This window comes from Sander vitreus, chromosome 6 (assembly GCF_031162955.1).
Source record: "Sander vitreus isolate 19-12246 chromosome 6, sanVit1, whole genome shotgun sequence".
In the NCBI taxonomy this organism is placed as follows: Eukaryota; Metazoa; Chordata; class Actinopteri; order Perciformes; family Percidae; genus Sander; species Sander vitreus.
In genome coordinates this window covers 9,751,727-9,823,052 of record NC_135860.1, presented here as the reverse complement: position 1 = coordinate 9,823,052, position 71,326 = coordinate 9,751,727, and the positions used below count along the sequence as shown (strand labels likewise).

Genomic DNA, 71,326 nt, shown 5'->3' with positions numbered 1-71,326 from the left:
CCTAGTAACTTGTACTATGTTCAACTTTACGTCACTGTTGCTGTTAGTTTTTGATTTCATGATCTCCACGTCTTCTAGTTTATTCTTCTTTGCTTTTCTCTTCTGTCAGTTTTCATTAAGCCCAGCAGCACATGCAGAGAGGCTTGTGTCCAATAGACCTTGTATTTTATTTTCCAGTTTTCACCTGACTAACTTTATTATGTGCCTAGCAGTCCCTAAGCATTTGATCTCTGAACCCATAGTCCAAAGAGATCTCTATCCCAAAGGCGTAGAAACAGACTCCAGAGAAACTAGAGGGCAATCGACCAAAATCAAAAGCACTTTTAAATCCACAGACTGAAAATAAAGCCTTGGAGGGCATGTTTATTGGACTTTGAGGAGGCTGTGATGAATGGGATGCACTGTAAACATTTTCACAGGGGAACACTATTAATGGTGGAGCATATGACACGAGGAAGCGCAGACAAATGCAGGAGGTGTTGTGGAGGGAGATTTTTGTGTTGAAGGTTTTTTTTCTCTGCTTTTGAAGGTGCAGTGTCAGCTCACTTCCTGTGAGTTTTGCTTACAAAGCCAGAAAGACTGGGTCACCTGGTAGGTCACAGCAAGGCACAGATTCCCTCAGTTGCATAGCGACCGCTTTCAATGTCATTCTGGTGCTTTTGGAATCTCAACCTTGTATATCCCTGTAAACAAGACTCTCCAATGATGACCCAGGGGGTAACAAAGTAAAATACTTTCACATGAAGGCAACTTTTTGTTAAACATCAAAACGACCAACAAGTCCTCCAAACCATACGACGATATAGGTCATTTATTCCTACCCTATATTATATATATATATATATATATATATATATATATATATATATATATATATATATAGGAGTGTTTCATAAATTAGAACCCCAGATGGCAGAAAATACAACCCACAGGAGTGTTTCTGTCCTCATATCTAAACAAGAGAACATAACAGTCGTAGTTTAACACATGTTAACAGTCGTAGTTTGGTTAAGTTTTGGACAGAATCACTGTTACGAAACAATCCGCTCACAATTTTTTCGTGGTTAGTATCATCATTTACTGGCTTGACCTCTGAGTTGATTCTGAAAGCAATTACGAGATCTCGGAGAACAAAGCGACACAAAGCAGGGTTCAGTTTACAATGTTTTAAAGGTTTAATGAGACAAACACGAATATATACATTTTCAAACAATTACTCCATTCTCTTCGATGACGTGAGAGTAGATGAATAAGAAAGAGGCTCCATAAAAAAAGGAGGATTGGTTCAAGGTAGGTTCACGCAGATACATCTTTAGAAAGGAAAACAGTGTAACAATTTATGATACAAATTTCTGGTATCAATTAAAACATGAGAGCGGCTTTGTTCAGAGGTTTTGCAGAATGTAATGTAATAGATTCCCAACAACTACTTAGTTAAGTTTAGATAAAGATTGTGGTTTGGGTTAAAATCAATACAGCTGTTACATTACTTCATCACCACCAGGTTACACACATGAAGTAGAACGTGACGTAATTCTGTTTGTTCTGTAAAGTTAAAAAAATAAAAACTTGCCGTTTACTTTTATTTTCCAAGAGACACGATCCCCTGGTGAAAGTCCTGTGTTTGTTTGACACATCCCTCCTTACGCAGAATTTGGCGCTCTTATACTTTGTCACCTTACTTCCTGCTTTGCTCCTGTCATAATTACTTTGGCCACGAGAGGGCGCCGCCACTCTCAAGGTAAATATAAGTTGTAATTGACGATTGAACAAATAACTTCTGGGGGCGTTTTTAAGGGGAGAACAGTCTCAGAACGCCACATTCTACTGTACATACATAGTTGCTGCATTGGGTGACTGTGTCCCCAGTGGCCCATTTCTTCAGAAAGCACACTTAATTTGAAAGTGAAAAATCAGTGAAGAGGCATGACGATGAGATAAGCGCGCCTCTTTAGTCTAAACGTTGCCTTTTTATGATTATCTATACTGCCTGTGGGACGAAAGTGATGGCCTCAGCTACATGACAACAGGCTGATGTTATTCTATACAGGGGAAAGTGCAAATTCAATTACTTATTTGTGCATGTACTAGCCTGCAGTCCAGGCTTCACAATCTAAATGGTAATCACAAGGCTATTTATTTTTGCTGTGTTTTCTAACAGTAGTGTTATATTGGTACCTTGTGAGGATGCTCCTCGCCAACATATCTTCATTACCTCATGGGACGCTTGACATAATGATTATGTTTAATTTCAGGTAAAGCTGCCACCACATGTAACATAAATAAAACGCAAAATTTTGAGCTAGATGGAGAAAGAAACTGATAATTATGCTACTGTTAACTAATTCATAATTTATGTTGAATGGACTCACTGTTTTGTTACATTACTCATCTATCAGTTATCTTCTGCCATCAAATCTAACATTAAGTTATTCAGTCACATTTTGAGATTCATTCGACATTCGTCCTCACAACCTGGTTTGACTGAATAACCGCATTCATGGGTGACTTTAAGATGGACAAGTGGTTGAAGTGTTGGTTTTCCCACAGCTTCACCCTGCCAGGCTGAATACGCTGAGACATTGTTTTGATTTCAGCCCGAGCTCCACTACGGCCTGTATCAGATTGTCTATGAAGGGGGAAGAAAACTACTACACCCTGCCCTGCAATCTTCACTTGGCTGAAGTAAATTGCTTTCATTTTGGCTAGGCTCTCCTTTGTTATAATGTGACAAGGCTACTGATTAGACGAGAGGGAGATCAATAAACTGTCAAGCTTCTGGCTCAAAAGCAGTACAGGGAAATCAAGAGAGAGACTTTCTTCACCCTGTCACTGGCTGGATTTTGCATTGAGCCTCCAGTCTTGAGGGTTAACACCCGCTTCTGAATTGACTCTTGGGAGTTTAATCTCAGAACTAACCTGTTAGCCGTGGATAACAATGTTGCCACTACTGTCTTTAACATGGTATTTTATCATCATCATGACTTCACCACAAGATAATGCTTGTGGTGCACTCTTATTATTGTTCAAATTCATTTCCCAGGGCAATTCTATTCAGGTATCATCATACACAAGAACAATTGATCAAAACATATCAATCATCATATACAACAATCATACAACAAATATATTTATCCTACAGGATGTAAAAGCAAATAGTCCTACACTGACATTTTGTGGATTGTTTAAATCCAAACCACTATAATTTGCTAGTCACTTTGGTGTCATCGCCACATAACGCTCAGTAATGTCTTATCGGCTAAACTCAACTACCAAGTGCCGCTGATACAACTAATAGCTCACAGAGCTCTGTAGCCAGCGTCACGTGACCAGCTGGCAGTCACCTAATTTCGTCGGATATCATCATCATCATATTGGTGTGCATACATTTTTGTGCGATATCGTACAAACCCTTTAATAAGAATGCATTTCACAGTTACTAGACTTCAAGAAGTCCCCGCCTCTGGCTGAGAAATAGTCCACCACATAACAATCTGTAAAACCACAACCTAACGTTGCTGGTTAGTTGTTTTTGTTACTTTTGGACAGAGCCAGGCTAGCTAGTTTCCCCCTGTTTCCAGGCTTTCGGCTAAGCTAAGCTAACCGACTGCTAGTTCCAGCTGCATATTTACCATACAGTGATATCATTCTTTTCATCTTACTCTTGGCAATAAAGCAAATAAGGGTATTTCCGAAAATGTGGATATTGTGCTTTTAGGGTGAAAACACAATAATGTAGTTTCACATTCTTCCGTGTGTGTGTGTGTGTGTGTGTGTGTGTGTATCTCAAATACTCATGCGGACAAACACTAACACATACACTATGCACTATACACTATGCATGAACAGCTAGGACCTTTATCAACACACTTTTTCTCATTTTATCAGGATGCACAGTAGCCTTCTTAATGGACACAATGTGAAGCATAAGCATGAAGCTGCTATTCATCTGTTCATATAAGTGTGTTGGCAATGCTGAAGTCAGTTAACACAGAAACATGTTTGCCTCCAGTCGTGAGCCTCCTCTAGCCATCTATGATGCAATGAAATATTTTTTCCGCTCTTCTTTTGCTGTAGGGACTGATGCTCATTGACAGTGAGGCTGATAGGATGGGGCAGGTGTCCTTTTGATGTCCTCAGCACAGTTATTAACAAGTCATTTTGTATGTAAAAACCAATCATAAAGGATAACAGGCAGTAATAGCTGTTGTCTCAGCATAATTGTTTAGAACTCAGGATGGATAGAGAGAGGGGTGGTGAATGACATGCACGGCAGAGACACAGTTGCAGATTGCCCTTGTCCATGAAGGGAAATGGAGCAGCAGGTAGCAATTTGCCATCCAATTTGAATTATTTGTGGAGTTCAACAAGAATACACCTTTTTTTTCATAAATTCTCAATATCCTTTAATGACAAAGATAGTGGGATGCTACAGTAATGAATGTCGCAGACTCAGACACATCCCTCCAGGAAGCAGCAGCCAATCACTTTTCAGATCTGTTTATCTATTAATGAGTAGATAAGAGTCTCAGCAATACCTGCAGTGCTATAAGCGCGCCATGAAGTAATTCTTTGTTTAGTTTATTAAGGCCAAAGTGTGGCGAAGCCCGTTCACACAACTGATGCCGTCCAACACAGTGCTGTTACAGTAAATGTGCGACAGCTCTGGGTTTGATACAAGGGAACGTTACTGTTGTTGACGCACAACAGGGATATACTTCTGTTAAACGTACCCAGGGAACAACGTTTAATACCTGGATACTGTGACAGAACATGTCACTCTTGCCCGTAGTTGTCAGTTTAAAGTAAAATATGTTAAACCACATCAGTAAACATGCCTGATATAGGTTACTGTGGAGCGTTGTTGTTGAACATGTCACGGTTTGCTATGTGGAGATCTTTAATTATGAGATTCACATGTAGCTTTTCAAAGGCTTTCACAGAAAATTACGCCACAAGAGTGAAATGGCTTTGCGTACATAATAGCTACATTTTGGATTATCCCCTTTGAGACTTAAAGAGTTGTTGATGGAAAAGCCCAGGGGGCAGAAGGCACATCCACTTCCCTTTGATCATGACGGAAAGATGGCTGTCTCCCAAAAATATCATCTCTTCTCAGCTTGACCCACTTGTTTGCTCTTATCTTCAGCATGTTGAGGGGGAAGTGAAATGATATGCTGTTGCTGGTAGAAATTGATTTTTTAACCTTTTTCTCTGTAACAGTGTATTTAGTAGATTCTAAGTGAATCGTGATATATGCCATTTTGTGGATGCTTTTATCCAAAGTGACTTACTGCAAGTGCATGCATTATTAGCATGAGTGGACCAAGAGAATGTATGAGCTATAATGTACTCAATGAGCTATACAGGATTTGGACAGAACACTCATATTGAAGGCTGGTAGCAGACAAGAGCATGTCACCCTGTTTAAATTGCTTTTGTCTACAATAGAGCCACAGGATATACAGTATATGACTACAGGTCCTTGTAGTGTCACGAGTGCAGCTTGATCACTGAGCCGGACAAATTCAGGTCTCCAGCAAGGTGACTCATCATGTGTGCATGAATCGTGTATAACCCCCATTAAATCCCATGTGTGAGACGAAGCCCTCAGATCAGATGGTAGAAAGAGACCCTTACCTATGTTTACAACCACTATCTTTGTCATTGTCACCATCCCAGTTATACTGTTTCTCACGAGTGCAGCTTCATACCCTGGTGGGCTTAATGACCCTTAACGCAAGCCCGTAAAATCCAAAGGACACCATTATTAGCCTTCCTTAATAAAGTCAGATTGTTTTAGAAAGATGTCAGAATGTGTTTCTAAATATGGTGTCTATTCTGCCATTTGTCAGCCCGATGCAGACGCTCTTATCATCAGCAGCAGAAACAGTTGGTTATGATCTCCGATAATTGATTTTGCAATGAGTGTACGCCTTCAAAAGATGCGGGAGGAATAACACTGAGAGACATCATTAAAAAATATTAAAAAATGTAAACGAGGAAATCTCTCCCCCGTTTTGGTAATCATCATTGTCATTGTCAAACAAAGTGTTTTCTTTTTCAGTATTAACTGGATTGTCTTGATTCTTTCAATAAGAAAGTGTTATATTAATTAAAGAAAAAGAAGAAGAAATGTGTTTTGTTTTGTTTTTCACGTACAGCTAGGGAGGAATCTGAGTGAACAAGGACTGTGCCAGTGAGATAAGGTGTAGAGTCTCTTTTGCCGTCTTATCAGTATCCTCTGCAGTCTTAGTACTGCCACTGCTCCAGTGGGAATTGACAATAACAACCGGAATTTTTTTTTTTACTCTTGCTTTTTCTGCAGATGGATTTGCGGGATCTTAAAGTATGAAAGCTGTTGCCAAGCCCCAGTATTAAACGCTATCTTCCCTCATTTAGTCAGAGAGAACTCCAGAAAACTCATTTTTACTCAACTTTACAGGTGTTATTGACATGGACACACTAGAAGGGCATTCCATATTTCCATTAGTCTCCATACTGGCTTTTGTACTATTTTGAACAATTCAAATGTAAGCTAAATTAAGAGCTGAGATTGAAGAAAGTTGTCATACAGTAGTTGAGTGAAGTGAAGTTATTTCTCCAGGAGTTGCTGGCACTGATGGATATCTTTATAGCTAGACGTTTTACTGCATTTGACTCTTAACATAGCATGAAATAATTTGCCATACTACTGTATGTTCATATTTTTATATGTGGCACTGAAATGTGCATTCAATTGATAATGTTAACATTTCATTGCAGTGCTGATCCAGCAGGGGACATTATCTCTTTCCCTTCACACATACAGTGTGTACACATACAGCTTATATGTAGATTTCATACACAGTCTGCCCAAAACTAAAGAATATGGCAACACAACATTTGGAAAACATTGACTAAAAAAACAAGAATACAACGCAATAACTCAGAACTGCTTTACGACAAGTAAAAGTCAATGTACAAAATGTACGTAAAGTATCAAAAGTAAATCTACTGGTGATAACTAATAAATAAACTGCATTTTGATGTTGTAGCTAGTTGAAAGGAAGTCAATTGGATTCCTTCAGTAAAGGAGAAGTGTCTTAAATCTGTACCCAAGTAAAGCACTTGAATAAAGATAAGTAAGTAGTTAGAGGAGCGAAGAGTTAGATTTTGCCTTGAAGGGCAAATGAGGCAACAAAACTGTCCAGAGAAACTGTAAAAAATAGACACTATATCTACTCCTGTCCAGTTTGTTTATGAAACTCTGCTTTATTGTTTTACACTGGGCTATAAAGAAATGCCATACATTTAACAGACTTCCTCACACATCCCCTAAACTTTAAAAAGCACCAGAGATATTAAATGATTAATTTCACTAAGGGAGGTAATATGGTAGCTCAGGCATCCCCTCGCTCTGCTTGCATGGCTCCTTTTTGTCCTTTGTGTGACATATAGAGCAGGACAGAGGGGATGCAGAGAGGTGACTAATGTATCCAGGTGGGGTCATATCTAGCTGGCTGTATAATAGGCAGAATGGGATCAAATTTTGAAAGTGGAAACCGATCAGGAACGGTATCCCCCCCGCCTCTGTGAAAGTAATGTAGTGACCTTGACCAGACTTGGAGCTTGGCTAAGTGTATTTGGCCAGAGGTTGCCCCAAGGTTCTTTAGCTTAAGCTTTTTGGTGTCCATGTCAGTCATTGTGAAGTTGAGTGTTGTGAAAATCAAGACAAGCTTCAGTCATTTTTAACAAAATATACAAAGGCAAACTATTTAGAGACACGGCTATTCAAGCTGAAAATTCCCACTGAGCAATGCTTTATCTGTTATTGACCTACTGACTGACCAAAGTATAATTTTTCCTCAGGACAATTGGCAGTGAAAAACAAAAATAACCAAAAAAAGAGGGAGCGAGTGAAATGAGGCATTCAAATACAATACAATACAGCAGTGGATCGAGAAAGACAGCCACAAAGACAGAAGAGCGACATTTTACAAACAGCTGCACAGTGCCATCTAGAGGTCCCTCAGGCAACAGTGGAGGGGATAAAAGTGAAGAGAGGCAACCCAAAACTGAGTCTCACGCAGGTGTCATCCACATTTCTGCAGGTGTGCATTCTGGGTATCAGATGGTGAGAGGTGATATCGGTCACCAGCACCTGCAGTGTGTGCTGATCCTCTGCAGGTGAAAAGAAGACATGTCACTGTGTTTGCTGATTCTGTTCTCCCCACATAACTAATCCCTTACTGATCCGATTTTGGGGGTGGGGGAACCGTGATGCAACCAAAACCAAAGCAGGAAGGTCTTTACCAGGGCAGACCCAGCCTGTTAGGAAGCAAAGAGAGCAAAAACCAAAAGATAAGGAGTACCGTGAAATGTGTCGAGGTTGTGGAGCTGTGCTCACCAGTGCTCAACTGGCCCCAGTAGCAGTGTGACATCTTAACACTGCAGGTATGCAGCCTCCAGATATATGCTGTCATCAATTTTCCTGCCCACTGAGCACACATTGTTCATGTTCAGTGCACCCTTGTCACAAAAGTCAAACCTTGCTGTTCTTATGTTCTCTCGCAGTTAAAATTTACCAATTCACTTGACCAGATATAAAAAAATACAGTGTAGCTGCTGTCAGTACAGAGGGATTTGAGAAAACACTCATATCCTACAAGCATTACGCATGATTGCAAAAAACAACAGGATAAGCGGTGATATTTGTCCTGAAAGAAAAGAGATAAGTGGATAGACAAATGCAAAGTAAATGTAATTTTTGTTTGTAGTTAAGAGCCTGTATTCTGAAATGCTAATGGTCTGTTCCTGTTGTGATGGTGACATTTTAGAGAAAGATTTGTCTCCATGAGTTCAGTCGCAGATGGGCAACACTGACAGAATTGAAGAAATGCAAGCTGATTATATGAGTGGAGGAAGCTTTCCCCTTAGACCTTGGTCAGGTTTACTCAGTTATCTTTGCTGAATAAAACCAAGAACACTATTAAATGCGCAGCATGGGCTGATGCAAAAAGACGTGTTTTGAGTTTTACTACAAAATTATGCAAATAATAAAATTGAATTAACATATAATAATAATAATAATAGTTCTGCTTTGTGATACCTTGCACCCAGCAGGGATCTATTCAAATGCTGTGCTTGTGGATTCTGAAAGTGAGAGGGACAGATAGGTAAAGGTGTTTGAGTGCAAGCACTTGATTTTGTTTTCATGCAATTGTTGTGAGTATGTACTGTATTTGTGTGGGAGCTGAGTGAGTGGGTGGGTGAGGTAAGGTGAGGAGCAGCATATTCTCAAGGAAAAATGGGGACAAAAGTCTGGAGTGGGCCCCAGTCTGAATTAATTGCCAACACCTAAAGCAAATGTAACCTCAATTTAACCACCCGATGATTACAGAGGTCACTGGGGCTCTAGGAGCTCTTGTCCTCATTTTCATCTAAAAAAATAAATTGTTCCTTGAGGGCTTTTTGTGACTTTTACCAATGTCACAGTTAAAATATTCCAAATGTGGGATCTTTCTAGGACCTTTACATCTGTTGTGAAATAATTATGTTTGCATATGAACATGTTTTGGGGGCTTAAACCTATTTCTGTTCAATTCTTTCTTCATCAGTGAAATGTCATAAGTAATTACTGAACTGGATCCAGTGTCCATATATGGGGTCATTGGTGACATTGCAATAATAAACAAGGATTTAGGACAAAGAAATCACACAATTACATATCCTAGTCAAAATCATAGCATGCTTGCTAACATGCTATAGTAAGATGAACATGATAAGTATTGTATCTGCTTACATCAGCCTTTTAGCATTGTCATTTTGATCATGTTAGCATGCATGTTAGCTTTTAGCTCAAAGCATCATTTCGCTTAAATACACTCTCACAGATCTGCTAGCATGGCTGTAGACTCTCACTCTTGTTGCAGTCTTTTTATATTCCTGTCATCACAGGACTATTCAGTCAGTAGACATATCAGCATGTGTGTGCAGTGAGACACGGCTGGTAAAATTCAATGGGTCTCATTTGTATGCCATTTTGCAAGAAAGATTTTAAAGGTTACCTCAGACTGATTGGAGAAATTAGATGTGAAGTAAAGGTGCACATTAGCTTTGATGTTAATAGTTCTACTGCTGTTGCAGGAGTTTTATGGTCTACGTGTGTATGTGTTTGACAGTTGATAAAACACAGTAAACACGATCTGATGTTCATGGTTAGAGAAGGACTGGACAGCATTCTAGTCGGATAACATAGCTTGACGTTGGATAACTTTGTAGAATAACTGGCTGGACAGATGACCTGGATAATGTGTCAAATCATCTTCTCCGAGCAACATGTCTCAAATATTTTGCATCAAAGGCATAATAGAGACTGTAGGTTTGGTTTTATTTGCTATAGCTATTGTATAGAATATACTGCAGAACTGGCAAAACTTTAAAGACCAGACTTTTAATTTTCACTTAGCACCATCTATACAGGGAGAATTCCGTTAATGTGCCAATTTCAAGTCGTTGATTCCTTTTTTAGTTTGTTTTAACCCCAAATGAGTGAGTGAGTGAAATGAGTCAAGCATCATGACAGAAATGTGAGAACTGTCTAGCAGTTTAGAGCAGAGGAATGCTTTTCATGTGTGCTACACATTGCTTTACACATCCAAATAATTAACCCTTAGACCTTCATTTTCTGAAGGGGGCGAATTCAAACTTTGAGGAAACGGGTGTGACGGAGTCGAGTGTCACACCCTCTCTGGGGCATACTATGGACGTCCTGCTTCTGCTGTGTATGCACCTCGATGCATGGGATGTTTTCATTGATATTGTGAGCCCATTTATGTTTCATCTGAAACATTATTGAAGTCCATTCGCAGCATGCTCCTGGCAATTCCGTAAGAATAGCCTTGTTCTTTGTCTCCCATGTCACTATCTCAGCCTGCAGGCAGCATATTGATCCATCTTGCATATATATGCTAAAAATTCCCCTCAAATAGAATCAAGGCTCACAGATGTTCCTGCCGCATGTTACTGTTGTCAGATAAAAAAAATAAAAAGTTTACTGCTATTTTGGTATTTCTATTTATCTTACCTTAAAAAAAGGAATGTTTGATTTGGCCATGTTGGAATGAGTTCATAGAATCTGTTAGCATCCTTTACTTGTGTATAACTTTAACAACAAAAGTATTTCACCCGACAGTCATGTTCATTGATTATTGACAACAACTTAATCGGTTATTCGTAGAGAGCCAGGTGGGATAAAATGTTAAAAAAACAAAACAAACATTGCTTGTAAAATGTTAGGTTAGATTCTTTTTCTGGGAAGCATTAATGCGTTCATCAAATGTCATGGCATCAGGCTATAACTTTATTTAATATCTTGTGTGCAAGTAGAACATTTTGGTGGGTGGTGGCACTAGATACAAAGCCACAGATTTAACTAAATGAACAGGATTCATGCTCTGAAACAAACAATCTGCTCTAAAACAAAGTGTTGGACGGACAAACACTCCCAATGACAGACGCACATTGGCATCTTTAGAGCTAGCAGATCAAACATGCATATTCATTCATGACTAAAACACTTCTGAAAAGATATTTAAGAATTCCCAGCATAAGGAGGCTGATGATCACTATCATCTAACTTAGGCTATTTTGGTACAAGCTATGGTACAGTGGAGGTGGAGGCACTATGGGTAGTCATCAAAACTCTGTTCACGAGTTTGTTTTGGATATGTTGTAAAGTGAAATGGAGAAAACTGTCTCCTTGATATGCCAGATGTATCCTCAGGAGCTTCTCATGTCGCCCCAGGGTAGACAACAAAGACACACAGAGTTCATTGAATCAGAATGTTGTCTCCTCTTCCTCAGCATGCAAACTTCTAGTGTTGTGCTATTGTTGTTGTTGTTAAACTGCCTTAGCTTCAACATATAAATTATTTGGTAGAAAACACTTTTCCAACCAATGGCAATTGGGTAGTTGTACATGGTAAAGTTACATTTCCTGGCAAGACAATTGTATTATGCAGCACAACACATGACCCTCTACACAGATGCCTACATCTTGCATAAATGCAAATATACATACACACATGGGTTGTTTTCTTAACCAAAAGAAATCCAGTGTAATGTATTGTAGTAAGGCATCAGTATGTTTTAAAGGTGCTTGTTGGATCGTCTGATATCATCTGAAACACCCTTCTCCCAGACCTTTCCAAAATCCCGAAAGTGTGCAGCAAAAGTGTATGATTAATTATGTCTCTCGATGATGGTTGGCTTTTCACCCCAACTATGAGTGTTGCTATTCAGAACAGGATTTAAAGACGGACAAAACTTCCTTTCTAGTTTGTTTGACCATACTGAATGTGTCAGCTTATTTATTATTTTATTTTTCTATACACTTAGCAACAAGAATGACAAACTTTTTACAGGAGAACTAAGTACACCATATGGCTGATGTGTGACTGCCATGCAACAGTAGCCTCAATTGTGTTCTGTTGGTATAGATGGATGGATGAATGGATGGTCTCTGCTGAGGGTTGTTCTTTACCGCAACTTGTGAAGTTTTGCCTGTTATGCCTGCAACAATAATAACAGAGTTGAATTGAACCTACACGTTCAAGAAGTCCGATTTACAAACAACAAATGTATGTATCGACTAGGTCAGAACAATGTGCTCCTCTTCACTCCCTAACCATATATATGTACACCATTGACATTTTTTAGCATACCAGTACATCATCGCACTCATTGTCACACATATACTATAACATGATGCATGCAGTGTGAATCAAAGCAGCAGTTCAGATCAGATAACCCCGACTTCTTGTGCTTAGGGGAACTTGTGGGTTGACACAGTGCAGGTAAGGAGACTTGAGGCATGTCATCCCTTTTCACTCTGCAACTACCTCCTTATAAATATAGCATCAATAGAGAGTCTGTCTGGTGTTCTGGATGAGGAGAATGAAGCAACTCTACCTGAAGCCTCAGTGATCTTAGATGAATAGAGGGCAGGGAGGGTGGATCTGATGCCAGGCGCTGCAGCTGCTGGTGAAGGCCGTTCCTCTCAGCCTCAATCACTTTCTTAAGCTTAACCTATCTCTGCGCTTCTTTACACAGCTGTGTGGTGGAGCCTTTTTATGAGCTCCTCTGGTCTTGTAGAAAAAAATGTTTAACCTCTCTTGCAATAAGGACTTAATGTACCGCCAGAAATACCTGCAGTCTTCAATTGAAGACTGTGTTGTGAAAAAACCTCACAACGCTGTGGAAATAAAGTTTGCTTCAGTGAAATTCAACAAAAATCTTAAAAAAAAAAAAATGACATACCTTGATTGATTAAAAAAAATAAAAAATAGATTGAAACTTCGAAGAGTATATAATATAGTTACAAGTAGACTGGTGAAACTGCTTCTCATAGAGTTGCCTGGTCAAACCCGAGCCGTAACGTTTTTCATTTTCTAACCACTAATCACCTCTGACAACTTCAAAACAGGGACAGTTAAACTATTATGAAGGTTAACAGCAAATACAGCGTGAATGTGAACTTCAAAACTTAAAGATGTTTTGGATGGATAACAGCACATGGCATTTTGTTGAAAAACTAACAGCCAGTATCATGCCAGCTAGTTTCACAGGAAAAGCTGTTGAAGTCTAGCTGTTTTCCTAAGAGAATAATCTTTGACTGTGCACAGGTGGACCTATCAATCTAGTGTCTGTTTACATGGCTGCCAGATGTTAGCTACCGTGACCAAGAGCAATCCACGACTCAGCTTTTTTGTTTTTTACTTTTATTGAGAGAACTGTTATATTATTTGATTGAAGTCCCAAATCCAACATCCTGCTGTCTTAGACAGCTTTAAATTTTCTTCATTTATTTATTTATAAAAAGAGGAATCATTTATTTTCACTATAATTCCATCCATAAGTAACACAGTGACATCATATATGACTACTGTATTTTGGTCATGGGGTTGATACTCTGTAGTAAAACATCTAAAAGCAAATCCTATCAGAATGGGGCCCCTGTGATGAAATATTATCCAATGGGGGGCCGAGTTCTAAACTGTGTCATTTCAGGGGTCCTTGACGTTAAAAAGTCACTGATTTAATCTACTGTCATTGGTATAAATGCAGTGGACAAAATAATAGAAACATCTGTCAGTATAATCCCAATGTAAAATGTAAAAAGGGTAGGGTATCATCCTCAGTTGCATCCCTAAATACTGTATGTGCATGTTATATTTCCCCCAAAAGAATGAAGTCATACCCTCACAGTGCTTTAGAGTTGGTGAATTATTATTATTATTATTAATGCTTTGGTAACCATTTAATGGCCAATACGTACATGGGCTCTTAACATTAGATTTTATTTTTATCCAACATATATGACTGGAATTGATACAGAATTAGGTTTCATTTATTTGTTTTAAGCTTCTCTCTCTCTCTCTCTCTCTCTCTCTCTCTCTCTCTCTCTCTCTCTCTCTCTCTCTCTCTCTCTCTCTCAAAAGTCACATAATTCTAGGCAGTCCCAAAACATGTGTGCAAATTCCCACAACATCCACCACAACTGAGCTTATTTTATTTTTTATTTATTTTATATATTTTTATTATTTATATTATTTCATGGAAATTGTAATACAGACAATACATCACCCTTTCAGAGAAAGCAACACTCGTGTTAGAGATCAGGCCGGGTTAATTCACACAGCAGGAGGGCACAGGACAGGACAGGACAGGACGAGACAGGTAAACAACAGGTCAAACACAATGCATCACTGAGCAGGACAGGACAAGACAAGCTGGGATGCCACAGGACAGGATTGGGACCATTGCACATTTTTAATGTGGTTGTTTCCTTGGATTGCTGACTGTGGACGCTGTCATTTGCAGCTATCACAGCTTAACAAACATGAACCATCCCAGTTTCCGCTATTTCTTACATCACTCAAAATGAACACTCATTTTAGTAATAGTTTTGTAGGATAAAACAACAACAGTTTGAGAAAGGTTTCAGTACAGTGTGTTTTTTCTCTGGGGATTGTGTTCTCCAATCTGGGTTTCTTTAGCTGCCATGTTGTGCATGCTGATCTGTCTCTCTGCCTCCTGGAGGAGGACACACCTGGGAAACTCAAACAAGTTCTGTGTCTGTCTTAGTAACATACGTTTTAGTTTACTTTATTTGGCATTTTTTTCATTTGTTTTAATCACCAATTTATTCCATATTCAAGAGAGAAAAAATGTAACCCCTCATTGTGCAAGTATCACTCCAGACATGAAATTCATGCTAACATAAAACGGAGATATTATTTCATACACCCTCTCTTTGTCTTCTGTTGAAGGTTTTTTAGCATTATGGGGACCACTCTGTTCCCACTTGGTGTAATTTAATTACAGTGGACCTTGGCATACCCAGGTTGTGCCCACGCAGAGCAGTGCAGAACGCCAGCTGGGAACATCCTGTCTTAGGCGACAGGAACATCAGACGCAACAGATGGCTCATAAATCATGGAGATGCGTGCACAGTGTCGATAGGAGGCCTTCCTCTGGAGAGCACACTGTGAGCAGGTGGGCAGAGGGAGCATCAGCTCAGCAACATGAGCCCTGGACGCATTACCACTCTGACTGGGAAACTGCCTGGTGTCACAGAGGCAGAATCAGGAGGGAAAACACGGAGGACTGCTTCCGCAGTGTCACAATGTTCGCTCTCAGCCAGCTCGTGTCTCAACACTTTAAGGTGTGATTTCATAGTGTGCAAGAACCTTGTATTTTGATTGTGTCTTATTAGGATGGATCAGTTTAGAACTTGGCATGCATAAAGGTAAAAAATGTAAAAATGTATAGTCTCACTTGCAATGCGCACCATATGGCAGCGTTCTCACCTAACAAACAACCAATGCAACCAATTGTTGTACATTAAAACTGATTTGGTTTTGGATTTTGTTTTCCTATGACTCTAACAAGGAAAAGATCCAGAATAAAACAGGTTGAACTTGATGCATTTTAATTAGGGGCTCATTATTTTCTGTTATGTTGTGTGTGGTATTAAAAAAAAACAGGTTAATAAAAGGGTTAAAAAGAATTCAGCAACAAATATTTAGTAAAAAAAAACTTTAAAAAAATCACCATTTGAAGAGCAAACCCTCCATCCATTGTTTCTTTATACTTAGGCCTACTTAAAGTGACACATAATCAACCGCTCATTCATATTTTCACATTCTTCTATTTAAAAGTTACTTTCTGCCCTGTTTTTCCTTCCCTAATTGTGTTAACTCTTAACTGTAACATCTGCTTGCAGTAAACATGTTGGTGCATAAAGACATAACATCTCCTTTAACCAATTTGCTCCTTTTAAGAAATGTGTTTATTGTTCAGTAAAAACAAAATGGAATATTGTTAATTATACTCTAAATTGAAAGTTACATGTTTTACTTTGCAAGATTCATTAAGATGAATCCAGTTTTTTAAAAAAATGTAGACAAAGAGGAAAAGGTCATATTTATGGGATTAAGCTCTCTTCATTGTATTCTACATCCATTCTCCACCCATGCTTGGTAAAGTGCTTGACTGTATGCATCAGGTTTATACTGGTGGACCAAGTTTGTTCATTTCTCATCTGTTGTGAGTTACTTAAAACACCAGCGCATTAATTGATCCCGATATGTTATTCATTCATAAGAAAAGTCATTTTCCTTTTTGATTGCTAACTGCCTTTTCTTTTAATCAGTGTTTTACTTTGCATTCACTCACATGAAAGAGTTGCTGCTCACATGGCATAGTGCAGCAGGTGACAATATGTTACATAAATAAATAACAACCCTCTGTTGAATTGGAGCTTATTTGTCATTTTAGTCCACTTGAAAGATGTGTATGACTAACAGTGGCCGCATCTCAAACTCCAATGACACAGAGCTGTTCAAGTGTATCATTAAGTATACTGCTGGCTCCTCTTTTCTGTTTTGTTATATTGATTCAAAATGTATAACTTTAACCACCTTAATGACACATATGCTTTTCCATTAATTTAACTTTCATAATAAACTAGTGAAAACAAGCTTACTACAATTACAATTCAAGACAAATAGATAGTATAGAGCTATAGGTCAAGGTGAAACATACTCCTCGGAATAATTATGCTTTTAAATAAATAGTGTTTTTATTTTATGGTTTGAGAACATGTGTTGCTATGCAGGTTATTCATTTGTAGCCCAGCATCATTGAGCAGATGAAAACATTGCCAGAAGTGGTGTTTTTGTTCCAAAACAAATAAGGTTTAAAAGCCAGACATCACCAGATGGCAAAGAACCAGCCGGGCAGATATATTATAGTCATTTGATTCTATCAGACAATACATATCTTAGTTATTGCCCCTTTAAGCAAGGAGGACGTAATGAATGTGTGCAGCATGGCATATTAATTACACCAGGGTCAAATTGCATTTGCATATTATTAGTGTTTTCTAGGTTTGGACCTGCTAGGAGTATGAGATGAGTGGGATTTACTGCATTAGAACAGTTTTTAGTGTCAAATGACTTGAAAGTAGAGAGGAATATATATTTAAAAAAAAAGTACAGTAAATACTACCACAGCATTGTGGAAAAATATAGGGCACAAATTGTGAATTTAGGTGCAATCATTCTAGGTAAAATATATTAAAATCTTTTTTTTCTTTTTGTTCATAGAAAGGCATCAATCAATCAATAAAAACAGTCAAGCCTGATCTGCAGGATGGTCCATGTTCTAGTTGATGCTAAAGACCATTATGCTGTATCACCAAGACCTGGAAACCTACAGGTCAGTCAGTTTATGTGTCCAGTGAACATTTTTATGATCCCTTGCTTTTGCCAAAAAGTCATTTTTCATTATCATTCTCTTAAAGCCACTATAATGAACTCAGAAAGGTTACATTTTTGCCTAACAATTAGAACCCTCAGCAAAGGTTATCATATATGTGCATTACAGCTGCTTTAAAGTGGGGTCACCAAACAAGAATGGCAACAGTGAATGAAAAATTCAAGATGATTTCAATTGGTGACAGGGAGAAGCCTTTGATATATATATATAGAAAGATAAACAGACTGACAGATGAATTGATGAATAATACACTCACGGACTTCATAAGTGAGATTGATTCCTTTTCAGATCAATGCTTCTCATACTTACCTTGATGTGAAAGTGCAAGTATCGCCATTCTGAATCAGAGCACATCACAGGCTTTCTCCAGGGAATGCCCCTCTTCAGTGCAAAAAGACTAGCTGAAATATTCAGCATTAACTATGCCATTGTCACTGGTTCTCCCTTCTCCAGCTGGTGGGCAACACACACACACACACACACACACACACACACACACACACACACACACACCTGCACTCCTGTGTTTGCATACTAATGCCTGTGTGCTAAACACCTTTCCATCATTCCTCTGATGAATCCTCTGTGCGTACAGATCCACAGTTGCTGACTTGTTTGTTTACAGTTTATTATTCATTTGTCAATGAAACACAAATGCACACAGCATCTTGAAGTGAATTGTGACATGCTGTCACACTCAGTCTGTAACCCAGAATTGTGACATCAAAACTGTAAAATCTCCAGTGGCAACTTATCACTTTGAAAGATGAATGTGGATTTAAATTCTGTAAAACAAAGAATGATTTTTTTAGCACTGATTGTAAAGGAACAGTCAATTTTTAGGATGGCAATGGTCCAGACTAAAATATCTCAGCCACTATTGGAATAGATTGCAGTGACATTTTCTACAGACAACTGGCTTTCCGTGTAGCGCCATCATGAGGTGGACAATTGTGGTTTTAAGTGAAATATCTCAGCAACTTTTGGATGGATTGCCATTAAATTTGACACTCGTCATTCGTTCATCTAGTGCCATCATCAGGTCAAAATGTCAACTTGTCCATTAATTTGGTTTTTGACCACATATACCTGCAAAACTAATGAATTTTCCCATCATCCTCAGCTGTACTTTGTGTTTAGTGGCATGAGGTGGGTGGTTTGACATTTGGTGGCAGTGGTGGGATTTTTTTTTTTTTCCTGAAGAACCTGAAGAAGCCCCAACACCAGGAGCGTGAAGAAGGCCATGCATAGTGACCAGGCAAAAGCCTTACATTATGACCCAGCGACCAGGGGGACCATAGAGGACCAGACCCATGTGACTCGGATCTGGAAAATACCATGACGTGTAGATAAATTAGTTATTTCTGACATGTGCACCCACAACAACAAGCACCGCACAGAATATACAATTTTAAATTGCTGCAAAACTATTTAACCCATTGTGGCACACCTTAGACCTTAGAGTGCCCAGCCCCTCCCTGCTGACATAATCATGCAAACCTGCAGGCACTCTTCTTAATTGCACTGGTCAACGCATTCTCATGAACTGGTCCGTATGATATCGTACCAAAATGTATGCGTACCAAAATGTGTGATATCCTACGAAATTAGGAGGCCGCTGGCTGGTCATGTGACGCCGGCTGGCTACGAGCTCCATGACGCCAAGCGGCAGTTGCTAGTTGTTTAGGCCGCTACAGAGCTTTGTGACGCCGGCTACAGACCTCCGTTGTATCAGCGGTAGTTGGTGGTTCAATTACCCGAAAATAGGTCACTTTGAGCTTTGAAATTGATGTTGTTTCGGTGGACATAACAGTTAAATTTAGTCCACAAAATATCAGCGTTTTGCCGCGATGAAAGTTAAGACTAGGCACCAAAATGACTAGTTAAGATTAGGAAAAAGATCATGGTTTGGATTAAAACACTCCTAAGGAACGCGCATTTCCTAGGTGAAAGGCTTTAGTTTTCCCTGGGAAGCGAACTCCGCTCTCTGGCTTGAAGCCAAGTACATTAACACCCATCCATCCACCACGACCTCCTCCCTGTGAGGCCACCGCTTTCTCGCGATTAATCGCATGTTTTATCACATGATTAAAATTCTATTATTTTGCATTTCAGAACAGTTTTTAAGTACATAATAACAATGGAAAGCAATTCTTACCAGTGTATCTTGATTGGGAATCAAATGAATGTAAAGAAAGTGACTTTATGAACTTGATTTTAAGATTTGTATTTGTTTATTATTTATTTATTTACTGTTAACATTAGAAAAATGTGAGAATCTAGTCACACATTTGAATCTAGAGTCAATATAGTGTGCAGTAAGTAATTTTGATTACTCACTGACGTCCAGCAGTTCCAGTTTGGCTGCTTTCTCTGTGTCATACAGGCTGTGTGTGCGTGGGGCTGCTGTCCCCCTCGACGGCAACGTATAAGATGGGTCAGAATCGTTTTTGGGATTTGGTTTCATCCACAGGGTGGTGCTTTGCCTGAGCCCGCTAGCATCAACCTGAGTCACGTTAACTGTACTACTATGCTTAGCTCCGTAGGTGGTAGCTCAAGCTTGACGTGCTTCGGTGATATTTTAATTCGGCTTTACACAATGTGCACATGGCTTTCGACTTGTCTACTGAGCCGTCCGGAGAATTGTGTTGCTGCTGTCTTTCTCTATCATGCCTGCAGCAGTGATGTGTTACGAGGAAGTATGGCAGCTTGATGATAAGTAAAGGTGCGGCAAAGGGTCAAAATATTAGCCTGTTAGGAAAGACTCGAAGCCGAGTGAAGTGTAAAATAAATTAATAAATGGCGGCATGCGATTAATGCGATTAAAAAAAATGTACGCGTTATGCTCGGACCTTAATCGCATTGCGATTAACGCGTTAATGCTGACAGCCCTACTTAAAATTTTAGAGTTGTTTTTTAAAATAAGTGTTGATCTTTTGCATCTTGTGGTGTCCAATGACCCCATGTCTCAACGATTAAGTAAATCAAAGGTAAACCTAAAAAACCCAAGTTGTAGATTAAATAACAAATCAAAATTCAACAACTAATGATTTATCATTCAAACAAATATTCAAGGTAGGATGGTGAGACAGAAAAGCAAAACCTCCCTAAACTTAAACCTCATACGTACGTTCCTCCTGAAGTCTTTTCATGGGTTGTTAAATTCAGGAAGGAATAACATTCAGCACATATCAGTCCATTTAAAGTACCCAGTATATGGTTTGCTTTGCTTGTGCAGCTTGCACTCTGTTGAATGATGAAAAGCAATTGACATCCTTTTTTAAAATGTGGTTGTAATTTGAAATCCTCTATCATACAGTGGCTGCCAAAGTGGGCACTGTGATTAGCCTCCACTTTAGGGCATCATACATAAGGTGTTCGCTCAGCAATCAAGATCAAGATCTACTCTCTGTCTTTGGTGTTCCTTCTTTTGTTTAGTTTTTACCCCTAGCTAGTCTCTTTTGTTTGCTTCTACAAAAACAAGCTTGTGGTGAACAAGTTGTCATATTGAAGTGCTGATTTGAAATCTTTTTTTTCTGTCAGGAGGTTTTGTGCTTAAAGCTGAAGCAATTTACCACAACAAACACCTGATAATGAATGAGAGTGGCATGTGGGAGTATTGTAGTACGGTAACTTGTTTCGGCTTTCTAGACTTTAATTAATGTCATTATTGCTTTCTACAGTTGTCTGATTGGGGGACTGTGGCCATGCACGTTTTACATCTGTTATTTAAAAAATTCTATAATGTATTGTATAAGTGTAATTTCCCTCTCACAGATCATATTTCTTTGTCCTGCTTATGGAATTTCAAACCGAGTCAATTAAACGCTTCAGTAAACAAGTATGATGTTGAAAGGAAGCCAAAGGTTATGCATTGTAAGCACACCGCCATGAACACAGTCTAGAACAGGCTGCATAGGCTTGCCCACTCTAACAGCAGCATATTGAAATTTGCATTTATTTGCTCAGCTCCTCCTATGGTATCAGCACTGTCACCCAACATCAATAAAATTTGTCATTTTAGGAGCTGCAGGAAGATAAAGTTAAAGAGTGTCTGAAAGGGTTTTTTCATTGTAGAAGGCCCTTGAGTCTCTAAAGAATCAGGGAATTGGGTCTTTCTCCGATGGCCAGCATTCCTGAGCACGCCTTACACCTGCTGCCTCACCTGGAGGGGATCTCCTCAGCCAGCAGACATTATACCAAGGTGGGGGTGGAGTTTGCATTGCCAGACCTTCCTCCACAGCGCTGTGAAGGAAGGTCTGGCTAGTCCACACAACATTCCGGGATGGGAGAAAAACATGCTCTGGTTTATTGGCATATATTGGCTCAATCATCTGGCCGGACTCAATCACGTTGCCTCTGCAAAATAGCCTCGAGAAGGAATTTGTTTTGGTGGAATATGTGTACGTTCAAAAGTTGTCTTAGTCGCGCAACAGAAAACTCAGATTGGACAGATAGTCTAGCTAGCTGTCTGGATTTACCCTGAAGCGATCTGAGGAGCAGTTAACCATAGTCCTCATGAATCCACCGGAGTCTAGAATGCCAACACAAAGAAAGCGGAAGGTGATGGACATCCATCCCACCGAAAATGAGGGACATCCGGCAGAATTTCCGGTGGCACCTGAACAATTCCGGAAAAGAAACGTTTTCGATATTAGGGTGGAGCTTAACTCTGCTATGCTGCATGCCAGAGGTGGCAAAAAGTCAAACATATATCCTTATCACTGTAAGTAGCAGATGTACATTTGGTCTATGTTTATGCTTAGTGATGTTGTTATTGTTGTTGTTTTTAACAACATCAGTCCATCAGAGCAACTTTTAGTGCAGGTCTTTCAACAGCATTGACATTTCCTGTCAGCACAAATAAGACATTGCTCAATGAAGCTGGGGTTGTTGCTGGAGTAGATATCCGCTGTATTTGCAGTACTGTCTCCTTTCACCGCAAGGATGCTGGCCAATTAAAAACTGAAAATCTGTTTTATTCAGCAAAACCAAATGACTGTTGACTGCTGTGCAGAAGCCTACAGTGCGGAGAACTGAATTTCCTCTGAAAAGTTTAGAGGGTAGCTTCCAGATGGTTGACAGATCTGTTTAATGCACCATCGGGGAGGATGTGACTAGTCTTGTAATAAAATGAAACTAGTCGCATATGACACTTACCATGCAGCTATTTTTAAGGAAAACTTGACTAGATCCTATTCTTTACAATACATGATTACTATTTGGTTGCAATTGCAAGTGAAGAAAGTCACAGTTTGTTGTTTGTCATAGTACCACTCAGATTTGTGTGAAACCGCTCAGTGAACTACATATTTTGTTTTGCACAATATATGTCACCTTGCTTGCACACTAGCTTAGCTACGTTCCACAACATACCATAATCTTACCAAATGTGTTTTATACAGCGTCATTATATCAGCCATGAGGCAAAAGAACAAGCGTGTGAGTAACAATACGTCCCGGTACGAAACATACAGCCATCGTAGCTTTGAGGTGAGTATTTTTTCTAAGTGCGTATTTTCACAGTCTTATACTTCAACAGTTTTAAGTCAAATTGAGACTTTCTTGACTTACAAAAATGATCTTTGAAATTGAAAATTATCATATGTGCACTTCATGGCTCAATTCAAACGGGATCAAATAATTATTTGTCTCTCGTGATTCACTATCATACAGATTATTTTCCGAAATAAGGCATCTATAATTTCATTGGGAAATTCTGTTTTCGAGTTCATTTCCCTGTCATGGTGTCTTAAGCAGCAAAACAGCGAGCAGTGCCAGGTCTAGAGGCAGAAGGGCAGGTGGGTGCTGCTGACAGAGACGGCTGCACAGACACCATGAACAGAGGAAAGGAACCAAGACCTGCCAAGCATACACAGACACCAGCAAGCCCCCAAATGACACAACATATGGAGTACAACTGAAAAATCCCTCCACCCTTCTCTACCCGCCACCGTCTCATCCTCTTTTCCTGCCACACAACAGCTCTGTGAAAACAAGCACTGAAGCTGTGATAGCAAGTGGAGAATTTGAATATCTATTTTTGTAACAATGGCAACCATGTTAAGCATTCTCAGTCAGAAGACATGCTAAATAGCAGTCCCTCTGTTGAAAACATCTAATTCCGTATAATAAGTGAATCAGTGAAGCTTGTTTTCCCCTGCAGTATCAAAGCCTGTGATACCTGAATCGTTTTTGTGAAGACAGAGGTACAGTTCAGAGTGCTGTTATTCGTTATGCACGTCGCTCTTGATACGATCAATTTAATGAATGTGTTGCCCTCTACGACTGCTGCCCACCTCTCATTCTCTCAATAATGAGGCAGAGGCCAATTACCACCGAGATCACCTTCCACGTCTTCATTAAAGGCACACCCCTTGTGTGTAGGCCAGAAAGGAGACAATGGAAGCAGTGCTTGACCTTGACTTTTCCACCACTTCACTTTCGTCAAGGCAGATCTCAACAACAGCAAAAAAACAACAACTTTCCGGTCTTTGTTTGCCAGTGAAAGAAATGTTTGTCAGGTTTTCAGTAAGATAGAGATGATGGAGGAATAAAGGCATGGTAGTAATCTCCGGCATCAGCCATTACAGCCCAAGACCTCTCTGTCTATGTCAGTTTTCTCTCCTCCATTGTCCCCCCTTGCCCTCTTCCCTCACTTGGTACAGCTCTAAAAGCCTGTAAAACGTTAACAACAATACCACACTAGCACCACGGCTATGACTGCAGGGCATGTCCAGATGTGCAGTGTATCAGACTGGCGTTACCAGCAGGCCCTACACCCACCCACAGACATTTAGATGATTCACAGGGTGTCACAGCCAGCAGTTGACTCTCCTGGCTTTCCAGTTGTGGGGCATTCAAAGCTATATCAAGGTCCAACTAACGTCTACCCTGCTGATTCGCTTGCAGGAGTTCATCGCCTCTTCTGCAAAACATTCCTAAACCTTGCCTGAACCCTAATTTGAGTTTCACAGATGGCACATGATATAATCATGACTTTGTTTTTTGGATGGCAGTTGATCAGTTGATGAATTCAGTGCCAAGACATGACACCACTATGACCACTTACAGTATAAATCACTGATGTCTTTTGTGGAGGAGAAACGCCCGTCACCATCTGTCATCCCCGACAAACACACTGATCAAATAGCTTAGGCTGGGTACATGGAGAACATGGAAACAGTTTAAAGTACTGGACCTTGTAGACCAGGGTTCCCATACACATCCCCCATTTCAATCACAACTAAACTACCAATCAGTGTAGCTGGCATTGAATAAGAATGTAACTTTTTATTTGGTTTGGCTATGGATGGAACTGCTTCATTTTAGCATTTTCTTTCCAATTTTTGGAAACAAAAGTTAGTTCTCATGGTCTTTGAAACTGAAACAAATCTCAAAATCCACAGCAACTGCTTAGATAAAGACGTGTTTAAAAGCACTGTAAAGACAGATGCTCAAAGCATAACTTAGATACTGCAATATACAGTAGCTCAGAAAACTACAGAGTAAAAAGGAAAATAAATTGAAATCCTGAAATGAGAACGTAAAACTAATTTGAGGAAGGGGCACTGAAATGACCTTGCTGCTGCCATGACTACTGCCTTATTTGCTATTATTGTTATTATCTTTAATGTGGTTGTGAAAATAATGAGGGAGCCATTATAGTTCTGAAACAGTACAAGGCTCAGACTCATGAAAAGTAACTAGGGGTGTAGATAGTTAACCTTGAATACATACAGTATTTGTAGTTGGAAAACATGTAGAATGTACAGGTAATAAGGCTTGGTAAAAAAAACAAAAAACTTATAATTTGAATGGAAGAAAGTATACAGCTTAAACTATAAATTGACTTGCATATAATTAACTCAACAGACCGGAGAAGAGAGTTGCATGTGGATTTGGCACACACGATTTACTGCTACAGTTCAGCTTGTCAGAATTTGCTGCTGAGAATCATGGGAATTAGGGTGATGCCTTTGCTTGGATGGCAAAAACACTGTTGATTCATCATGACTCTTTCTCTCTCTTTCTCTTGACTATCTTGCTTGGGCTTCTCGGCCTGGAACCAGACATAGCTAATTAATCCATGACACTGAGCCAAGCGTGGGGAGATGGTTTGGGACAGCACTGTACAAAGTGGAATCCACCACATCCAAATGAGGCCTGACAGGTGAGTGTGAGTCCCCACTGCATGCACGCTGGAACCAGCCACGAGGGGCATTTGTTTATCACAAGATATCACAAGCAAAATTCGCTGATCGCTCTTTTTCCTAATTGGTATGGAATTTAAAGGAGCCATCCTGGTGGCGTCATTGTCAATTATGCTTTAGGCCTTACAGCATCTTGTTGTCTCTTTTCTTCTTGTTATGGAAAGCCTGGAGAGAGGGACAGATTGCAAGCAACAGTCTATGCTCATAGTTAAAAGATGAGGAGGCAGGCTCCAAAAGCCTAAATTAATTGTTGTCTCAAATCGCAGGCTCAGCATGACTGGTGCAGAGCAGCCTCTATAATGAAAGTTGTATGAACAGGAGATGAATTGGAGGGCTTTCTAATTTAGTAATGTGGAAACAAATGGCTTGCTTCCTCTTGTACACAATCATTGTGTGTGTGTGTGTGTGTGTGTGTGTGTGTGTGTGTGTGTGTGTGTGTGTGTGTGTGTGTGTGTGTGTGTGTGTGTGTGTGTGTGTGTGTGTGTGCGGGCGTGCGTGTGTGTGTGTGCCCATATCCTTTCCCTCACTCCCTCTGCTGATTGATATTCGAGCTTTGGAGGCAGCCTGAGCCCCTAGAGCTCAAATAGTTCAGTATCTTTTGTCCACAGTGTTGAGAGGGAGAATGTGGAAGTAGCAATAAAAAAAAAAAAATGTATAAATAGAAAAGAAGAAGAAAAAAATATATATATTCATACATATATACCAATGTGTTCATCTGATTATTGATAATTTCCATGGGACCAAAGGTTGCCATAATCCTGTGCTCTTATCCATCTGACACATGAGATTGCTAGAGGTAACGAGGGAAACAAAACTGCCCTGGTAATAATGTTTTTCAAAACTACGATGCTCACTGTAAGTCTTTGTTACATACAAGCTTAGCATATGAGTTTTCTCTAACGTACGTATTATGTGTCACTGTTTCTGTGTCACTTCCATGTCACCTTACAGCCTCAATAGTGTGCTTTGTCTCTGTGCTTTGTTTGATCCTAAACAGTTTGAGGGACCACAATGGTACAGCTGAGTACCCACCTGCAATCATTTTGCACATGTTATAATGAATTTAAATAACAAATGTATGTGGATGTAGATTTATGGAGGCTGGATATGTGCTCCTGAGAGAAAACAAAAAAAATGCTTCGTGGAAATGCATGCACTTTGCCTTTTAGATGTTTTTGTCTACAAGAAAATTCAATGTAGCAATATTAAGCACCCTAAAATGGCAAATAAAATGTCTGTAATTCCAGACTACCAATTCTCTTGATGTCTGCAACCTCAGGATGGAGTCCTGAAAATAATACTAACACGTAAAACAAATGCACAACTCACTCTTTAGCTCTCGACTAGTACACACACACACACACACACACACACACACACGCCCACACACAACCACTGGAAAAGACACTCTGGCAAATACTGTTTACTGATATGCGGATTGGGTTTAAGAGCGGAACGCTGAGCATTTCAATCTAAACAGTAAACACTTTTAATTGGATTGTGCTTATGTGCTCTGATGGGAATCCTCTAAGGACTGTATATTATTAGGCCTAATTGGTTTTGATACATATTTACACGAGTGCGAAACATGTCCAAAACAAATGTGAATGGTTTCATCATGATTCTAATGGCGGTGCATTAAATGCCTTCTTTTGATTGAAACAGTCATTACTGGAACATTGTGTCGTTGCAGTGTCAGAGTTGACTGGTCATTTGGCAGTCCTGGGAGGCAGCTCTGTCTCTGTCAACATCTTGTGGAAATGACACCGCGGACCACCCACTCATCACAAATGAGGCCCAGAGGGGATGATGGAAGCTGAACGAGTGGGCTCGTCGTCACCCTGAGGTTGAGAGGTGGAGCACTGATCCTCTGTTGCTGACCTCGTATACCATCACCTGCCTCCGAAGGTTGTGTGTCAAGCGATTCAACCTCATCCACATAGGATATCGGTCTGCTTTAGTGTCCCTAGGAATGTCAACCAACACAAGGCAAAGTACAGTACACTTTGCTGATGGACACGCCACAGCCGCAAACCGCCACCAGTGTTTTTACATTGACATTGCTACGTCCTCTTGCCATAGTTTGAAGATCCGGAGGGACCGAAACGTTAGTTTGAAGGTCCGGAGGGACCGAAACATTCGTTTTTCTAAAGAAAAGGTGATGCTATAGCAAGAGCAGAGTGCAGGAGTTTTTCCTTTGTTTCGTAGTTGATGTTATCATCCAACGCACCTGCACAGTAGAATTTGTTTGGATGTGCAAGTTGTTCCTACTATACGTTTACACCTCGCATTCCCACTGCTCTGGCATTTCAGAGGCCCTAAACCAGAGACATTTGAAAACACTTCTGACCCGTTTTGGTTTGGAATCTGCATGGTTGTGTTGCAGTCTCAACAGCCGCAAACGGAGACCTTTGGCGACACCGACACTGACGCCCTGATTGGGTCTTATCTGTCATGATGTCTCGTTCTCTGAGACTTAGCTACTAACGTTACCATGGCAACTACCAGCAACGGGCGGAGTATACATGCTGCCTCCTGTTTATGCCCAGTATACGAGAATGTAAATGAGATATGCGGTTTAGGCGTGTTAGTTTCAACGGAGATTAGTTGTTCTGCTGGAGCTAAAAACACTTGTGCACGGAGATCACTTTTGGCTCAAAACTCCCCTCAAAACCAAAACGTAGCGATGTAAATGTAGCCTAAATCAACAGACATATGTTCTTCTGAGTTGGATCTGCAGTTTGATTTAGGGTTGGTGCCACTTTTTGACAGGGTGACACTGTGGTGTAAAAATAACATGAGCTCCTTGGCCAAGCGGGCATTCACATCTTTGGTTTCACATCACCTGCAATTTAAATTCCATTACTTGCCGTGCCACACTTCAAATAAAGCTTGGGCCTATTAATTACCAAAGTGTGGGTTGAGGGTAAAGGTGAATGTGCAATTACAGAATTAAATCAAGCCCCCGTTTAGCTTGTCAGTCCTGACAGAAATAATTTGAGTGAATTATTAAATGCTTCCACTGCTCTCAGCTGCTTCATTGTCAGCTCAGGCATACACAGCTGCAAGAAACCAAGCTCTGACCCTTTCTTGTTTTAAAGTAAAATGATTATTTGTAATCTTTTTTTTAACAATTATTCTTGAACTGTACATGTATATGATTAACAAATGAAAAAAACACTGACTGTTACTGCTGTGTCTATGCTTCCAAATGCGTTTTGTGTTCCTTGAACCATTTAATGAAAGAGGTCAAGATTAATGAGATCATTTTAAATCTGTGGTGGTTATGGCAATCACGCGGAAATTGTTTATCATTATCAGGGTTTTAGGTCTAGTGAATTAGAAATTGTAATTAGCTACCTGTTCAGGTAATTTAAAGTTCTGAGGTGATGTTGTTAATTATGCTAGGAAAACAGATCAGATTCAAATTACATTTAAAGATTCTTTTAGCACTAATTTACACTTTTTTTTACTTTTCCTTTGCTGTTGGGAATTAATAAGAGATTACAAACTGCACTGAAGCATAAATGTTTGCTTGGCTCACACTGCCATGTTTGAAATGTGTGTTTCACTAAAATGAAATAAAAATGAAAAAAAAAAAGTCTTCTTTTCTCCAATTCAGCTGCAAGCAAGCATTTTAAATAATTGCCTGTAATGAAGCAATTTGCCAGTGGCTGACTGGATTCAATGGTTGAGTTTTGTCTCTATGACAACCAGCTGTCTGCAATTAGTAAATCAAGCCAGGGTGAGGTTTTGGGCTGTCAGAGTGGCTGCAAGAGGATTTAAGAGTGGCAAGTGTGTTCAGTAATTGCATTGCCATGAAGTTTGTGCTGACATGACTGTAGGGATGTGTGTGCCATTGGTGGTTCTTCTCAGGTATTTTAAAACTGAATGTTTCCTGTGGTTAAAAAAACAAAACAATCATAGCTGCTTAGTGTGGTTTGTCTTACAGTGTTAGTTGTCTTTTTGCAGTGCCATTGCGCTTCACCCTGTGTCAGCTGGAGGTGTGTATTGTGCTAAAACAGCCAGAGGTATGTAGTGTGCTTTGAATGATGTTACTGCGTTCGTATAATTGCCCATTAGCGGGTGTATTTGACAGATAATAAATAGTTTAACACTCCTGTATGTTGTTCTGCTGTAGCTCGAGCAGCTGCCCTGGGTTTGGATTATCCTGGAGTCCACGGAGCCCCGGGTCTCTATGGACCAGCTCATCATGGGATGCCACCCAGCAGGATGCCGTTCAGACCTCAACCTTACAACAATTATCCACAATTGGATGAGACTGAATCAAACCTGACCTCCTACAGACAAAGTCAACCAGAAGTGAGACCCCTCTATGACAGAACACACAAACAAGCTCACCCCAGGAGTTGGCATCGCACTTACAGTCCAGTTCAAAGTGAATACACCACCAACCAAGTGCTTGGCCTTCCCAGAGGATGGTCAGTTATTAACCGCAAGCCCTATTTTGAGGAGGTCAAGCATGTTGCCCCTCTAACTCAGGCTGAAGCCCCAGGCCAGCCTGAGCTTGTGAATTGGCCTCCTAAAGGTCGCAACAAGCCGCTCTCATTTGTCCACAATAAGCATGACTTTGGTGTTGATGAGTCTGTCCCAAATTTACGTGGCATGTCTCTGAGTGGGCTGCCCCAAAGCAGGGGTCATGGCGCTTACCAGAGGGGTCTAACTGGATATGGCCTGGGAAGAGAAGCTCCTGCCCTGGGTTCATCTGGCATCACCAACGAAGGCCACGCCAGAGCGATGAGAAGCCAAAGTCCTACTGTTGGTAGACCGAAAAGTATTAGGTTCCCTCTTCCTCAGTCCCTGCACAGACGCCTCGGTGTCAACCCGTCTCTTCAAGGTAACCCTGTTCCAAGATATGTGATCGAAAGCTATATCGGGTCTAGTTAGAAGTCTGAGCAAAGGATTCTGACGCGTAGCGTTTTGTGACGGGGGAAAAACAAGAATTTTTTTTTAAACTGAGAGGCAATGTCCATCTTATTGGAGTACAAGCTCCTGTATTGTTGCTTCCTCACCTGTAGCTCTGAAATGTGTCAAACCACACACTGTCTCTTGAAAATAAAATTGCTAATGGTTATATTTCTCAGTGCCTTGCTTTTTGCTCTGCTCTCTTCTTCCCCCCCCTCCCCCCCTTCCTCCATGTCTCACTCAACTCTGGTTGCCATGTTACCAGAGTGCCATCTGTTGGTTCTAATGGGTAGATATCCTTTTGGCTGACATTGAACACAGGTACTGCTTAACGGGTCAGTTTTTGACAAAGCCTTTAATTACTTTACTAGTGGTTCTGCTAATGTATCCAAATGACTTTGGCGTTTCACTGGGGTTTGGTTTCTAAAAGCCAATGAGGGGTTAAAATGCCGCCTCAATTTGAAATTTGGGGAACGGTGTCAGCAAATATTGACTATTTCAGTTCGAAACACCATTGGTTGCCGGGGGACAAAAAAATGCAATAAGTTGTACACATTATTATACTAATATAACATGTAATTGCAAAAAATAAGCTACACATGATAAAGGTAATATGAAGGATAATATAGCTGCACAAATTATGATCTTAGGGCAATAAGCATATAATGCAGTGTGTGTGTGTGTGTATATACATAGTTTAATTATATATATATACACTACCGGTCAAAAGTTTGGGATCACTTAGAAATTTCCATTCAGATTCCTTTTTTTTTTTTTTTGGGGGGGGGCAGAGGAGTTTAACCAGGGCGGCAGTTTTCAGATTACATTGTTTACATCATTGCAAAAGGGTTCTCAATGTTTTCTCAGTTAGCCTTTTAAAATATCAGATTAGTAAACAGAATGTGCCTTTGGAACATTGGATAAATGGTTGCTGATAATAGGCAATGTAGATATTGCATTAAAGATCAGCCACCCACTCAGATCAGCTGGTATTCTGTCTGTAATGGAGGGGAATGGAAATTTCTAAGTGACCCCAAACTTTTGACCGCTAGCGTAAGTGCCATGTGAATTTTTTTTTTTTAACACTAGGTGTCTATAAAGAACTACCCATGTATATATTCATCTTTGCACAGTTGGATTTTCTAGACAAGACTGAAGAAAAGCTTCATATGTCAACCCCTTGCTTTCTTTCCTCACTGAAAGACGTTTTGAATGTGTTGAATGGTATGCAGGTTAGGTTATTCATTGATTGACCCATAAATCAATCAGGAGCCAGAAAGAGTCGGTTATGAGCAGTCATTTGGAACGTGTATAAGAAAATGAGTGACAGAACAAAGTAAAGCAATCAACTGTTTATGGGGAGCAGGAATGAAGGCAGTGAAGAGTGGCCACACATCATACAGAATGTCAGGTTGAGCAGAAAAAAAGGACAGTTCAGCAGCTGCAGGCAGCTAGTTTGAAGCCCACCTGGAGACCACACATTTGGTGATGGCAGGCTAAATTCAAAACCAAGAAGCATCTTGCATAAATTATTTGGATCTTAGAGTACCACATGAACCACAAAGTGAATGGGGAAAATTCCAACCCTTCAAGCCCAGGTTTTCTACACACATACACTTCCTAAGACACCCTGCAGTTTTTCGCCTCCTTACCCTCGATCAATGACTTAATGACCCCTTGTACAATCAGCAGGTAGGAGAATCAACTCCTGTATAAACGTGGGATGTTTTTTTTTTTTTTTTTTTGTAACTTTTTTTAGAAGCAGAGGGATGTGCTGTTTGAACATGGTTTTCCGTGCAATAAGTTTTAATAGTCTTCTATTTCAGTGGTTCCCAGCCTGGGGGTTGGGAAGGGAAAGCAGCCTGACAAGCCAGACCCACATCAAGATGTTGGGTCTGGGAATTCACCATTGGCGGGGCTCAATCCGAGGGGCGGGATAAACGGTTGTCTTTCAAATTACCACAGCACGCAATAGGATAGCGCTACAACCAAGCAGAGCAACGAAGAAGGTAGCGGAGCTAGTTGATAGATTAAACTTTTGTTGTATCCGGTCGGCAAAACTCTGAAGACATCTTCCTTTTTTAAGAATGACTTCAGTGGCGTTCTTTGTTCTTTTCTCAAAGAAAAGCTTAACTCCAGAGTCTTCCAGAGTCGCAAAGCCGATTCAAAAGACCGCTATTCGCCAGCAGCAGCAGCAGCCATAAGCCTGCCCACCGACTCTATACACGATGTGATTGGCCCGGCCAGAGTTTGGTTTTTCCAGCTTGTAAGCCAACGAAGAGTTGCTAGACCCCCTGGCTGCAAATTACATTTGCTGCCACTAGGGTGCGTCTAGATTTCTAGGCTAAAGGGCGAAGGGTCAATAAATGATTAAAATATTTGTTCTCTTACTCTGCCAGTCTGTCCACCATCACAATAACCTGTGATGAAGGGTAAAAGTAGACATTACTTTTATTTTTCAAATTTCAATTTCAAATCTTATTTAACTTTTTTTTGCCTGACAAAACAAATCTCACCACAGTTTAATCAAAGCTCTGCCATGTCCTGAGTGTGTTACGCTACACGTGTCGTATCACACACCTCTTTTAAAGCAACCTTTGCTGCCTCTTCCTCTACGCAATCCCAGAGAGTGGTGGTTAATAACGTGTATTTGTGCTCATGTGTTTGTGTGAGTTGTGTTATGTGTGTGCGTGTTCCCTCCTGGTGTTCCTCTCCTCTTGTTGTCCCACAGGAGGCTCTCTGTGAGCCCACTATAGTCTGCCAGCACAACTGACCTGTGGTAAGGGGGAAATCAATAGTCAATTCCATTTTGCAGCCAGCATGTGACAGGTACTAGATAGGAGTGGATTAGGTGCATGTAAAGAGCAGGAGCGTGAGTCAGCGCTTGACTGACCCCCCTCCCTTTCCCTCTCTTTCTTTTAGTGTCTCACACGCTCTCACTCGACCAAGTACAACAATTCAGGGTTATGTAGTAGCCACATTAAGCACAATCTTGTGATAATGTTGAATATGACAAATAATTGTGGTTATAATGACAATCATGTATGCTATGTACTATGATCTATGCTCTATCCTATTTATCTAACCTGTTTAATTGACACACACACATTACAATAAGTACGTCGCTTTTATGTGAATTAAATATGGCAGGACACTTTGTTCAACACATATGCAAACAGCATCCATACACACGTGATTATAGCAGTGATGATAGGAACATGCACCTTGCACACGTTTGCTTTTTCAGGACATATGGTCGCTCCATCTGGGAGTTTTGATAATGTGGGCAGCTAGTACAAAACATATCTGAGCCTTCAATGCAGAATACAGTTTCAGTTTCAAAAGTGTATAAATTATGTCAGTGGCAATGAGGTTGAAATTTTTGGTTTTCAGCTAAATATCACGACTATTTGATGGATTTCCTTGAAATTTGGTCTAGATGTCCATGGTTTCCAGAGGCCAGAGAATGAACTCGAATGAGTTTCCCTGGTAACCCCACCGCTTTTCCTCTATTACCAGCAGATGGACATGGAGACATTCATGTCCCAGAAAAAAATATTATAATAACTTTATAATAATAAGTAATAACTTTGGTCATCCCTTTAAGGCGCTGCATACCCACACGCCCTGTCCTGCTCTAAACGATGCTAACAAGAAAGTCAGTTAATTAAGTGCAGTCCGTACCATAGAAATAAAATGGATAGAAGGGCAATTCCCATTCAAATCATTGTAGCAGACTGGTCAGAGCGGCGGCCATTTTTATTCCGTATTAACGGAGGTAAGGTTTTGTAGTAACGGTCAAACGAGCAGTGGAGTATTAACATTACGAGGCAGAGAGACAACCGCTAAATTAGTCAAATTTAACAACGTAATGCTTCATCCACACAAAGCACGTTGCTATCGCCAGATGAGTGACAACTTTGTTCGTCTCTTTTTTGTGACCCGTGTGGCATGGGGCATAACAGAGTTAGCAAGCTAGCTAACTAGCCAGTTGTCATTGTTAGTTAGCTGGCTGGCTTGCTTGTTTCGCTCTGCTTTTTTATGCTGCGTTGGTTACAGAAAATGAGCAGAAAAGTAGGCTGGGTCTTACTGTCCCTACTCCTCACTCTGCAAACGTCCTTTCTATTCATTTCATTTCTATATGCTGTACACACTTAAACAATTCTAAAATGAGGCCCAGTCAGGTTGATTAAATGAAATAACACCTGTTTGGCCCATGAATGTGTGGAGCTTCAGTTCCTCACCACAATCAGGTAAAGAATTTAATTTGGTTATATTACTTTGGTTTATGATGAAACACATGCAAAACGAATGATCTTCCCATCAGCCTCAGTTGTTGTTTGTGTTTAGCGCTAGTCAGTAAATGTTAGCATGCAACAAAGATGGTGAGCATGGTAAAAACTATGCTTAACATCAGCATGTCATTGTCATTGTTAGCATGTTGACGTTAGCATATAGCTTTAGTTCATTCATCGGATAATTTCGTTACAGTGTGATAAAATAATTAAAAAACATGTTCATAGTGTAAATATAATTACCAAGAAAATATAATAGTATAGTATATTTAGTATATTAGTATATTTCATGTGCATATTTCTAATTCCCCCCTCTCTTTGTAGCTAGCAGGTTAACACTTGCACACACTTGTTATAAGTTTACCCTTTTATACTTGAGTGAGACGCATTTACAAGCAACGTGTGTGTGTTGATGTACTAGCCCAATTTTCCCAACAAGGGTCATTCACCTTATAACAAACTAAAGTACTCAAAATGAAACACTTTGCCGTTCCAGCAGGTCTGGTGTCAAACATTTCAGCTGTTAGGCAGAGTATCTAACAGCACATAAATATATCTGAGGTTATAGGGCTGATTTGAGAACACTTTCAGGACTCTATAATTTTCTTTACTATTAAAAGGCTTTAAATATTTTTACATTTGAATACAAACATCCATGATTAGCAGGAGCCATGATTACAGCAGTTGTGATTGCAGTTAACAACTGTAATTCTGTGTATAATAGTAGACAGATATGAGAGGATATTCCCAGCAGTGACTAATTTGGGGTTAGTCACATCTCTAATGTGAATAATAATCTAAAGAGGAGACAGCATTCTATTAAGTAGAGTACAAGAACTGTAATCAAACCTAGCAAAGCTTCATCAGTTCAGCTTCGGGGCCCTCAGCGAATTTTACTGCTCACTGAAACGGATCATGTTATACCCAGTGGATGGAGAGCACTTTGTTCATTACTGCTGATTAGGAAAAAAGACCAAGCAAATTATGTCAACCAGTTAATGTATTATTAATTAGTGCCTGCTTTACTTTTCCACTGTTGGTTCCTATTCACAAACCTACCGCTGTGTGCATTTAATTCCTCCTCCAGCGGCCCCTTGATGAACAGTTAGCTACCATTCTGTTTTTTGAGAGCGCCGAAGTAACCGAGCAGGGATGCAGCCGCTAGATTAAAAGTTGAGTGGGTGAGCTCACTGCCGCGCCTCGCGCATCATTTGAAATGAGGCCTCCGCCAGAGAATCATTTTACAATTTAATAAGCTAATAAACGTGATATGGCAAGTAGTTTCATGTCCCCTTGGAGGGGGTCAAGGCACAGTTTACAATCCCATTTAAGAGCTTGTTCTATTACCATGCTGACAAAGGACAAATGGACAGGCTCACAGAGGGAGAGGACTGCGTTTTGAGGCAGGCTCGGTGATACAGCAGATCTGCTACTTCCACACTCAACAGAGAGGGGGCAGCCGGAACTAGACTTATTGCATTCGTCAACACGGCTCCCTTGGGATCTTATTGAAGGGCGTTTGACAGCCGCCATATTAACACCTTGTGGGAAAAGACCATCAAGTGTAATTACACCTATACATAGCCATATTCTACTGCTCTTCATACTATTCATCCTGCCCATACACTTATTCTTATACTACTCTTATAATGTTACCACACTGCACATAGCTGTACATACTGTACATATCTTAGATATGGTTCTTACAGAATATCCATATTTATTCTGTTTTTCTTATTATATATTCTGCTAATACACTGCATATATCTATATTATTCTTACTACTATTATAATGTCACTGCTACTACATTGCACATATCTGTACATGTTGTTAATACACTGTTCATATTACATAGCCATATTTATTCTGCTCTTATAACACTGCAATACATTTCTTGTCCTGCCTATGCGCCACCTGTTTATACTACAATATCATATTGCAGTTTTCTGCTTTTTTGCACTTCTAGTTAGACGCAAACTGCATTTCGTTGTCTTTGTACTTGTACACTGCACAATGACAATAAAGTTGAATCTAAATCTAAAGTTAAAATGCCTCCATGCTCTCATACAAGCAAAGAGACTGACTTTTAATTGTTTCAAATTGAGGTGTAATGACTTGTTTTTATTAGTGCATCCGTAATCACATAGACAGTATTGTTGCTGTTGGGTGAAAACCTTGTATGTCCGAAACCATTATTTTTCAGGAAATGAAAAAGTAAAGGTCAATTTGGAAACATTTTATTGAGCTATTTCCCTCAGACGGAATCGCCTTGTCACTGTTTAAATATTTGCAAAACCCACAGACAGACGTAAAGGGTGACTTGTAGCATTAATTTATGAAAAACAAATGATGAAATATGGAGATACAACGTTACTGCCCGCCAGCAACGACATATAATGAATATAAACGTGCAATATCACCTGTAAAGAATGATTGAATTTGTTCCAGATTTGATTCATTTTAGTTGAACTATTCTCGTTCAAGAAAGCCCTGACTAAACAGACCACTTTTCTTCCTACAACTGGGCCCCATCAGTCATGTGTTTCTTCCTGTGAAAATAGTGAAGTTTCACAAAATTCAAAACAAGGATGTTGCTGCTGCTGCTGCTGCTGCTTGACTAACGCACACATAGTGTATGTCCTCTAGTCTGAGCTGCTTTGAGCCACACTGTTTCATCTGGTGCTATCAGGGCTGATGAGAGCCTCTCGTCTTTCTGGGTCTGCTGCAGCTGCTGTGTGGTAAGTGGCAAACCTCTCTGATGGCTCTCCTTTATCTTCACATCAAGCTCCTTTCATTTTGATACTTGTGCCAGATTGAAAAGGGAAACTTCACAAAACTTGTTTCTGAATGACACGGGTTCAGGCTGAAGAGTTGCATCCTGATTCAATTTATGGGCCGCTCAACTTAATTTCATTGAAAACTCTTGCTTCATCTCATTGATTGATTTTGGCCGCTCTGTATTGTACTTGTGCCATTTAATATCCTTTGTAGTTTCCTGTCTAATAATGCCAGTTCATTTTTAACAAACATGAAACACTACACATAGAAGATCTTCAAATGTTTAGGATTTAAAGAGGAATTCTAAGATAAGAGAATGCCTTTAAAGTAATACTTGAAGTTTAATGTTTGAAACGTTTAAAACTTATGAAAGAGTTTTAAGATAGGAACGTAGCTGTTTTGGCAAATGGCAACAGTGTCGCTATGGAAGTAACATTAGCGTTTTAAGTTTTGGAAAACATATTTATGTTCTGGTCATCCATTAAAAAAAGAGGATGTGAAACAGATTGCTTTCCTCCTTTTTATCTTTTTGGACTTTTACTGCTGACACAAAATGTTATGCTATGTTTGAGCTTAAATGAGCTGCTCTATTAACAAAATACACAAAAGATGACTTAACACATTAAGATGCTTATTTAAAGCACAATATTTAGTGTGAGAAATAAGACCAAAAAGGGGAAATTGTGGCAAATGTGTTATTGCGCTCTGAGTCAAGGATATTGCCAAATCCTGAAAGTGGGTGTTTTTGTAACCCCCAACAGCAACGGGAAAGGAAACATATGGTGACTATAGCGAAATGTACCTTTACACATAGTGATATGACTCACTGAGAAACAAAAATGAATCCAGATAACATATTTTCAGCGATACATTAAGGAACAAAATTGGCCAACACACCTTAAAAATAGACAGTTGTATTTTACACTGTCTTGTATGAAATTGTGCTTGTTGACAAAATACACTCCAAATGTAATAGCATCTCTCTTCTTTCCCTCTCTCTCCCTCTCCATCTCAATTGCCTTTTGTCAGAGCCACAGGTAAGTACCTATTGGTAGTAAGCAGGAATTCTGAAAAGGGAAGCAGGGAAAAATGGAGGCCTTTATGCACATGGCTGATAAGAAACAGGGAGAAATTCCAATTCTCTCACACAGCTTTAACGCAGACTTCACCAAGTAGCATGTTATTGTGGGCTGAGAGCAGTGATCTGACTTTGAGTTTGAGTGATAGTTCCAAATTATCAAAGTAATACATCCTCATCTAATTTGACAGTCTAGACATAACATTTCTGAGGTATAGAGTTGTACTAGATATACTCGAAAGTCTGTTGACAATAAACATGTAGATGTTGCCAACATGTTTTGGCCTGAGGAACAATGGACTTCAAATTTCTCATCAGAATCCGTCAGAGAGACCAAGACAGAGTGTTAAAAGACCACAGGAAGTTTCTCAATGCTGTCTCACTTACTGTGTATGTGTGTCCCTGTGCATGCGTGCGTTTGGCGGGTGCGTGTGTGTGTGTGTGTGTGTGTGTGTGTGTGTGTGTGTGTGTGTGTGTGTTTGTGTGTGTGTGTGTGTGTGTGTGTGTGTGTGTGTGTGTGTGTGTGTGTGTGTGTGTGTGTGTCTGTGTGTGTGCGTGTGCGTGTGTGAAATTCATCTGTGGTGGCGAAATCAATAAGGGGCCCCAATGTCAGATAACACATGAGAGCGTTCCTCCCTGCTGAGCTCCTGGTAACATACGGGTACTGTAATCAGTTAGAATTATTGGAACCACTAAATAATGAATCCCGCTATACTGTAAGAGGAAGTTTAAAATTATAAGTTAAAAGATGTATTCAATGTCCCTGATTCTATACATGAAGTAGCATTTGAAATGTTGGATGTGACCCATTTACCAGCTATCCTGTTAATCAGCTGCAACTCAAGATTATTTTCATAATTGAGTAATGTGATGATTATGTTTTAACCATTTTGTCCATAAAAATGTCAGAACATTTCAGAAATCACAATTTCTTAGAGCCATAAGTAGCATCTTTAAAATGCTCGTTTTGTTTAGCGACAGTGCACAATCCTAATGTGTTGAATTTACAAGTAATTTAGGCAAGAAATCCTCACATTTGAGAAGCAGGAATCAGCAACAATTTAGTGTTTTTGTGCTTGATAAATCACTGAAACAATTTGTTTATCTTACAGGGGGGGGAAAAAAATCATGTTTTCGTACTAGAAATATATTGTGAAATAAGTTGTGAAATGTCTAAAAACCACATTTGGTTCATCACACAACATCAATCATCAACAGCTGTTTCTATGTGAATATATATTACAAAATACTTCTTATTTTTGTCAGCTTTCTGTCAATCAGCCAACACATTCATACACTCAATTAAACAAATTGTTTCAGCATTATTCCAGTTTATTAACTGCTTTGGCTTTCTTCCCACACAGACACACAGAAATGCTGTGAAGGCATGTCTGTGCTTCGTGGGTGTTGCTTCAGTTCAGTTGAATTTTAACGTTTCATGGTTGTGTTATGGTGAGTATTTCAAAAACACATTCCTCAAAATGACTTTCAACTTCACAACACCTGTGCTTGTACAGTAAATGTGAGATCCCAACTGACTCTCAAATTCAAAAGCAGGTTGTTGAATTAATATCAGTACAATATGCTGGATAATTGCTCCCATCTGCTTAGCTTACAAGCTCCCATCTTCTGTTCATTATACATGACCAATCAGCTATGGAGCGCATGCCCAACAAGGCTGCTTACCTTCTAACAACCGGCAATTACAATCTCCCTGTCCGCTCGGAGAAGTTTTATCCCTCTTATAGAATGGTATAAGAGGAGAGATTTAGCATACCTTATTTATTCTGTCTATAGATCATTTAAATTTCATTTTCTAACTGCTTGAATGTCCCATCCTTTGTGTGATCATTTTACATAAATGTGGACCCAAGCTGTCATGAATGTTGATTATAATATTCACGAGTGTGTCATGTGTCAGTGTATGGGTTGTTGTGCAAACACCTTATGTAGGCAGCACTGCAGGTTTCTCTCTACTATTGTGTTGGGAAACAGTGGATGCGTTCTCTAGCTGTCTGTTTATATTGAAGTGTTATGCATTATGGAGATCACGTCCTTGATCACATCACCCTGCCAAACCAAACACTTGAAGCATGCCGTTGATGATGTCTTTTGAAGCGACAGACGTGATCACTCACAATACCTCCCTCAGGAACGGAATTCAAATATCGTTTTGATAGGGCATGAATGTTTGTAATTTAAGAATAATGCATTTCATTTTGGCTGCCTAACAGGTTTTATCATCATGATATCCACATGGGTGTCAGTGATTGTCATGCTGGTGGCATTCGTGAATGGAGCGAGAAATGGTGAGTATTGCTCTCAGAATGAAAAAGCAAATCTAAATGGAAATACCTAACCAGCAGTTACACTGACAATTGCTATTACGCCTTTCCTTCCTCTGCCTCAGAGACTTTTGCCAAAACTAAATATAAAGCTGGGCATTTACTAGTAGGAGTCCCTTCAACATGCCACATCTAAATGACTTTTCTCATTGTTAGAGGATGACATACAGCCGTGTACAGAGGTCCAGACGTCAAGCTCAGTGGTGCCTTTGGGGTCACCTGTCACGGCCACCTGTGTCATCAGATACGGCTGTCATCTGGTCATTGGACAAGCTATTCATATAGAGTGGCGCCTTGGGGATCACTCTCTCCCCGGCAGCCAGGTGGCCAATGAGAGCGGCAGGTTTTCTGAGGTTGTTATACCGAGCTTCAATCACACCAGGGAGTTCCTCACCTGCTGTGTCCAGGCCTCTCCAGTTCAAGTAGTAGGAGGAGTGGCGATCAGAGCCGGATGTGAGGAAGATTTAAACTTCTTGTGCATGTTTGTTCATTTATAATCAAATATGTCACTTGTTCCTGTTCCACCAGTGAAAACCAGGAATAAAAAACCTGTGAAAGTTTGGTAAATTAAGTTTATTTAAGCAAGGGTAACGTTTCCTTTGTTTGGTTAAGCTCAACATTAAACAATAGAAAGTAAAACCTTAACGTTGAACACTTTAATTAACTTAAAAGTATCTTTTTTCTGTCCACCCATCTATGATATCTGACACATTTTAATGGATCTATTGATGGATACACGTTTTAGAAGTTCACAGCAAAAGCAACAAAGATTGTATCAGAAGATTGATGCATCACTTTTGATTCATCCCCCCCTCTCTCCCCCCCCCCCTTTCTTGTCTTCAGCTATCCTATCTAATAAAGGCCTAAAATGCCCAAACAATAATCTTAAAAAAAAATTAAAAAAATAGATACTCATTCGCACTTGATTCCCATGTGATGCAGATATCCTAATCCCACAGGACCTCCTCTAACAACTCCATAAAAAACCCTCTTCATCTTGTTTTTTTCATCTATAGATCCACCAGAAGCACCCCAAAACCTCAGCTGTCAGACAAACCTCACCACCCCTGAAACCCTGACCTGTAGCTGGGACCCTGGGCAACAGGAGACCCACCTGCACACAATGTACACCCTCCACATCAAGATATGGTAATATATACTGCCTGTAAATTCTATCTTCCTGTAATACAGTGAAGCAGTTACCAGAATGCAAATATAATTTTGGTGTCAAGAATGTGTAAAGTGTCATTTACAAAATATGTCTGTGAGTTTGCACAACTGCGTTTCCCACATTACAATTTCCTCATTTCAGGGATTCGAACGAGAACCACACTTACGAACTACTGCCAGGAGTCCACCGTTACACCATCCCTCGCTCTGGTTTTGTTCTCTTCTCAAATATGGAAATATACGTGAAGGCGGTAAATGAACTTGGAGAAGCAGCCTCAGCACCTATCATTCTGGAACCCGTCAGTGCAGGTGAGAGAGTTTTCTTTGATTGTTTCTGTTGTGGGCAAGCAGACACCTCCATACAAAATGTCATTTATTGGCCATTATCCAGTAGGAATATATTTATTATATTGCCCTGAACAATCTGATTTTACACATCAAAGTATCTTCACAGGTGTTGGGGAGTACTACTGCATGGAAATAAAAGTTGTATAAAGCCCCTTCTGCCTTAAGAAGGTGCTGTGTAAACTCTTTCCTCAAGTGATGTCACATGAGTCGGCGCTGATTGAGGCTGAAGACTAAAAATGTAAAACGTCCAGGGGTGTGTAGTTAGAAAGAAGTGATCTTACTGTCCTCTGTCGAAACTATATATCCTATATTTACAACTTCTGATTTATAACTTGAGAAATAGGTTAAAAATATTTTTCTATTTTTCACCAGACGGAATATTTTTTATTGAGATGGTTAGAAGAGTCTCTGAGGATTGTGGAAATACCTTCAGACCAGCTCTGAGTTTTGCCCTTCTGGATCTTTTAAAGATCCCCTGGGTATTTATTTTTGGAAAAGCTGATGCTTAGCTCTGTGACTAATGAATAAATTGAATGTGAACTTTTTCCGCACAGATTAGAAAACCTAAAAGATTTGTGAAGGAAAATAAATACATTTTACATCAGAACCTTTTGCTTTGTTTGCTTTTATTTCAGCTAAGTTTGACCCACCAACGATTTTGAAGGTTCAAGTGGTGCCTAAAAAGTACGGCTGCCTGAAGCTGAGTTGGAGCTTATCGCAGCAGCAGGCCTGGATGCGTGACTACCGCTTCAACCTGGAAGTCCAACTTAAGACTGCTGACAACAGCCAAAGGAGTGAACAACCAGTGAGTAAAAATCATGTTGTGTCAATATAAACAAAAAACCTTGCCTGGAAATCCAGACCCAAATCCGAAAGATTAAGGGTCTGGCAATGAGTAATGAAAATGGCCCAACTCGAGGGGCGGCACCAAGCATGCATTTGAAAATCTCACTGCACGCAATTGGATAACACTACGACCAATCACAACAATACATGGGGTGACATATCCAGACTGTACCCATACGCTTAGCTACCAGCGGAGCTAACTGGTAGATTAAACTCTTGCCGTGTCCGGTCGGCAAAACAGCAAAAACGTCCATCTTGCAAAGGAACGATTCAAACGCCGTCTTCTGTTCCGCTTTTAGATAAAAAGTCAAGTCTAACTCATTCATTGTAGCGGCCAAAGCCGTTTCAAACAACTGGTGTTCATCCGTAGCCATCTTGCAATGTTTACTAATGACTTTGACGTCGCAGCGCTGTATTCATCTGTTAAGCTCACCTCTGACCCACCTATGTCACATACACCGATGTGATTGGTGAAGCTAGCCTACAAGGGCATAGTTAATGAGCATCATTACTGAATGCCAGAGTGACTCGCTGAGCAAATTCAAATTGTGCTCTCGCGAGAACTCTGGATTTCCAGGGTACTAAAAACCTACATTTAACTGTTGCTAGAGTAGCTACAAGCACCCATAAAGTAGCACACTGTAAACTGCCTGAAGTTCATAATGTGCGTGCCTGGAGTCTTATTTGTATGTGCTCTGGGACAAATGTTAGATCCTGGTGAGCCGTGTTAGACCAACCAGATCTGTGGATCAGTGCCGTCTTCTCCATGGGACTCAGTATCTCATCCAGATTAGAGTCAGATACCAGCAGGGCCCCTGGAGTGAATGGAGCAGCAGCCGGTCTGGAGTCACCTTGGAGAGTGGTAGGGCTTCATCAACTCAGAGTGACACAATCAGTCACTCTAACATTTTCCAATCTATCGCCTTTTCTTCCATTTCCTGGTCTTTTCAACATATGCTAATGCCATGTTCTACATCTCTCATTGCTTTGCTCTATAGCACAGGCTGAATTGATGTATTGAGTTCAGCCGCACACTCTGGCAGTGAATCCATAGACCTGTCTTATATAGGAAAGTTTTCGTTTTTTAAAGGGTGAGAAGAGAAGTGCAGGATTTTGACGAGCCGCTAAGCTTGACAGCCGTCTCTTTCTTTTCAGCGCCCACTGGACGCCTAGACTCGTGGATGAAGGCATCGGGGGATCACATGCACAAACAACTCAACATACACTTGTTTTGGAAGGTAGACACATCACATGATGCTTGACACCTGTCACAGGCTGATTATATTTTCTGTTGTAGCTCTGGTTGTTTGTGTGAGTGTGTGCAGTCTGCCTTTAAAATGCCCTCTCTTTTTTTCTGTTATAGCCATCAAAACAATTCCGTGCCAATGCCCAAAATGTATCATATATTGTCTCAGTGAAAAGGTTGCCAGGTGAAAAGGGAAAGTTGTGCTCTACAAAGGGGAATTACTGTACTTTCAAGCTTCCCGGGAAAGCAAAGAAAGTGTATCTGAGTGCTATAAATGCAGCAGGGAAATCCCATCCCACTGAAGTTCGGATTTACCTACCTAAAGGTAAAATTGACTAACTTAAACCTGGTTAAACTGGTTTAGAAAATGGCTCAAATATGATACAGTTTAATACATTTCCCCCCACAATGTACATGATGTGTTTTGTGTCTGTAGCTTCTTCAGTGATATCAGACATCACAGTCCTTCCTCATGATGACAGATCCCTACTGGTCCAGTGGAGAAGCCTGGTTTCTTCCAGTCTCACTGGTTTTGTAGTGGAATGGAGACCTTTGTTAGAAACAGACCTCTCTCTCACCCAGTTTGAAATAACTGACAGAAACCAGACACAATTTCTTACAACAGGTATGTTTTATAGTATTTGTATTGCAGGTTTCAAGATCCATGTCCTTGTTTTTTATTGCACATCTTCTTATTTCAACTTTTATTTGGGTTTTCCAAATCTAGTGATTCACTCTTATACACAGCGTTCTTTTCCCTGTGCACAACCTGCCTGTACACACTGTTAGGAGCTTATAGGCACTGATACAGTCTAACCTCTTCACTCTCATCAATAGGCAGCTTTGAGCCCTACAAGCCCTATGGGATCTCTGTGTATCCTAGGTTTAAGGATGGGATAGGCCTTCCTCAGACTGTTAATGCCTACTCAAGACAAAAGGGTAAGTCACCAAAGACACAAAGAGGATCACACAAAGAGCAGGCAGGGATGTGAGAGTGGAGTGAGCAGCCTCAACTTTGAAGAAGTGAGAAAAGAGTTTAAAAAATGGTATAATCAATCAGACGCAGCTGATACATGATGGAATAATGCCCTCTTGTGGATAGAAATGAATAATTATTTTTGCTGGCCTGAAGGTTTCAAATCACAAGCATAATAGCTCATTAAAGTTGTGTTAACCACTCACAACCATATTTGTTTTTAAAGCTCCATCCATGGTTCCAAAAATACAAATTAAGAAGATATGGCAGTCACATATTGAGCTTACCTGGAACGAAATTCCACTAGACCAAAGGAACGGAATTATCCAGAACTACAAAATCTTCTACTGGGATAAGAAGGGACCCATTAAGGGTAGGGGAAATACCTTATTTTTACTCTTCTAAAACATTTTCTTTTGTACTTTAGCCTTTTGATGTCTGACTTTTTTTTCAGTTGTGAATGCTGACCCGGAAGAGAGGAGAGTGGTCCTCAAAGACCTCAACACTGTGTCTCCCTATGAAGCTTTCATGATGGTTAGCACGTTCGGTGGGAGCCTCAACGGGTCAACAATTCATTTCGAAGTTGAGGCCTTCGGTTCGTATTATCTTTTGGCAGTGGCTTTCTAGAAACGTGACAAGAGATCAAGAGAGTGTGTTTGCCCGAAGCAAATATTTCACTCAGAATGTGTATTTCTCTCCTCAGATGTGGTTGCTGTTGTGATGATTGTAACTGTGTCTGGTGTTGGACTGTCATTGTTGATTATCTTCATAGTCCTGACTTGTTTCTCCAACCAACAAAGGTGAGATCATTGCCACACTGTCTTAAGCTGTGAAGCTGTAATGTCATTTATTCTGATGATATTATTCTTTCTTTTGCAGGCTGAAGGGGCGGTTTTGGCCAAGTGTTCCCGATCCAGCTAATAGCAGCATCAAGAGATGGACATCAGAATCAACGCAGGTACTGGAAATAAACCTGTGAAGCATATAATACTTTTATGCAATAACCCCCTTTAGGTTTAAGTTGTAATAATCAATGTTTTATATTAGCAGAGGATGATAATGCTGATGATAATGTTGCTCCGTGTCTGCAGGATGTGTAAACAAGCAACTGCTTGCTAACACATTTGCCATTACTTTGTATGTCAGTGTAGTGTCTATAGCTTGTTCCACAGCCCCCAAGTGGGCAAAAAAAACAAAAACATTTAAGGATGCTTTGATTAACATATATTCATGAAAATGCCAAGTGATATACATGACCAAATACAGGCCCTATATTTATATTTTGTCATTTACTATTTAAAGACATTCATTTATTTCCATTTTGAAGGATTCCCATCTTTCCTGGGACAATGAGGAGCCTGATCCAATGTACCTGTCCCACCTGAGCTTTCTGGACCTCCCTGTAAAACCAAGTAAAGAGGACGATGACCCATGGTTAAGCAATGCAGAGGACACCAGTGACCTGGGAGAGTCCATTTGTGGTTCACCATTCATCCGTGGCTACTCTGGTTCAAACAGCGACTCTGTTCCCTACGCCACTGTGGTCTTCTCCAGTCCATGCAACAGCCCTACGCCTAAAGAGGCTCATGTCTACCTGCGGTCTGAGTCCACACAGCCCCTCTTGGAGACTGAAGAATCCTTCAGTCCAAAGTGCTACCACAATATGGCGAGTGATAGGATCCCAAGTGAGCAATGCTTTTTTGGGCCGAGCCATGATTGTGTACCCGAAAAAGGGGCAGACCCAGGCATTCTGTGGGATGACTTTCCTTTTCTACGCGCATTAGCCTTGAATGATACTCAAAATGACTAAAAGTACTTTGATTATAAGAGTAGCCGCATTGCAAAATGTTCATGTAGGTCTGAGTTTGTAAGGAGCTGATTGTGATAAGTTGATTGAGCAGAGCACACAGCTGTAAAAACATGCAAGATGTAATGCTAAAATCACTTTGAAATCTAATGATTTGACTTTGTAGATACATCACCTGTATAGAAAATACATTTTCAAAGAAAAAATCAAAAATCAAAATCAATATTGTTGAGATGATGATCCATCCATCCATCTTCATCCACTTATCCGGGGTCGGGTCGCGGGGGTAGCAGCTCCAGCAGGGGACCCCAAACTTCCCTTTCCCGGGCCACATTAACCAGCTCCGACTGGGGGATCCCGAGGCGTTCCCAGGCCAGGTTAGAGATATAATCCCTCCACCTAGTCCTGGGTCTCCCCCGAGGTCTCCTCCCAGCTGGACGTGCCTGGAACACCTCCCTAGGGAGATGATGATGTTGTGGCTTATATGTGGAATTTCTCTTTGAATAAAATAATTAAACTATACATAACATCTCTCTTTCATACCGTTTTTTTAACGATATTGGTTGTTTTTTTTATCCCTTTTGGCTTTCTCTCCTCTTCCTCTCTGTAATTTGCCATTTTATTTAGGATCAGTAATGTAAAACATAAGCTACCACTGCAATTTGGTATAGTATTTGCCCATTTTTATATATTTAATCAAGTCATTAACTACAAACTGTAAAGTCATTATTATATAGCATACAGGTATATTAATACTATATAATATTTTGATGATTTCACTTATTGCGTTTTTTCTTACTCATCCTTAAACCCCATTCTCCCTCACACCTTAAGCCACTCTTCACAAAAAAATTCTCAAATACAGTAAATAAAATGATTTAGTTATTAGCAAACTAGCTTTAATACTAATTAAAAAAAATAAAATCATTTTATACTTTTTATTAATCCCTAGTGGGGAAATTACAATAAACAAAGCAGAAGTAGCAGATCTATGGAGTTTTACAGCAGCTAGCATCTGTAAAGTTGCATTGCTGCCACCTTATGAAACTGATCATTTACCGTACCATGTTTTTCTTGTGAGTTTTGTTTGCAATGTCCACCTAATTGGTGATCCCATTCATGACATTGCCCATACTATTAGCCAGACCTAATTGTCTAAATCCCCCCCATTGGTGTAGTATCTGGTCTTTTCCAGTTTCTCTCCTGGCAGCGTCCAGCACCATCTTGTTTCTTTCAGATTTTCCCTGTAGCTAGACAGGACAATTTAAACAATGGAAATGAATGCCTCAACCCCTTTTTTTTAATCCATGCAGATTTTCTGATCAGCTCCATCTCTTTCCTGCTCTACACCATTTCCTTATTTTTCTCTGAGGGAAATCACTATATATCCATGGGAAATTACCATGTAAGGTCAGCACAGCGTCCAAAGGAAATAAAAATGAACAAGGTCAGAAAAGTTGTCATATGATATAGCCACATAGTGCTTTAGCATATGACAATCCCTTTACTTTTCCGACCTTATTCTTTCCATTATTACTTTCATTTTCCTTTATATTCTTTGGACACTGTGCTGACCCCGCATAGTGGTTTCCCTAACAGTGTAGCACTTTGCTTGCTCTTCTTTTCTTTACACTCTTCCACACAGCAATTGTTCACATCTCCCACGTCCTCTGACTCTTCTAGTGTAGCAACATGTCACTCCTGGCAGGCAGCAGACTCATCTGAGAAGAGCTCTCTCATATGGCCTCACCCTGTAAAATACTCATGAACAAAAAGACTCCCAAGCTCGGTTAACTTTTGTATTTCATTTGTTTGTTTTTCATGAGAGAAACATTTTGTCCTATCGATGTGTTCTAAGATTGTTAGCATAGCCTAGAAAGAAGGGGGGGAAAAACCATCATCACTCAGCTAGTTTGGTCTAGTCAAAATGGCGAGCCTCACATAGGGGTCGAGTGTGATTAGCAGTCACATTTTCATAATTTCTGGGGAGTTTATTATCTACCTTGTGAGCTATCCTGACAAACATGTTCACAAACATAGCTCTGCGAACTGTTCTGAAAACGTCAGTTGGTGTTTTGCGAGAAAGCGGCGCTCTGTGCTCTGCTCTGTCAGCGAAACCCTGGACATGCAGCTCGGCGTTACTATCAGGACCGAGAGTCAGCTGTGGTAAGTGTAAACGATAGGAAGAACCTAAAGGAGCTGACTAGATGCGTTTAATTAAACGTGGCTGTTTACAGTGCCGAACACTGCCCGTCTATCAAAAACAGTTACCTAACTTAGAGCATCGTTAGTTAGTAACGTTAGTATGCTAACACCAACAGAAGTGGACCGTGGTAAAGTTGGTTTTATATTGGACAATGGATATTCGACACGTTCGAAAAATCTATTATGCGGCTTGACCTTTTGACCTATTCATGTCAAACCACTTTTGGTGAACTCAGCTAACTCCCCTACACATTGCATAAAGCTTACTTTTTTCTTTTAAAAACCATCCTTTGATTTTTTTTAAATGTTTTTTTATTATTTTATTTTATCTTTGTAGAACCAATTTGACTCATGCAGAAGATGGTTCCAAGATCTCTGCACTCCAGCAACCGGAATGGTACATGTTCCAGAAGAATTGTTTCAATGTACACTGTGTGAAAAACAATAAATAACTAGAACTGCAAGCAGTTATGACCCCCGACGACTCCGGGGAGCTGCGAAAGTGGGACCCAAAGCGTAACGGTGAGGAGGCAAACGTCAGTAAATAGTGACGTGTGAGCCGCAAGGTCTGTGGTACGTTGCCGTTCCAAATATCCCATTAACATTGATTGAGTAGAAGGGCCGAAACTGGTCTACGTTGGCTACAGCGCCCCTTAATGGCCGATCTTCTTAAAATGTGTGGGGGACCCCCAGAGGGTCATGGCAAACTAGGATCTAAAGTTTCGTGTTTGTAGCATTTATTTTGGTTGAGATATGTCAAAGTTGGCGTTTTCATAGTTAACTACACACATTTATTTGTGCGTAATTTGCGCAATTTTTGTCTAATAAAAATTCTATGAATTTAAAGGCTGGGTTTTTTGAGAAAAGAAGCTTTGTAGGCTGGGAGTTAGCTGAGTTCATCAAAAGTGGTTTGACATGAATAGGTCAAAAGGTCAAGCCGCATAATAGATTTTTCGAATGTGTCGAATATCCAATGTCCAATATAAAACCAACTTTACCACGGTCAGAAGTGGGCACTAGGGCTGCACAATGAATTGCAATTTAATCGAAATCTCAGTATGGACTAGTGCAATATCCAAATCGCAGGAGGAGGGGGGGCAATTTTTGTCAAAGGCAAAATATGTGTCAAACCATTCTGAATAAAGTATTGTGGTGCTGCAGAGACGTCCTGGCCTACAAGTCCTATCCTACAGATTTTTATAAAGTAAGATCTTTAGCAATTTCTTTCTAATTTTAATGTTTTTCAATGAAAATGAGAATAATGGCACAAAAATGATCATTCCCTCCAATATCGTCAATCGCATCGAAATATCAGCCAAATAATCGCTTAGATATTAGATATTTTCCTCATGTCTTGCAGCACTAGTGGGAACAACTGACAAAAATCTGCCGTTGTGGAAGACGCTTAATAATGAATTTCATTTGGGAACATTAATCATTGTGGATATGTGGATTTTCTATCCCAGAATGTCAATTTTGAGTCTTTACCTATGTACTTGTAACATTAGTAAACAACAACAAACAGCCAATGCTTTTGAGACAGAACTATGACGTCACAACAGATCAGAATAATTAAAGTCCATTAGTGTTTTACATGCTAGCTTAGAAAACAATCCTTTAAAAATACATGATTGGAGTACTTATATTTATCCTAAGTTGCCCATTTATTTCATACACCTGACCTAGCCAAAAGTAGGTGTAATATTTAGTCTACTTTCATTTCGGTGAGGGTAGGTAGACTAAGTATTAGAAATACCTCTACGTAGCATGCAAAGGCAAGGCAGCTTTTTTTGTATAGCAAATTTCAGCAACAAGGCAATTCAAAGTGCTTTACACAATGCAACACCGAATATATTCTAGAAAGGAACAGTAACAAGGGAAGTGGCTTCACTAAAGCTAACCTTCAGACTATCTAGCTTTCAAATGAGTTAGGTCTGAGATCAGGGAGTCCTCAGAGTTACTGCAGGGGGGGGCACCAAATTATTGTTTGACATTTAGGGACCGGGCAGTGTTGCACACCTGTCCCTCTTGGATTTGCAGATCTTCTTCTTCTTCTTCTTCTTCTTCTTCTTCTTCTTCTTCTTATTCTTCTTCCTACCATGAAATCTGCCTTCCAATGCATGGATATTCACCAAACTTTGCACATAGGTCCAGTACTACAGTATGTTTAACGGCCTCAACTGGCTTTGTGGGTTCATAGTTCTGATGGTGGCGCTACAGCAGCAATAACGAACAAAAGTGTTTAAATATGTAAGGACGTATGCGGTTTTAAATAGGTCAAAAAATAATCTTAACCCAATAGTGTTTATGTGATTGTGTGTATGGCTGTCTGTTTAATCTGATGCGCCATCTTGCTTCATCATGATCATATCGACCAGCTCTGTTTTCATTTCCCCGTTATTCTTATTATGAATGTGATAACTCATTTTCATGCTGTTGCATCTTCATTTTTGCTGGCTGACAGTCACAGACGTACCATACCTTGATTAACCGGCCCGCCGAGCAACAAGTTGGCATCTTCTCGCAGATCACTACTCAACTTGATGACACGGCCTAGTTTTGAACCCAACATCATAATTCATTTGGTTGGGTATACAGTTGCTAGTCTAAGAGGGAAAAAAAACCCATTAGCAGTACTGTCTTGACAGAAATTAAATCACTGACAGTATCATAAGAAATAAAAAGTAGCTTGAAGGAAAAGTAGCGAATCGTTTTCCTTCCGTTTACCGGCAAGAAAACGTGTCGTAAATTGTTCTAATGTGCTAAGAGCACTGAGAAACCAGAGCAGCTGCAGTGCACCATCATGTTAGTTGTACATGTGGCTGGATTTCTGTAGGGATGAAGCACCAGTGTTTTGAGGAAACAACATAATTTGGTGTTTTGATAATCTTGATATTGAAAACCGCTTTCCTCTCACCATCTGATATGTGCATAGTTTTATCTTGGCTGTGGGACAGTCATGTTGCACCGATTATCTCGGTTGCACTCTTCAAATCTTAAACTTCTTAAACAGTTGCATCATCATCCTGCAACTTTTACTCTCACAGAATAGAAATGCTTTACATCCAGCAATGGAGACAGAATCCCTTTTCATGCTAAGTGGCATGCTGCAAATAAAAATTCACTAGCAGACAGTTTTCTTCAAATGCAGGAGTGACAAAAGGTTTACTCAGATCTTACTTCCGATCAGAGTTAAATTACTGAATCGACTTACAATGATGTCGCATTGAGGATAGCCTCAGGTTCTTTGATGGTGTGGGAGGTGGGCAATCTACAAAAGGCCAGTTATAGCTTGGAATATAGGCCTCTGTGGTCTAGGTCCAGCAAATGACCTATGTTTTTGCCTATATTTCTTGGCTATTATACTGTATATCAACAGACTCATCGGCCCTAGTAAAAAGATGTCAGTCAGCATCATTACAGATTCACCAATTCACCATTTTTTTTTTAAAGTGCTCTTGTAAGTGCTTTTTCCCTTTCCTTTATTGTTTAATCTCTTTTTTGTGCATGTTAGGTTTACAAAGTGAAAAAGCCCAAAGTCCACCCCATCTCCAACAGAAAACACTGTTCACAAACTGCTCCAAACAGCTCTATTGTAGTCCAGCCTTTACTTCTGTGACGAACGTGCGTCACTTTGTAACGCACGTTATAATGCACGCCTAGCTGCTAGCGTGGCACTCCCTCATACTCGGTACTAGTGATAGACCGATTTTATCGGCTGGCCGATATATCGGGCCGATATTTGCGTTTTTACGCGTATCGGCCAATGCAGATACGCGTATAACGCAAATATCGGCTGCTGCGTTTGCCGATATTTTTTTACCCGGCATTATTTACAGACCGGCGTCCACATGCATCTCTGTGTTGCTGGAGACGCTGCAGTTCCCGTGCAGACCATGCACTGCCCCTCCACCACTAGCACCATGGCCATGGTCTTAAATTACAAATCAAGCACTTTATTTCAATGGCTACTTTTCAGGTTTATTGTTTTCTTAAATTATTTAAATGTGTTGACAAAGGACATTTTGTGATGACCTGATTATATCTGTCTTATAATATGTCAGCAAGGAATGCATCATCAAGGCTGTGTTGTAGATGTTGATGAAAGCCTTTTACCCTTGCACAGTTAACCATATGCAGTGCACCCATCCATATGATGCACATTGCACACATCATTTGGGTGATATGAATGTAAGATGATTGCAGAAGTGACACTGATCTGTGTTTTTGTTTATTATTTTTAAAGAAATGGCAGAGCAGATTCTGAAAACAAATCCAGCGTGGCAGGGTTTACATTTTTATGATGTAAATGGGGGGGAGCAAAAGCAGTTTCGGCTTCAAATATCGGCTCAAGAAAATCGGCAGCCCGTATCGGTCATCGGCTAAGGCTGATGGGGAAAAAATAAATTGTATCGGCATCGGCACTAAAAAAATCCATATCGGTCGATCCCTACTAGGTATTGCACATGTGCGACTCCCAACAAAGATGGAATAAAAGTGAGATGCCTCACTCTGTAGCTAAAACGGAAAGCTCAACACACAGGGTGAAAAGAGGAGCTGCGGCAATGTGCAGTTCAACAAAAAGATGGTGTTTTTTGAAAATTAAACCACGTAAACTGAGCATAATATGAGCACTTTAACAACATGTAATAGAAATTATGCAGTGATGCTATCTTTGGTTGTATATAAATATAAAGTTTGTTTTTAAAATGGTTAAGGCCTATGATCAGACCATGTTACTGTATTGAGATGATCAGCTTCCAGCTTTTGTGCTCTATATGACGTGTCTTTGTGCATACGAGATTTCTTTGTAGAATTCTTGACATACAAACCAGCTTTGTGAAGGTCACAACATGCGTTCTTGTTAACACCGTGTCACAGTTGTCGTGATTCACTTCTGTAGTAACTTTAGTATTCTGTGAAGTTTCCAGTCAGCGTTGACTGGCAACCACAGATTCTTTTCTGAGCCTTTTGAGTTTCTTGTTGTGTCTGGCATACGTCATGTTTTCCTTTTGTCTTGCATCATTGGACCACAAGTTTTGTTAGTGATTGACCTATTCTTCAGGCCCCAACTGTTAGACCACTTCTGAGCTCAAATTAGCTATCCCTTTGTCTAGGTTGTTTTACTTTTGGTGTTTTCAGCATCCTCTCCACTCACTCTCTGTGTGTCTCTCTCTCTCTCTCTCTCTCTCTCTCTCTCAGTTGCAGGTAGCTTTGCTGTCCCACCACCAGTGAGACATTATGCCCGGGCTGCAAAGAAAAAAAAGACAGGTATGAGGCTGCGTTGTCCCCACATCATGTATTAACATTTTGAAATGCTCGCTTTTCATCCAAACACTTTTCTTCTTCCAGGCCCTGAGAGCCAGCTCAGTGATCTTCCTCCAACAATGCTGAAGATGGACTATACTGCTGTGCCCCTCGCTCAAACGTAAACATAGTTTTATACTGTAACTCGCATGAAATGAGTACAAATAAAATGTATATTCACAATTCATTATAAATCTGCATTCATATATTTATTATGGTTATATTTCTATATAACACTAGTGTATTTTCTACCAATAGGACTGATGATCTTGTCAAAAGACTTCTGTCGTTGGAGTTGGCCAGCCATGTGAGTGCTCATGTCCCGACAGATCGCCTCGTCATGTTTTACTCTGCTTTCTTGTTTTACGATATTTTTGATGATAATGATTGTTTCTTGAAAAGTACACCGACGTGCCACTTTCAGAAAGTAGAGTCATAAACGGGTAGTTTAATAATCTGTGTTCATGTCTTCAGAGGGAAAAGCTACAGCTGAAAAAGGAACAGCTGATTGCTAAGGTCCAGAAGGATGAGAATGACCGCAGCTCAGTGGGAGTCCAGGGTGAGTCGTGTCTCGTCAATGTTGTAGATGGCGTTTTCACTGAAAGGCTAACATAGTATATTGCGTATTTTAACTGTACACTGATTTCAGTTCCCCTTTTAATGTCTTTTCCCTCAGTGGCTATTTTGACTGCGAGAATCCGAAACTATCAGGAGCACTTGCAAAAACATCACAAGGTGAGTGAAGGAGTAGAATCAGCATCATTTTAGCATCCTTTTTTCTCTCTCGCACGCTAAACAGGAAGGCCCGTCTTAGATGACGTATCACATCATACGTCACTTGACTTGCACCACTAGAACATTTTGTATTAATACGTCGCTCAACATTTCCTCTCTGCCTTCCTCTGGTGTGTAACACGCCTGTGCTACAGGATATCCTGTGTACTCCCCCACATTAAATAAGAATATACCTAGCACGGTCATGGTTGGAAATTTCCACGTTAAATCTTACGTTAAACATTGCTGTTGAAATTGACACAGAAGGGGAATAGAGGTTGTAACTGTTGAACTGCTTCTCAGTTGCATTTGTAAATAAGTATCTCCCCATAAGCTGATGACTGTATAAGCTGAGCTTCAATTGGTGTCCCCACTTTGAATCACATCTACTCCAACCCCATTCTTTCATGTGTTCTTTCATTCCAGGACAAAGCTAACAAGAGGCGGATGCTCATGGCCATCGACCGAAGGAAAAAGCTTTTGAAAAACCTGAGGTTGGTTAGCTACGATACCTTTGAGAAAGTGTGCGAGCAGCTAGGCATCACGTACACCTTCCCTCCAGAGTACTACAGACGGGCCACTCGCCGCTGGCTGGCCAAGAAGGCCTTCTGCATTAAGGTAGCAAACAAATGACCTCATTATTCTTTTAATATCTGTTTGTTTTTTTCATTTTGGAGTGCATAATAATGGTTTCAATTGGAAATTAATGTCTAGACCTTACACCCTTAACTTTACTTCCACACAAGTGAAACCAAAGTGCATATTGTGTGTGAGAGCGTCACTCAAGCTTTCTGTAGGTGTGATGTGTACACTCCTCTAACTGACTAACATGTTGAAGGTGTTATTTTGTGCCTCCACTGACACTTGGGCATGTGTGTCTCTTCGCAGGTCTTTAAGGAAGTCCAGAAGCAGAGAGCAGAGCAGAGGCTGAAGATGAAGCAAAGTTTAGCCTCTACAGACACAGAGGCAGCCAAAACAAGAGCTGTTTAGACCCAATAAAAGACAATATTCTGTATATTACAACAATTGATTCTAAATGCTTGTCTTAACCAACAGCTTTCATTTTTCACCTTAAAAAATGTGGCATTTGGATAAATAGTTCAATTTTTCATGTGTTACCATTATACAATGTTATTTGCTTTTGCCTTTATGGTGATGTTGAAGTTAATGGAAATAAAATGTCCCAAAAAGGTGTCTTCAAATGTATACGTCTTCTCCTATGGAACTGTATTTGTACTGAAATATATGACTCTCAATTATGTGTTTTATATTAGATTCATCTGCACAAAACAAGTTAGGCGACCACTGATATCAAACCAGAAAAAATCTATTTTCCTGTATTTTCCATTATAGCCTGCAGGTTGCAGAAAACTACTGCTGCGTTGCTCTCTATGGGTTGAACATGTCTACTTTGCACCTCTGGCCATGCACTTCAGAACTAACATTTTTCCATCAGCTGCCAACATTCCTGTTTCATCATTTATAAAACTAATAAAGCACTTAGATATGTCTACAACAAGTGATGCATAATGGTAACTAATAAGCAATCACAATACCAGTACTCTTCACAGTTTCAGTACTGGTTTGACATTTTTCAGCAGGATTTATGCGGAATATTTGACTTCACATTATGCCAACACCTTTAGTGTCTTTAAGAGCATCTGGTAACATTACAATATGATTCACCTTACACTGATGGGCTTTAGGTCAAGTGTTTGCTGAGTCTTAATGCATGAGCTAGGAAAAATAACATGAACACCTGTACATTATGATAAAGCCATTACAAAATTGCTGCAATAAATAAGATTTAAGAAGCTGAAAATGTCACATTTTTGTTGACTGCCAAAGAGGTGTTGATCAAGCTGGTAATATTTGGGGGCTGTATAGGTCTGGTTGCTGCTTTATCTTGCAGCATGTCTCATATTTTGTCCAAATACCAAAATTATTTTACTGTAATGTGATCCAATACAACACATCAAACAATGCCCCACTTAGTCATGGTTCACAATCAATATACTGATAACAAAACAATGAATTTCCGAGATGTCAGCATCATTACTTTATGACTGCTCTGTAAGTATATCAAATGTTTCCATGAATAGTGTATATCAAGTTATTTCACCCCTTAGTTGTGAAATTCTAACAAATAATATACCAGTGACTCCCATATGAACATTTCTGATTCCCTCAGGGGTTTTAGTCAATAAGAAAGCAAGTTTTTGCAGCTGCATGTAATATTGTACTGGTTAAAATCTTGAGAAAACCCATGCCTTCTTTTTGCAAACTGCAGTGGTGACATAGTATGTGTTGGTTGGTTAAAACCTCAAGCTAACAGGGACATGATGCATTTGTGGGTGTTATATGAAAGCATGTTCTAAACAGTTCCGATAACTGCGTGAATTCTCTGTACTTTGCTGATCTAATGTGAGATTGGAAAACCATTCAATTTGAAGGCTTCACTTCCTAACATACGTGTTCCAGTGATCTGTAGCTGTTTATGATTATACCAACTATCAGCCTCAAAGCAAAGCAGCAGTTCTCGTTAATAGTCTGAGTTTGTCAGTCAATAACCACAGATCTTTGTCATTTTCAGAAACAGCAGTTTGTTGGCCAACCAGCATTTCACAGCTCAAGCTCATCACAGCTTCCTGTGTGGTGCGCAGTTTGTCAGTTTGATCAGGAGTGTACGCTTACAGACTCTTCTGGTAAGTTAAGACATCTCCTTTTCCTCAATTCTCAAATCTCACTCAAAGCAATTTTTATATTTTATTTATTTTATATCATATGTTGTTCTTTAAAAGTTGTGCCTTCACAATAAACTCTTTTTGACACGTTCGTTTGTACTTCAGGTTGAGTAACATTTCAAAATAATTGCATATTTTAGCAATTTTTCAAGTCAGGTCTTTCAAATTTGAAACTCAATTCTGAAACAAAAATATTTTCTGAGCAACATTAATAGCTGAGTTTTTTTTATAAATATTTTTGAGTGTATTTCACAAAAGCTTTGCACAAAATCACAAAAGCTTGTTCTGTGTTAAAGAAGAAGTCTGTGAAACGTTTGTTGATACATTACATGCTTTGCGGGGGATTCATGAATGGTGATGAGCTGTAGAGTATGAATAACACATGAATTCTGTTTTAGAGTTATTCTCTAATGGAAAGCACTTGAATACATTAACCTAGACCTCAAAAGTATTCTATGAAAAGTCAAACTATGACATTTTATACTCTGGAAATGAATTGCATCACATGTTAGTACATATGTATAAATGTGAAAACAGTTGTGGCACATGGAAAGATTGATGTAGGTCATTTCTCCTGCAACAAACTGCACCTTTGCTCCATTCCTGTGCTAACAGCTGAATCAAAAGCAAGAAGCAGATCCAGTAATCCAAAAATGTCGAACCCAGTGGTCACCCATCAACCAGGTGCAGGCAGCTATGGGACAAATGTCCAAACAGGAGAGTGGAGCACGGGCCTGTGCTCCTGCTGCAGTGACTTGTTTGTCTGTGAGTACCATTCAAGATGCTTCAATTTTATAATTTTTGTCCGTAGAGGCACGTTTTCATGCTTTTTATCTTACAAATATTGACAATGAAATACACTTCTGTTGTGCAGGTGCTCTTGGTTGCTGCTGTCCACTTGTATTGAGCTGCTACACAGCAAATAAGTATGGAGAAAACTGCTGCTTGGGTTGTGTGCCAGGAGGTTCCACAGCCATTAGGACTCATATGAGACTGACCTATGGTATTCAGGTAAGTTACAAATATAATTATTGTATATTCCAGATTCGCTGAAAGACCAATGGGTGGTTCCGTAAGTCTTATACAGGCTTTTTAATAACCTGGCTCTCACGAAAAGACAGATTTCACAAACATAAGAAATGTTGGGTTTTCCCTGCAATTGAGAAACCTGAACTGCGGTACATTTCCTCATAGAGGATTGGTGTTCCCTGTTGTGATTTTGTTGCAATCTTTTTAACCACAGGGAACCATAACCAATGATGCCTTGATGACCTTTTTCTGCGGATTGTGTGAGATGTGCAGGATGGCGCGAGAAATACGCATCAGAAATGGAGACATTTCACCTTAAGAAGGCATAAAGGATTCTGGTCTGGTTTGTTGATGATGTCCCGCTATTGTGGAAGTAATTTGTTAATTCCTGTAGCAGGCCTAGCTTTCGTGCAGACAACAAAGAATGAGCAGCTTATTAATTATGCAATTCAGTGTATTAAATGTTATATTTTACCTGTAACCTTATATGTACCAGTTTGACAAAGTCCTAGTACTGATCTGCATTACTGTAAATAAACTGCATTTTTCAAACACTCACAACATGATCAATTACATTTAAGCATGAGCCATTTTGTACAACATTGTCAATAAAAAAATGTATTGTTTAATGGTATTTAATTTACCTTTTAACGTAGGAAATTTTGATGTGATGATCCACATCGTGCTCTGACAAAACGTGTCTTGTGTGGGTTATTTTGGTGATATAAACCCTTTCTTAAACCAGTGGTTCCCTGTGGCTTGTGACCATGACTCCTTTAAAATAATGTCTTTACTTGAGACACTCGATCACGCGTCTTAGTGTGGACATCAGTTGTGAGTATTTCAACCACAGAGTAATTTCCTTAATTGTTTTTATCATAAGTATTTTATAAGCTTGTATAGCTAAATATATTAAGTATATCACAATAACTAGTCTAACATTGCCAGACCTATCAAGCAAAGTCAGAAAAAAATATTCATTTGGGTTGGAGCCACTTACACTAATAATACTGGTGCAGGGTTTATTTGGACATGATGTAAACACAATGGGTAAATTAATTGAGTTTGTACCTTTATTTTTAAGGTCTCATTTGGAACAATGGGATTTAATTGCATGTGCACTGGGGCACACAGGCTGAAATGAAAGTTTCGTACGCGCCTGACTCCTCCCCTTTCTTGTACGTCATAACGCACAACGCGCTGATTGGCTGTTTGCTTCGTGGCCTGGCAACCAGAAGAGGCTTTACCAAACAGACGCCTCCCAACGAGCAAGCATTCGAGCTACAATCGCTAGTTAGCTGCCTGCGTTTTCTGGAGACATTCAACCGTCCAAATACCATCATGTCTTCAAGAACTCTGCCTCTGCTATTCATCAACCTCGGTGGAGAAATGCTGTACATCCTGGACCAGCGGCTTCGAGCTCAGAATATCCCTGCTGACAAAGCCAAGAAAGGTAGCTAGCTAGTTTAGCAGCTATCCAGATGACAACACAAATGTCACCCTGCAGTAACTGCGATAACTGCACATGACTTTCAGTCGGTTTGTCCGTTTACTAGTTTGTGAATTTAGAATATGTTTCGGCGATTCATAGAATGTCACTACAGAGCCAAGTTAAGAGTTAACATTAATGACTCAACTGGTTGTCTTTTGTAAACTCGCACATTTTGATAAAAATCATAATGGAGTTGCTGTTGCATGGGACACTAATTAGGAGCCCAGAGCAAATCTCAATTTTTAGCTAATTCCCAATGCTCCATTGTCAGTAAATAATGAGAAACTGCTCATGTTCAACTATATAGAATTGTATCATTCAAATGTAACGTTAGTATTCAACCACAGATATAAAACATCTGTTGTTTTATATCTATGTAACAACGTTGGTCAAGCTTTGAGTCATTTGCCATTCAACAATCTGGTTTTCAGAACATCATTTCATTTATCTCCTTTTAAATCATAACGTTTCCACAATAGCTGGCTGGATAGAGGATGACAGAAGGAGAGGTATTATTACAGAGCTTCAGCATTATCATGCACTGATGCATTAGTAGCTCTCTGTCTGCTATAGCTCTTTGCTCTGCTACATGGCTATATGCCATAAGATAACATAAGATCACTACATAGAATTGTCTCTTACCTTAAAAAAAAAAAAAAACTAGTGCATTACACTTTATTCTGCATATATCAAGAAGCTTATCTGGGGTCACCACACTGTCTGTCTCTGCTCTGAGAACAGTTTTTAATTTTTCAAAACTTTGGCTTTCTTATGGGTAAGTAGCATTACAGAAAATACTACATAGCCTTACTGCGTTAAGCAATTATTTGCCTCACTCTTGAGCCAATAAAAAGCTTGTCAAATATTTGAACAAAAAGTGAAGTTACCCTATGGTAACTATAGGTATGACTTCTTACAGTCACAATAGTGATTGTGATCACTTCTGCCAATTGCAGCAGTAATTCATGGAAGTAATCACAGCAAATGATAAATGTCCTACCTGGCAATTGTCCGGCTACCAAGTAAGACATATGCTGATGGCTTTCCACGCTGCTGCTTGATTAGTGCCGTTTGGATATAGGATGAAATGGTTTTGGCCAACATACAGTATAGTATAGACTGCTGCCTGCTTCTGAGCCTACAGTGTGGAAAGTATATTTGTCTAACCTCTTTTAACTATTTGGAGACTTTTCTGTTGTACTGTTTGCTTGACTAGTTATGAATGACATCATCACCACCATGTTCAACAAAAAGTTCCTAGAAGAGCTTTTCAAGCCACAGGAGCTTTACTCCAAAAAGGCCCTGCGGACTGTGTTCGACAGGCTGGCCCACGCCTCAATAATGAGACTCAATCAAGCTAGCATGGACAAGGTAAGTCCTCATGTATACAGATGTAGCCTTCCTGTACAGCTGTATACTGTGTTGTATCATGCACATGTTGAATTATTCTGTTGCTTTTCTTGTCTATTTTGCATTTTCACTTCAGCACACAAGGCTTTTCCATACATTAATCACATTCTCTCATCAACTGCACAGTGATGCCAGTTTGTGTTACAGCTTCCTCAGTATACAGACCATTCACCTTCAGAGCCATATTAGATACATCTACACATCAATCAATGCTTTATAGCTATATAACACGTGTGTACATATTGGCTCATTTAGTTGACTTACATCAGTAATTCTCAAGTATAGAGCGATTCATATCACAAACACGGTATGTTGCTGTATGTGTCTCCCTCTGCTGTTTATTATACAACAATAGCAGTTGATTTTATTTTGCTTTGCATGTGTATCCCTCTTTACAGCTCTATGACTTGATGACCATGGCTTTCAAGTACCAGGTGCTTCTCTGTCCTCGACCTAAGGACATCCTACTCATCTCCTTTAACCACATGGATGCAATCAAAGACTTTGTGAAAGACACTCCCAGCATTCTCAGCCAAGTTGATGAAACGTACCAACAGCTCATAGAGGTATGGCATGTGTGACTACTCTCTACTCTCCTCACATTTGTTATGGACTAGAGTGGGTAGTGACATTATACATGGCTTGTTGTATACATTAACATTTAATAGAAGCAGTGACTTATTTGATCTACTTTCCTGAGTCACTGTGGTCAGTGATGGTAGTACACTATGCTGTGATAATTACAAACCATTTGGATTATCATCACATACATTGAGCTACAATATGACGGCACACATTCTGTCAAGTGTCAGAAGCAACAGTTGTTTAACATTGCTTGTTATTGTATGGTTAGGTTAAATGGGATAATGTTTAACATGAATAAAGGAAAAATGTATATACATTCCGTATGTAGTTAAAAAAAGTAATTTTTCAATTTTTATTTTTAGATGTATACAACCTTGTGTAGTGGGGAATTCCAGCTGATCAGACAAACTCTCCTTATCTTCTTCCAAGACATGCATATAAGAGTAAGTGCATTATGTTGGCAAATTAAATCACGGAGAGAGAATAGAATCTTTTGTTTTGTGTTTTATTTTCCTCACAAGCCTGTTGCTATGTTTTTCTCTATGCCAGGTGTCTATTTTCCTCAAGGATAAAGTGCAGAACTCCAATGGGCGCTTTGTGCTTCCCACCAGTGGTCCTGTGCCTTATGGAACACAAGTCCCTGGCTTGATAAGGTAACACTGTATACAGCTGTTTTCACTCAGACCCAGACAATCTTCACTTTTAAAGAATGATGGACATGACTGAAATTAAAAAAAGTGGCTTGGATATTAAAACATACCTTTGGTCCTTTCAATGATCTTTAATGTTTGCCTTTTTGTCTTTCATATGCTTGCTGATCTTACACAAACACTGTAATCTTAAGTTAAGTAGGCCTATCAGTAGCTAATAGCATTACAGAGGTTTTTTTGAAGCATTTACATTCTAATTTTAGATGCGTTGTATGTTGAGCTTGGATCAAATTACTCACGGATTGTATGTGCACAGTGAAACATTTAATACATTGAGGAAACAAGCTCACATGTAGAACATCTGAGCTTCAACGGTGTTAAAATATTCAAAGCAACAGAGGTCTTAAGGGTTCCACATAAGGGAACTCCTTTCATCACAGGAAAGAAATTCAAAAGAAATTGCTGTGGATACAAAAATGATTGAAATCATGTTTGTCCATAATATGTTGTGTTTTTGTATCTGGTTATTTCAGGATGTTTAGCTGTACTGGTGAAGAGGTGACCAGGCTGCAGTTCAATAATGGAGGAAACTATACCGCAGCTCTCCGGGAAGGATCTTTCGAGATATTTAGAGACCGGGTCACCAAACTAGGCACAAACATGTAAGACACTGCAAAGTACAAAAGATATAACATGACTTGGTGGTACTGTATGTATGCAATGGCAGTGGATTGATGATGATTTTCTGTTATCCATTCATGAGATATTTAGAAGTACTAAGACAAAGGTAACTGAACTTTATGGTGTAGTCTTGACGACGCTTCAGAGTCCCAGGTGTTTAAACTTATGTGGTTTGATGTCACATAATTTCATTACATTACTGTGTAAACAACCTAAAGCTGATTAAATGCCTGGGACTGCCCACAGTCAGTAAAAAGTATAAAGCCTATTGGATGAGTAGACACATCATCCTCCGCACTATGTTGCATTGAAGTGCTCATTCTCTCTTTTTCATCCAGGTACAGTGTAAGCCGCCCAGTGGAAACACACATGTCAGGAACGTCTAAAAATTCTGCTCAGCACACTAAGGTGAAACCGCTTAACTGTCAGCACTGTAAACATGAGTGATTTTATTAATGCACACAATGTTTTTGAATTTCATGCACACAAGTTAAATTTTTAAGACTGGTTCTAACATGTTTTAACTCTTTACGGTGTTCGCAGTACATAACGTGAGCAGGAATTTGGTGACCCACCAAGTGACCCTGGTCCAGAACCATACTCTACTTCGTGGTGCATAATCATCAGTAGCAGGATCTTGCAAACAACAGGTTCAGCACGAATATACTGAAGTAAACAAGCCATTGTGTGTCAACAGGTCAACACTGCTCCCAACCCTCTGGCCAAAGAGGAGCTTAATCTGTTGGCCAAGCTAATGGGAGGGCTAGAAGTTTCGAAATCAGGAAATGCAGACAACGGCTTCCGTGTCAACCTCTTCAATACCGATGAGGAGGAAGAGTGAGTCCCCTTTTTTGTGTTTACTGGCAATGTGTTGTATGGCACTTGATCAAATGAAACCTCTACTTACGCTCAAAACTAACATTGTGACTTTTATTACAGAGAGGCATTAATATCAAGACCAGGTGACCTTTCATATGGAGTTATAAACATCCAAGCAACAAAGGTAAAGCCAGTCCAGTATTTGTTTAACGAAAATGTAAACTTTAAGGCACATTCAGTGACAAAAAGTCTGATCATACTGTTATCTATCTGTCATCTAAGACTGTGAAAATCTCAGAGTTGCTGTGCTTCTCAAAACACAAGACATTTATTGTCCCTGACTGTACTCATGTAGACGTTAGAGTGCAAAAACTACACAAGTGATCTCAGACAAGGTGCATTGATTTCAAGATTACTCCAGTTTAAGAGATTTGTGACAGGAGCGGATAACGTGGTAGTCGCCAAACAGGCACAAAAAGTCACTCACCGGAAATTCTGTCCGTTTTATATCCGACTAGTAATGGAGCTTGATGGGGCTAGTTCATTAAGCCCCCTCTCCATCTCTTGTGTCCATTCAATCTGCCAAACGCTAGTCCCCACATTCACCCTTCTTTGTAGCTATGATTTTTATTTTGCTTTGGACTGTCTGCTTCCCTCTGATTGGACACTGCTCTCCTCCCATCTCAGACTCGTCTCGAAGGTGCCCCAACTACAAGTGCATTTGTTTTTGGCTGTGATGAAATCAAACATGTTCAAAAACTGACATAGCCTCTGGCACAGCTCACGACGTGGGCAGGACCTATCACAGAACCGCCCGACTCAAGGGCTTTTATCTCAAATCTGTCTAGGACAAGCAAATGGAGGAAAAATCTTGTAGTCTGCACGGGCCCAATCTTTCAGCTTACAACAAGTATGCTATCTTTTATTATCGATAAGGAACACCCATGATTGGACTTGGGGCCAAATGTTACTTATCTTAATGATAGGCTTTTACAGTCAATGATCAGAGATGTGAGGCTTTGCCAGTCTAACAGGATTTACTGTAATGGGGCGTAAGTCTTTGTGATGACCACTCTGGCACTGTGATTAGCGCATAACATTGTCTTTCAGGACCAGCAAGTCAATGCAGAGCTGGCCAAGATCATGGGGGAGTTCACAGAGTCTGGAGAACAATCTCCCAGCTCCAGCAGTAAAGGAGACGACCTTCTGGCCATGATGGACGGGCTGTGACATGGTCACCCTGAAAGAAATGCCCAGGGGGTGGGGCACAATGCATCGTCAACAGTCTGTTTTACTGTAGACCAGTCTTCTGTCTGTAGCTGCGTATACACTGCAGCAACCTGACATGCAGTCAGAAAACCTTCGTTGGGTGCTTTTAAAATGGAGATGTGAGCAGGTGTTTCAATTGGTTGTCAAATGACCAACTGCAAATTTGCATAGTTAACAACAAAGAAGGTGGTGAGCCAAGCTTTAAGCTGTAATACACTGTAATGGTATGGTTGAACAAAGAGTTTCAGTGCATCAAAATATACAGTGGGCATACTGTATATTAGTGTATGTGGTAATAGCAAAACATCTGTGGGTGTATAATGTCACGATGCATTTTTAAAATCAGAGTCAGACTTTGCTGCTGTACACAAAATACACATTCCTTTAATGTTACACAATGTCATTTATCTTAAATGTTAATACATCTCTGTTGTAGTTGATTTGATTGTTTTATAGTTTACAGTGCTCTATTTTGATGAACAAATTGTGATATCATGGGGGAATTGCAGGAAACCCAAGTGCTCTTTCTAATGTGATTCTAATTCCCTCAAATCTTTATTTTGGTAAGAAATATATTTATCTTGCATCACACTGTACTACCTTTAAACAGTATGAGAGCAACTTGTAAGACATTTTCACTACCCTGTGATGTCTCTAGTGTTAAGCTATGGCCCAGAAATGTGCTCATTTATGAGTATGTTATATAAGCAATATGCAATATAAGTAATATCTAATATGTAAATATGTTCATTGCATACTTTATTTATTTAAATGTATAATGTTCTGTGTATAGGAAGGTGCATATTGCTACAGTTGTTAAATTGTTGAATGTGCGATGTAGGATTTTTAATAAATAGATGGAAAAAAATGGTATCATCGGTTTTGTTACTGATGCAATAGAGTGTTAATAATGGCATGAACCTTGTAACAGCTTGTTGTAATTTCAAAGATGTACAGTAGGGGGAGTTGTCTGATCTTTTTTAACAACATGTACTGTACCTGGTGTGTCCAAACTGATTACCACACAATGCTACAGTGCATTTTAGTATGCAGTCATACTGTCTTTAAAAAGAAAATGTGATACTTTTCTCCATTAAGTCACTTGCCATAGGGTTCACTGAAATGTAAAACAACAAATGTGTGATTGGTTATATTTATCTTTATTTACATATTTAACTACCACACCAGAACCTTAAAAGCAATATGCTTGAATGTAATCCCCAATTAGACTCCTGTCCTCCAGCACAGACCTACAATAAGAATTGCTATAGAAACAGCTACCCGTACGCGAGATAGTTGTGTGCAGTCTGCCTGCAGACGGGCCAAAGGGAGACTGTGATAGTCTGCGCTCCCCCAGCCAACCACATTCAGACGCACACAAACGAACATGGTGCATACCATGCAGGCAAAACATGCTGAGACATTTCTCTGAATTGATCTGGGGGTGGAGGATTCTGGTGAGGTCTTTCAAATGATCTTGGCAAAGGAGAGGCAAGAAACACTACATGCCCTGAGGAAACAATCCTGCAAAACAATCTCAAACCATAAAGCTCATGCCAGTCATCCTGCAAGACCGTTCACTTAATCCAAATTCACTAGAAAACAACATTTCACAATACCGATTTGCCAGATTGCTAATATATTTCATTACCAGGATAATTCTATTTTAGTGGCATATTCAAAAAACAACATAAAGGACAACTGCGCGTCCCATTAGAGACAAACAAAATGTACAAACAAGAAAAGTCTTTAAAGTCCAGGCAGTCATAGTTTCCCTAAACGTGCCAAGAGAGCCACTAAAACATATTTCTCTCACAGACCTTGCATTTTGAGTTATGATTCAGTTTCCTCTTGAAAGACTGTGGGCAGGCCACTGTAAAGCCACAGGCTCACAAGTGTTTCATGTGGCCGGAGGCATATGCTCTGCTGAGTCAATGTAGGAAGATTAGTGCAAAACAAAAAAGCTTCTGCCATTTAGGTTGTCCTCTCTTTCTATCACACCTGCCCACTGGTTTGAAACTGGTAGCTGTGGGTGGGATTAAGGGGTTAAAAGGAGAATCTAAATTAGGAATATAGGTGGGCTTTACTAACTGTCACTGTCATGCAATGCTTGCTGAGTAAATTAATACAAAATGTAGCATTGGTCCAGAAATTGTATGAGTCTCAAATATTGAAAATACAATGCTTTTATCAGATGAAATACTAATTCAACTCAGTGATACATAGTTTCACTGAGGCATATGGTGAATAAAGTGATATGTGTCTCCTTAAAAAGCAACTACAGTGAAGAGCCATCTATGAAGCAAACAATTAATGATCCATATGTGTACAGTTACATCTAGGTAAATTGCCTTTTGCAATAGAGATAAGTTTAATGATTTAGGTGGGACTGAATATGAAGTCTATTTTATGTCATATTGCTCGTTATATTATAATTTAGGGACTGCACGTTTTTATGAAATGTTCCGTCATTTCTGATGACTTCTTCTGCGAATGTTTATTGTTTTTAATTGTGTTTTAAAAGCTTTTGTTCCCCGCAGATTTTATTCGTCGAGCTTTTCTAAGTGTTAGGTTGCAATGTAATGTTTAACGTAAGAAGTTCCGTTCTGACAAATGTTTCACCACTACAATGGTATGTTTTGGTGGCATTTTAAGTCCTTGTGGGCTGTGCATTTATTTGCATGACACAATAAATAACCACACTGACATTTACAATTGGTGTCGTTTCATGTATTGAAATGCCCCTGTACAGACAATGATGTCATGTGTTTCTTTATCAACTTTTATTATGCGAAGAATTTCATCATCAGTACGAACCCATTTACTAGGAAGAATGTGTTGGCATTGGTCGATCGCAGCTGTCAATCAAATAAGTGTGTGCGTCATTTCCGTTGTCAGGTGGTGCTGTCGCTGTGGAAAGATGCGATCAGCGAAGCGCGGAGGCTTTTCCTTAATTGCTCATTTCGGTAACAGAGGCTAAACAACCCGAAACCAACCCTCTGTGGTCTCTTCTGTTCAAGCGAGAAGCTCCGCACATCCACCACAGCGATTACCCAAGAAATATCCATGTTGTAAGCAGACAACGCAGACTTTACCCGGCGGTTTTGGCTCGAGGTAAGCGAGATGGTGACTACATTGCTATCTAGCTTTCTGGCAGAGCTAGCCAGCTGTAATATTACCTAGCGTTACTTTGTTTAAATGGCCTCCCGGCTACTCTGTAGAATCCGGCTTGACGTTAGCTAACGTCGCTCGCCAACTATCTTATTGAAAAATCAGTGTTGCATAAGTAAAACGTTACATGCTAAAGTAGCCGTAACTAAGCTTAAGGCTGCTCTGTGTAGTTTGCACCGAAAGCTCAACTCCTTGTTGTGTTGTGTGCCCCTTTGTGTAGTAACCGGTGCGCCTGAAGCTGTGGCAACGTCTTTAGCCGAATAATTCAGACCGCTTTCTTGTACTAAGTTTGTATGTGCCCTCAAGCTTGGTTTTATGCCAACCTACGTAAATATACATCGTAAAATAATGTGTATGTTTGAATTAAATAGCTAACCACTTCAGTCAGACGTTGCCTAACAGTTAACATTACATTAACGCACGCGTGTAATACAGTTTAGTGTGCGTGGTTTTAAACATCTCTAGGTGGTCAACTAGTAATTGTTGTGGGTAAAACACATTAGCACCTGGCTAACGTTACTCAAATGAAGCTGTCTGTGGAGTGGTTTTGCACAAGTTGTAAGGCATAACGTCATAGTTTTACTCTCCGACTCGTCTCGTTTATACTGCTCGCTGCCAGAACTGAACGATGTCTAGACCTTGTGGTCGCAAAATGGCACCAATCACTGTGTGACAGTCTGTATGCACTTGTAATTATTTTCGTCTTGTGATTTCTAATGTGACCTTGTGTACACGGACTTGCTGTGCGGTCCAGAACGTTGTTATTGCAATAATGTATTCAACAACTGCAGTACGAGGTAGGCTGGATAGCGGTAGAAGTATGTAAGAGCTCAGATGAATGGTTGGCACTTAATTCAAGCAGCAGGTTTAAAGCCTCTATGACCTTCGAGTTGCTTTACCTGTCCTGACTTTTGTGTTTGATCTATTTGTGGACTCATTGATTTGGATCAATCGATCTCTGGCTTTATAATCACTCCAGATTTGTTATCCACAACTTATGTGTTTACTACCTGCTCAAGTGTCCCTATGCTTGTTTTGTCCATGCTGATACTACCTTGATTTTTGCATTAAAGCTGTTCTTGCTGCCAGACAAGTGGCATGGAGTCTGGGTGGGTGGATCTGGAGACACCTACGTGGTTGTTTTGTTCAGATACTATTTAAGGAGCCCACATTTCTCGTGGGCACTGGCAGCGTGTCTCTCCTCCTTTTGTGTGATATGATTCAGAGGCTGTATCTGTTCTTGTCCTCCCTCTGGTACAGTCAGAGGCAGAGGCAGTCGTGCTTGCCAGATCACTGGCTGTGCAGAGAGGCACAGCAGTGTCAGAAAAGGATAGC

At 39.9% G+C, this 71,326-nt stretch overlaps 5 protein-coding genes across 7 annotated transcripts in view; all 5 read left to right on the top strand.

Moving 5' to 3' along the window:
* Window positions 1-37,837: 37,837 nt before the first annotated feature.
* csf3r (colony stimulating factor 3 receptor) lies at window positions 37,838-48,386 on the top strand. Of its 2 annotated transcripts, XM_078252428.1 has the most exons (17): window positions 37,839-37,999; window positions 40,482-40,569; window positions 41,352-41,426; window positions 41,619-41,915; window positions 42,479-42,611; window positions 42,775-42,941; window positions 43,616-43,785; window positions 44,538-44,688; window positions 44,982-45,064; window positions 45,190-45,397; window positions 45,509-45,697; window positions 45,910-46,011; window positions 46,275-46,421; window positions 46,503-46,643; window positions 46,752-46,848; window positions 46,928-47,006; window positions 47,376-48,386. In XM_078252428.1, exons 3-17 carry the CDS (start codon window positions 41,363-41,365, stop codon window positions 47,856-47,858), a joined length of 2,511 nt encoding a protein of 836 aa, XP_078108554.1. In that variant the 5' UTR covers window positions 37,839-37,999; window positions 40,482-40,569; window positions 41,352-41,362; the 3' UTR covers window positions 47,859-48,386. The 2 variants fall into 2 exon arrangements, with proteins under 2 accessions (XP_078108555.1, XP_078108554.1); XM_078252429.1 differs by lacking the exon at window positions 46,275-46,421 and having other exon boundaries at window positions 37,838-37,999.
* Window positions 48,387-49,771: 1,385 nt separating this feature from the next.
* On the top strand, window positions 49,772-57,347 carry mrps15 (mitochondrial ribosomal protein S15). Its single transcript, XM_078252426.1, has 8 exons — window positions 49,772-50,021; window positions 55,263-55,331; window positions 55,413-55,488; window positions 55,626-55,674; window positions 55,842-55,926; window positions 56,044-56,102; window positions 56,568-56,759; window positions 57,030-57,347. The coding sequence occupies exons 1-8, from the start codon at window positions 49,880-49,882 to the stop codon at window positions 57,129-57,131; spliced, it is 774 nt and encodes a 257-aa protein (XP_078108552.1). The 5' UTR covers window positions 49,772-49,879; the 3' UTR covers window positions 57,132-57,347.
* Window positions 57,348-58,542: 1,195 nt separating this feature from the next.
* LOC144519358 (cornifelin-like) lies at window positions 58,543-60,543 on the top strand. The gene is made up of 5 exons (XM_078252425.1): window positions 58,543-58,565; window positions 58,735-58,846; window positions 59,501-59,650; window positions 59,760-59,896; window positions 60,129-60,543. The coding sequence occupies exons 3-5, from the start codon at window positions 59,539-59,541 to the stop codon at window positions 60,231-60,233; spliced, it is 354 nt and encodes a 117-aa protein (XP_078108551.1). The 5' UTR covers window positions 58,543-58,565; window positions 58,735-58,846; window positions 59,501-59,538; the 3' UTR covers window positions 60,234-60,543.
* Window positions 60,544-61,145: 602 nt separating this feature from the next.
* On the top strand, window positions 61,146-67,693 carry oscp1b (organic solute carrier partner 1b). Of its 2 annotated transcripts, XR_013502104.1 has the most exons (11): window positions 61,146-61,367; window positions 62,623-62,777; window positions 63,215-63,382; window positions 63,764-63,844; window positions 63,951-64,054; window positions 64,585-64,713; window positions 65,071-65,140; window positions 65,430-65,569; window positions 65,672-65,735; window positions 66,239-66,461; window positions 66,662-66,752. XR_013502104.1 is itself a non-coding variant. In XM_078252424.1 (10 exons), the coding sequence occupies exons 1-10, from the start codon at window positions 61,256-61,258 to the stop codon at window positions 66,779-66,781; spliced, it is 1,143 nt and encodes a 380-aa protein (XP_078108550.1). In that variant the 5' UTR covers window positions 61,147-61,255; the 3' UTR covers window positions 66,782-67,693. The 2 variants fall into 2 exon arrangements, 1 of the variants encoding a protein (XP_078108550.1); XM_078252424.1 differs by lacking the exon at window positions 66,239-66,461 and having other exon boundaries at window positions 61,147-61,367; window positions 66,662-67,693.
* Window positions 67,694-69,713: 2,020 nt separating this feature from the next.
* stk40 (serine/threonine kinase 40) overlaps window positions 69,714-71,326 on the top strand; it is a 21,337-nt gene continuing 19,724 nt past the window's right edge. Inside the window, exon 1 of the mRNA XM_078252423.1 lies at window positions 69,714-69,934. The gene's annotated coding sequence lies outside the window, so the exon portion shown is untranslated. The remainder of the gene's footprint in view (window positions 69,935-71,326) is intronic.

Bases quoted from the DNA above. Each gene is read 5' to 3' on its own strand.
- mrps15 (XM_078252426.1), top strand. From the start codon at position 49,880: ATGTTCACAAACATAGCTCTGCGAACTGTTCTGAAAACGTCAGTTGGT. The intron at 55,489-55,625 runs GTAAACATAGTT...TTCTACCAATAG, and splicing joins GCTGTGCCCCTCGCTCAAAC to GACTGATGATCTTGTCAAAA. The intron at 55,927-56,043 runs GTGAGTCGTGTC...CTTTTCCCTCAG, and splicing joins CAGCTCAGTGGGAGTCCAGG to TGGCTATTTTGACTGCGAGA.
- LOC144519358 (XM_078252425.1), top strand. From the start codon at position 59,539: ATGTCGAACCCAGTGGTCACCCATCAACCAGGTGCAGGCAGCTATGGG. The intron at 59,651-59,759 runs GTGAGTACCATT...TCTGTTGTGCAG, and splicing joins CTGCAGTGACTTGTTTGTCT to GTGCTCTTGGTTGCTGCTGT. The intron at 59,897-60,128 runs GTAAGTTACAAA...TTTTAACCACAG, and splicing joins GACTGACCTATGGTATTCAG to GGAACCATAACCAATGATGC.
- oscp1b (XM_078252424.1), top strand. From the start codon at position 61,256: ATGTCTTCAAGAACTCTGCCTCTGCTATTCATCAACCTCGGTGGAGAA. The intron at 64,055-64,584 runs GTAACACTGTAT...TGGTTATTTCAG, and splicing joins CAAGTCCCTGGCTTGATAAG to GATGTTTAGCTGTACTGGTG. The intron at 65,736-66,661 runs GTAAAGCCAGTC...ATTGTCTTTCAG, and splicing joins TAAACATCCAAGCAACAAAG to GACCAGCAAGTCAATGCAGA.
- csf3r (XM_078252428.1), top strand. From the start codon at position 41,363: ATGATATCCACATGGGTGTCAGTGATTGTCATGCTGGTGGCATTCGTG. The intron at 41,427-41,618 runs GTGAGTATTGCT...TCTCATTGTTAG, and splicing joins CGTGAATGGAGCGAGAAATG to AGGATGACATACAGCCGTGT. The intron at 46,849-46,927 runs GTGAGATCATTG...TTTCTTTTGCAG, and splicing joins TGTTTCTCCAACCAACAAAG to GCTGAAGGGGCGGTTTTGGC.